At 25.8% G+C, this 60271-nt stretch overlaps 6 protein-coding genes across 7 annotated transcripts; 3 read left to right on the top strand and 3 right to left on the bottom strand.

Annotated features, from left to right (window-relative positions):
- Positions 1–4084: 4084 nt before the first annotated feature.
- Positions 4085–21999, bottom strand: LOC105366026 (uncharacterized). The gene is made up of 17 exons (XM_011504335.1): positions 21610–21999; positions 21410–21550; positions 20932–21148; positions 20733–20858; positions 19468–20254; positions 18357–18804; positions 15858–17507; positions 12265–12417; positions 11770–11938; positions 10848–11292; positions 9315–9782; positions 8704–8946; positions 6947–7217; positions 5925–6106; positions 5309–5434; positions 5062–5208; positions 4085–4418 (listed from the first exon to the last, which is right to left on the bottom strand). The coding sequence occupies exons 1-17, from the start codon at positions 21977–21979 to the stop codon at positions 4314–4316; spliced, it is 6048 nt and encodes a 2015-aa protein (XP_011502637.1). The 5' UTR covers positions 21980–21999; the 3' UTR covers positions 4085–4313.
- Positions 22000–22936: 937 nt separating this feature from the next.
- Positions 22937–23967, top strand: LOC105362270 (steroid receptor RNA activator 1). The gene is made up of 3 exons (XM_011499671.1): positions 22937–23113; positions 23193–23666; positions 23738–23967. The coding sequence occupies exons 1-3, from the start codon at positions 23095–23097 to the stop codon at positions 23869–23871; spliced, it is 627 nt and encodes a 208-aa protein (XP_011497973.1). The 5' UTR covers positions 22937–23094; the 3' UTR covers positions 23872–23967.
- Positions 23968–25058: 1091 nt separating this feature from the next.
- On the bottom strand, positions 25059–28657 carry LOC105362259 (caseinolytic peptidase B protein homolog). The gene is made up of 10 exons (XM_011499661.1): positions 28295–28657; positions 28051–28103; positions 27790–27979; positions 27444–27697; positions 27294–27384; positions 27003–27210; positions 26771–26903; positions 26486–26698; positions 25782–26079; positions 25059–25212 (listed from the first exon to the last, which is right to left on the bottom strand). The coding sequence occupies exons 1-10, from the start codon at positions 28614–28616 to the stop codon at positions 25076–25078; spliced, it is 1899 nt and encodes a 632-aa protein (XP_011497963.1). The 5' UTR covers positions 28617–28657; the 3' UTR covers positions 25059–25075.
- A 1252-nt stretch (positions 28658–29909) lies between these two features.
- Hsc70Cb (heat shock protein 70Cb) lies at positions 29910–46538 on the top strand. 2 transcript variants are annotated; one of them, XM_011499639.1, is made up of 12 exons: positions 29910–30487; positions 34974–35172; positions 37544–37900; positions 38949–39270; positions 39752–40007; positions 40582–40712; positions 40840–41105; positions 41890–41991; positions 44602–44721; positions 45167–45406; positions 45541–45831; positions 46302–46538. In XM_011499639.1, the coding sequence occupies exons 1-12, from the start codon at positions 30372–30374 to the stop codon at positions 46494–46496; spliced, it is 2595 nt and encodes an 864-aa protein (XP_011497941.1). In that variant the 5' UTR covers positions 29910–30371; the 3' UTR covers positions 46497–46538. The 2 variants fall into 2 exon arrangements, with proteins under 2 accessions (XP_011497941.1, XP_011497950.1); XM_011499648.1 differs by lacking the exon at positions 41890–41991 and having other exon boundaries at positions 29911–30487.
- Positions 46539–48521: 1983 nt separating this feature from the next.
- Positions 48522–49716, bottom strand: LOC105362237 (vacuolar ATPase assembly integral membrane protein VMA21 homolog). Its single transcript, XM_011499628.1, has 3 exons — positions 49402–49716; positions 48999–49104; positions 48522–48726 (listed from the first exon to the last, which is right to left on the bottom strand). Exons 1-3 carry the CDS (start codon positions 49414–49416, stop codon positions 48587–48589), a joined length of 261 nt encoding a protein of 86 aa, XP_011497930.1. The 5' UTR covers positions 49417–49716; the 3' UTR covers positions 48522–48586.
- Positions 49717–50259: 543 nt separating this feature from the next.
- TfIIFalpha (transcription factor IIFalpha) lies at positions 50260–53997 on the top strand. The gene is made up of 7 exons (XM_011499614.1): positions 50260–50289; positions 50480–50535; positions 50609–50980; positions 51295–51617; positions 52189–52469; positions 53101–53408; positions 53690–53997. The coding sequence occupies exons 1-7, from the start codon at positions 50263–50265 to the stop codon at positions 53913–53915; spliced, it is 1593 nt and encodes a 530-aa protein (XP_011497916.1). The 5' UTR covers positions 50260–50262; the 3' UTR covers positions 53916–53997.
- The last annotated feature ends 6274 nt before the right edge of the window (positions 53998–60271 follow it).

Below are 60271 nucleotides of genomic sequence, written 5' to 3'. Positions count from 1 at the left end.
GGGGTATTGACAATATATTTGCATTTTTAAGTATTCATTGTTGATTACCCGTGTATATTAGTATTCTTCATGGAAATGTTTCAGATTCTTTTAATTCTATCAATGTAGCGGTTAATATTGCTAAGAGCACAAGCATCGTTTTCAACGATAATGGCCTGATGCTATTAGACTCATTTAAACGGACGCGGAAATTCTAATTTCATTAGATATAACTTTGTTACAAGTACTACTGTCACAATTACAATTGAATTATACGATAATTAAAACTACAACCTTTAGAACAACATTCGGTGGTATTATAGAAACTAACACAGCTGATCCTTTTTTATTTTAAAATAGCTTTAATTTTGTATATATTTTATAATTGACAATAAATTAGTAAAATGTAAAAACATGAGTATAATGAAATACAAATATAATGTAAGGTTATTATAATAATGTAACATTATCAATTTAAAAATGAATTTAAAAGTTTGGTTTAAAAGCATGAAATAGAAATATGTAATTATTTTAATTAACTCATTTTGCCTAACTAATATAAATATAATCATTATGTTGATTAAATACAATAATTTTTAATATAATAGTTCAAAAGCAGACATTATTAATATAACCATAACAGTAAATTTGAGAAAATTTGGTCTTACTTAATAATACGCGAGGATATTAGCATTGGTTAAAAGGTAACTGAAAAAATTTAATTAAATCAAATTTTGATATCTACTTATTACGACGACTAAAATCAATACTTGGCAGAAATTTTATTTTTTAATCGATATAAAATTATATTTGTTTTTAATATCATTGTAGCCATGAATAAAAGTATGCAAATTGTAGCTTGCAAAAGAGAACATTTATTTAAGATAAATATATTCAGTGCAAAAATGATAAACAATTTAATTCTGAATGCCTATTAAAGTATATATTTTTTTAAACGATTGATTCTTTTTTTGCGTATTAGAATTTCTATTTAGATTTAGATTTTTATGTAGATTATGATAATGCATCATTATTACATTATTCAAGTGTTTGCTTTAAAACAATAATTTCATTCTATACAAATTAGTCGGTATTTTTTTTTTACTCTGTAATATTTTTCAATAAAACAAATTGTGCATGTGCTTATTCATTTTAATAACAACTGTCGTTATGGATATATTTACTAATATTACGTTATTGGCACATTTTAAGTAGTATTATTAATATTCTTAATATTATTAGTATTATTGTTATTATTAGGATTACTATGGATCTAAATATCTCATGTCAAGGCATTTATTTCAAGTTTAAATTTCACAAATTCAATGAATACAAAGTAAATATCTAATTAATGATTGCTTTAAGCTATCAAGATTATTTTTTAAGAAAAATTTACTGAAAATTGTTGTACAATAATAATTTCTTAAATGCATTTTAACGAATGAAATTTTTTCTATACATTCAACATTAAGTAATATTAAAAACCTATATTACAAAAAATTTGTAGTAGTACATGTGTAACTATATATAAAATTGAATTCACATTCGAATATTTCTTTTGACTTTTGGTAAAATTCAATATTAAAAATAATACTGTATATAATTTCATGTATAATGTAACACGAAATGGAAATCTAAATTTATCGAAATAATTAATGCAATTTTTACATAACAAAAAAATATATATTTCATAAGCATAGAAAATATTAAAAATTCCATAATCATATCATAAATATAACTATCTAAGTTGGATCTTCTTAATCTCAACTTTCTCGTACATTTACAGAAGACATTTGTTAAAAAAAATTTGTTTAATTTACAAAATATATTCAACTATTAAAAAGAGAATAATCCCATAGAAGCTACCATTGATCTTATATAATTTTATCTAAATTCATTGGCCCCAAATATGATAAAATAATTATATGAAACAAGAGAGAAATATTAAAGCATTCAATCGCAACAAAGGCTTTCTTATAATAATTGTGATTGAAATAAATATGTCTGTACATTTTCTTTTTGAAAAAGAACATCAAGATCGATTCATAAATTAAATTAAAAATACGATTCATCTTCGTTCTATGAAATTAAAAATTTCGCGTTTAAATTCTATAATATAAATTTTCTCAAAAAATCAAATCAGCCATAATTTGAATTTTCTATATCAAAGAGGGATCACTGCTGAACTAAATACAAAACGAATAGGCAAAATCGTTTAAATAATAATATATTGAACATTTAATATATAGTTGAACGATGATAAGATCATTATATAAGAAGCTAAAACCATTTTCATTATACAAATTGCATATATTTTACTAGCATTTAATAAAAACCTAATTTATATTTTATCAGAGTTAAAAAGTATTATAAAGAAATATACTTGTTTAAAAAAATCTGTAAAAAAAGGTTGGCAAGTAATACTGTTTATTTTTTTTTTAATTTAAATTAAATTCATATTTTGCATTAAAATTAAAAAATTAATGCAATTACAAGAATGAAAACATAAATTATAGCAGTTATTGTTAATAATTATAAAAATAAAGGATTTTTTTATAGATGTGCATAGATATTAATATGTATTATGGGCATATTACTTATTTTTTTTATTTTGAGTTTATTTAGATTTAAAATTTATAATAAAAATTTTCACTTTCAACAACTTTATACAAATTTGTTATTATGCTGTATTATCTGAATATTGAATTCATTACGACTCGATAATTGAAGTTCGTAAATTACATTTTTTATAATTACAAATTAAATTATATTATATTATTTAATAATATCATTACATGATTGAACAAATTATTTTTTAATGTATTTGACAAATTAGCTTTACTCGAAATATAAAACAATAAAGAAGTATTCGATCATTTATAAGACAAAGCAATAAAGCAATGGCAATGATATAATTTATGAAATTAATCTCTGAATATTGTAGAATGCAATTTAGCATCCATATCATTACATCCTAGGATTTAACTTATTGTTTTACTTTAATTTATATTATACACTTCTAAATAAAGTAGTATGAATAATAATATGGAAAGTTGCTTTTACTACTCTTCAAAAATATTTGAAGTAATTATATATCTTGTAATATTATACCGATACAGCCCCAATTCCAATATCATAAAAATTTATATATGTATTTACATACGTCATAAAAATATGGTATCAAAATTCTGTGCATATAACGAATAAATCTTTATTGCGTACAATTGGATAGGAATTGAATTTTATTATTTCACTTAAATTTCACAACTAGAATCTGAAAAGAAAATTGTCGCGACAATTTTTTATATTTATATATAACGATATTGCATTAAAGATTTGCGTACAGAAAATTTATCAATACTAGCGGCAGAAATGATTCTTTAGAATTATAATCGATAAAATAATCATTGACCTTAATGTATATACACTTGAACTATTCGAATTTTGTAAGACATATTGGACTATTTTTCTTAAGTTAAGTTTTATATAGGATTTACAATTTATTTATTTACCGGTCAATTACATATTTAAAACGAGATCGGCAAAGTGTGTTAAAATGATTTCTTTAATACCACTTATATAGTTATAAATGTGGTAAATAATATTATATTCTTGAAATTTAATAGAAAAATTATTATGTAAAGAATTCAACAAGGAAGTTCATCGAAGTTTGATAAAAATTTGGAAATAAAATATTTAACAGAATAAAATTAAATTAAATATTATAAATAAAGCAGACAAATTGTGTATAAAATAGAATAAGAAAGACTTCGATTAAATAATATTATTAGTATCATAAATAGTATAATTCCAGAGATGCTAGTAATGCATTCAAAATGATTAATACTTGTACGGCATTACGATAGAAAATCCATACAAATTTGCAAATAAGACAAAAATAAAAAAGCTATTTTCGGCATATTTACAGCATAATGTTTTAATAAAATCATTTGAAAATGATTTTAGCTCGATATTGGAGGTATAAACTGTAAGGAAAATTTGCGAAAATTATAATAAAGAATAAGTTATACAAAATCAATAAATATATTCAAATATAGGTACATTGACCTATATGGATTAGATCGTTTTTCATCGTTAGATTTTTGAACGCTAAGTGACTTGCTTCAAGAGTTCTAGACTAAGCTACATATAAATAAGTTTTGGTTTATTTAGAAACTCCTTCTATTCATTACAGAGAGCAGATACGTACATTTGTACAATTAGTTGCAGAATGACGGAAGGCTGAGGAATTCATCGTTCCGTTAAGACCCGAAAAGATCGAAGAGTCGTGTGATGCGTTAGGGTTACGGAGGTGCTGAGTGAGGCGGCTGGGGTCAGCAGTTACCCCCGAGGGCGGATGCTGTCAGCTGTTGTTGCTTGTCATTGCCAAAATACGACACGTTCACTACGTCTCCGCCCACATTTATGAGACATTGGCCCTGAAAAGTAACGATGCAAAAGCAACTCTACATATATAGCTCTTCTTTATCATTAGGAAAATAATTTATATTTAATACCACCGAATTAAGAGAAATAATATACTTGTAATAAATTAATCCTTTCAGGATTGATCAACAAATTTATACTTCATTCTTATACTCAAGTTTCTGTAATAAAACTAATTTACATAATAATAGACGACAGTCAAACAACTTTACCAATATATTTGATATTATATTGCTTCGAAATTATATACATTTGATCTAATATACAAATTTTATTATGAGGATTATTTATTTAGTTTTCTATGAAGTATTTTTATTATTTGTTATTATTTTTTATTATTAAATATCTTTAAATATATAAAATTTTAAAATAATTAATAAAATCATAATTTTTCTATTTTAATAATTAAAAGTTTTATTGAAATAATTTTATTCATATTATTTGGAAATATATATTATAAAGAATTAATAACCAAGAAAAACACATTTGTTACATCGATATTTAAGTAATTGGAAATAGTTTTTAGATAAAAAAAAGATACTATGAACTTAAATTTCTACATCTGATGATTTTTATATTATCATAATTATTCTATGCCATTCAATCAATATTGTCTTTTCATTTGAAAATTTTTACCTGATTTTTATGAGGACTGTGTAGCAAAACACACTGAGTCATGAAGAAAGCAACCATCGCATTACCTCCTAGTGCCGTGACGTGAGCTCGAATTATGGACAGAACTTCGGTCACGAAACTGTGAATGAAACCACTAAGACCTCCATTCTAAAAGATAGTAAAATAAAATAGGCGTTTCATATTTTTATTTTAGGAAACGGTAGTGTTTCATAAAATATATTCAATATAAAATAATAAGTAGCTTTACCTCTCGAATAGAATTTGATTCTCTAATGAAGAAGAAATTCAAATTTCCCAAGTACCTTTCAATTCTACCACCAGGAAGATAAGATAATGGAGTAATATCTACGCCGTATCTTTCTTTTAGTGGTACCTTAAAATAAAAGCCTAACATAACTTGAAGCCAATTAAAATTACTTTTTATGCAACTGTTAAACATAAGCTATTTTCGTATCGATTTGAAGTTAGTTTCATTGCGCGCGCGCACTCGCATTGAATACCAATATAATAATTAAATGAAACGTAATCGTGTATTTTCTATGGTATATAATGATTCACTTTTCTTGACAAGTCTTTAATACAATGTATTAAACTAAATTAATAGTACAACTTTAAGTATTTTTAGAATATTCTGTTTTCAATTATGGAAATAGCATATATAATTAACACAAATGTGTCAATATTAACATTTATTAATAATTTTCAATGACAGAGCTTGAATAACCAGGTTCTTTTTATATTTCCGAATAGTTTACATTAAATTTTATCTAATAAAAATTAAAGACTGATTTAAATAAATAGAACTTGAAAGTTATGAATTATTATGAAATGTCGACTATTTTAATGTTTAAAAGACACTTTACGTGCTTGTGCCTGTGGGTGGTGTGCTTGATTCTGAGAGGAGAACGCGACCGCGGCTTCTGTGACATAGCAAAAAGCATTGTTGACTGCGTATTCGGATTATTCGAGGTAATCGGCAGAGAATCGCCAATGCTTGAATTTTCGGCGTGATCCTCATCAAGGCTGAATATCATATCGTTGTCATCTATAATGAATTGCAAATAATTTAAAAAATGGCAGTTCTTTTAAATGTATATTTCTTTAACATATTTATTTAGAAAGTGCAATACAGACGGTATTATAACCCTCATTTTCCATTTTACAAATTTAATTAAGATAGTGCTCTAACTGTAAGTATGGATATATAGAAATTTCAATGTGCGCGGTTCAATCATTGATATTTTACTCACTTCATGAGATTATGTATTGTTAACGATTTTTGTGCTGCCAGTTAGTTCTTATTAATTTTTAATAATTTTCGTGGAAACTTATTGTTGATGGATAAATATATTAATGGTAAGAATTTCAGTAAAAAATTTGAAATTATCAATAGCAACTAATACTTTGTACATATATTTTCAATGTCTAAGTAGAAGTGAGAATGTGATAAAAGTGGCAATACAATCGAGTTGAAGATACAAAAGTAAACCAAGGCAATTCAAATGATTTAAAAAAGAAATGAAATAAGATTCGTAGTTTAAAATTTTTAAATATATTGTATATTTACGTGTGTATGCGGGCCCTCTTACACATTAAAACTGTTTTTATTTATGTGGATTAAAATTGTTAAATTATATTAATTTTTTAATTATGCCGATAAATTCGATACAAAATTAAACACAAAATATTACGTAATGTTGATAAAAAAATGTACCTGTACTTCTGAAATTATCGAGAACAATTATAATAATCTGAATTGATAAACCAAATCCTCATTCGACAGATGAGAGTCTCATTGGGAAAAAATTTTAAATTTCACATTATTTGACTTTCAAAATACGCTCCATACGGAATCTCATATTAAATAAAAAACGCTCAGACTTACCGATTCGTTTGACCTGGTCTTTGCTCACTGAATGCGAAAGTATTTTTCTGCGCACCTTGTTGAATTTGGTGGGCTCACCAAGGCCTAAGGCCATCCCAACTACTGATAATTGTATCTCATCCTGCTCAGGCATGGCGATTTTGAATTGCAGATCGCAAAGTGCGCAAGGCACCATGCGCCTCAATTTAAAGTACACCGTTTGTAGCACCCGAGCAAAGTATTTTGATGGCATCAAGCCTGACTGTCCCGTGGGAATCTTGGCGCGTGAGAGCTGCAAATTTATTTGTCCGCTACAAACTTATTTGTCCATATTTCATCTATAATGCAAGGCGGTGAGCGCTTAGAGCTTAACATTATTATAGCTCATAAATTGTTGCGAACATACTCGATTAATTTTTTTCTTTGTTTTTTTAAATTTATTTTATATTTACATAAATATCCATTTATTATTATAATTATAATTATAAATATATTTTTCATTATCATTATCATCATCATGATCACTATAATTACTACAACATAATTATTAATTATGTATTAAAAAATATGTTTAACAATTATTTGATTTCCTTGAATGTAAAGACATAATAAGAAATCTAAAAAATGAGATTCCAATTTTTAAGAAAATTATAAATTGAAAATATTTTTACAGGTAAGGACTGTAGCAAATTAATATTGCTCACAAAATATTATCTTCGTATTTGTAGTCGATAAGAATTCCATTAAGAGGGTAAAAATATCCACAAACATGTGAGATCTTTTTTCATATATATAATATACGGTATCATGAAATATCCTTGATTTTATCTGCATAAATACAAGGATAAACTTAAGAAAAATTGGTTCTGTATTTTAAAGACGAGACCATTATGATATCCGAATTGTTGATGCTTATGAATACTCGTCTGTATATTTCAGCCGTTAAAGTAGCAAACTATTTTTTTCAATTTAAAAATTTTAATATGAAATAAATATTGAAGATAATGATAAACTCTGAATAAATTTTTTGAAAGAGATTATGAAAGTAGTAGAGAATATTTTGCAAGCAGTTATCCGTCAGATAATTGATGAACTTCGATAGCAGTATTATAGAATTTTATGCAAGTAATGTAGCTAAATTTATTTTATAGTAATGCCAAATAATAAAAGCGGTCAATCGAATATTAAATATTTATTAAAAAATTAACGTAGAATTAGTATATGCCACTATAAAACGGGTAAGGAAAGAATAAATCGTATAACGAGTGTGCATATGGAAGATTTCTCTCTCTCTCTCTCTCTCTCTCTCTCTCTTCCTCTGCACATTTGTATTTCAGGGCATAATATAGAATTGTGTATGGACCATAACTGACAAATGTAAGAAAGGGAGAAAAAAAAAACTATATCGGTATAGTATAATCTAATTGGTGTAGGGCAAATGCATTTCCGAAAGATTGAAATTTTATTACGAATCTATTTAATGTAAAAATTTGTATATGTGAACTGTAGATTATTTCAATCATTACATTCCTCGTTAACAAATTATTATAAATATTTATTCGGAAACTGTTTTACTGATCTTTAACTGTTTCGTATTAACTTTTATATATACATATATTTACATTTATATTAATTTACTGAATATTATTAATATATATATATATATATATATATAAACCCTCATTTTTTCCAAGCGATAGCTTTTAAAACACTATTTATTTACAAAGTACTGATAAATATGATTAGTTATTGTCTATTCAATAAATAATGCAAAATACCTGTGTGAACATTTGAAGATTGCGCACAATTTCAAGATCTTCGAGTCCAGGTATCGTTTCCGTATTGACTACATGAAAATCGTTCGGTGGTCTTTCATCCATCAATAAATTTATACGATCCATATCTTCAACGTCATCAACTTCTAAAACACAGACATCTTTCATACCCAACCCCAAATCGAGTTCTGGTAGTTCGTCTTCTGATTCATCGGTGTCTGACATAGAACGACCGTTTTCCACTTCCTGAAAAGTTCAAAAAATGTGATATAATTCACAATCTATCATCGCTATTATTTTTATTAAATGATAAGTAGATAATTGTTACCACGGTTATATCCACGGTTTCAATCATTTTATACATATATATCTTTTTGCATATATTCTTTGGTATATAACTCAATAAAATTTCTACACACCAATACAATCTTATACCAATGATATTTAAATCTTATATCAATGATATTTAAATTGTGCTCAAATAATTATCGAAGAAAATTGATTGTAAAGTAAAAATTCTACTTCTTGTACTTTTTAAATATCATTGTATTTTTACTATCAATTCATTATAAATATCAATTAATTAATAAATCGTAAGGGGGAAAGTATCTTACAGGAAGTGGCTTAAGTTGATAAAACTCCATATTTTTTTTAACAGTGTCCACCAGGCTCTTCTGTATCTCGACAAGCTGTTCATCATTGTGCCACGTATTGCCGGTGGCGATCTGGGGTAATGAGGGAGGCGGCAGAGCCGTGAGGTAGACAGCCGTACCAGTAGCCATGCCAATTACAAGTCGTTCACCAATCGATACCTGGACCTTAAGGCCGAAGGCCGCGTTCATACCTCGCATGCGTAATTTATTAAGCAATAGGCTGTGCAATTCGTATTCAAGAAAGGGCAGACAATCGGAGATTTCCTTGGCATTGAGTTCACCGCGCAAGTCTTTCTTCGCTTTGCAGACGATCGCTTGGATGAAGCTCCCGTGGCCAGTCATTGGTAGGTTCTCCGGTAGATCTACCGTTGTGAACAGCACATCCGGAACTTTGGCGCGATGGCAGATCGTACACTTCGACACATGCACCTGCACGTTGATTCATTAATATTTGTAAGTGTAAATGATTAGAAATGTCCTTCGTGTTATATTTTATACAATCGATAATAATAAAAGTGTAGTATGTGGATCTTTGTTATGCTAGAGCGCGCCTATTAATCAAGTATTTCTAATTTGTCTTGCAAAGCAAACGTGCATTTTACTTAAGAGAATAATATTGATTAGTCAATTTGGATTTGAAAAAACTATAATAAATTATTAAGTACATAACTATAGTATTAAATTTTTAGCAACTACATTTTATTATATGTTATACATCGCTTTAATAAAATTATTCTTATTATTATAAGATATTAGTTTATACTTTTCTTAATTCATTTTATTGTTTTGAATTTTACTATAAAATTCTGCTGCAACTCTTAGCGAAAATTCAATACAAACGACCAATATCAACAATGTAAGTATTGACAAGTTACCAAGTATTTGATTTTTACTTTTTCCACAAACATATTATTATTGTTAAGTTTATTCTATAATTTATTTGATAAATTTTATTTATTTAACTATAATTTATTTATTATTTGTTTGAGAATAAAATAAAATTTTATTAATAAAAGCTAGTAGTAGGAGATTTTATTATACATAAATTAAAAAATTATTTTATAAATTCAACTTTGTTTTATAAACTACTACAAGATTATTGTTGTATACAAGAAAATTACTACAAAAACACGTAACTTAAGTTTTTAATTATTATATATCGAATCTTGAAATTTTTAAATAACCCCTTTCAAACTTAAAAGAATTTATTTAAATTAGTAAAACAATTAATAAGCAATAAAAGGAAGAAATAAATTATTTGACCGTTCCTAATTAGTTCTCAACCACCTTTCACATTAATAAAAATATGGCATTCCATGTCCGTGATCCCTAAATTATAAGTATCTAAACAAAAATTAGATATGAAACATTTCTTCTTTTAAATTAAAAATATTTGAGATAAAATAAGTCTGCACGTACTTTTTTTAAAGCATCATCCACAAAACTTTATAATTCAAATACATTAATGTTGAAAATATATGTTTGTGGAATAACCTGAAAATTCATGCTAGATTTATTGTAGGGCAAGTGGCAAATGCTACATCCGCTTAATGGGAAAGAATAGGGCTGCTCGTGCTCATTGCTCTCAGAGGAATATCTCTGCTTTGATCTTGGCATCTGATGATTTAATGCCGCGGTCGCCGTCGCTGGTGTAGCTGATGCTTGCGGCTGTTGTTGTTGTTGCTGTTGTTGTTGTTGTTGTTGTTGTTGTTGTTGTTGTTGCTGCTGTTGTTGGGATAACGCGTCATAATTATCTTTAAACGTATTCTTCGGATTCTGGGGCTTATCTGAAACGACGGTTGCGCCTTTATCAGACTCTGTTGAGGCCGTCATTAAACCTTGGACATGGGTTATAAGAACCTTATCCTGGTCCTGACCCGTGCTATGCAGATTTATCACGGCGGCTGTACCCGATCCGCTCAGCACGCACACGTCATCGCTATTTATGCATGCAACAGAAGGTTTTTCTTATAAATATTAAATGCTATAATATTATCATTATGTAATTTATTTTAAAAAATAAATAAATAAATAAAAAATGAAAAAAATATAATTGTAAAAATAAAATTCAAATGAGATTGTATTTTATATTATACTTTAATAATTTTAACGGCTTTATAGAATCTATATATATTTTATTTTTGGTATATTTTTACAGATAGCTTTTTATACGAATGATAATTATTTTTAACAAAAATCGTATTTGTTCAAAAGAAAAGAATAAAAATGTATATGTTTAATACGTATTCGTGAGATTTTAAACACATTAATTAAAAGAACTTGCTTTTACGTGTAATATAATTGCCGTGATACACGTTTAAATTTAAACTTCTAGAATTAAAATTAAAGCGTTGAAAGTACGAAAAGATGAAGGATGAACCAATAATAGAGAAGATATCAGACTTTTGTCATTTACCAAATACTTGTCTCTTCTTTATACCCTATAACAACGTTACAAGCGAGAGATCGAGCATGAGAGCGGATTTCCATTCTAATTTCTGTCCACCAAGAATCCCGACCCTCAGGCTCCTCCAAGTTGCTAATTCTTTCTAAAAGTTTTACCGATCTTGCACTAACAAGGCCACCTTGAAAATAATTAATTTTATATTGCAATAAGAATATTTTGATTAATAAAATGCTGAGGAATATGTAATTTGTGGATTATAGCGTCAAAGTTATTTATGATTAGCGTCACAAATTCACTATTTAAATTAAGAATTAATAAAATTAATAAAATATACGAAATATATTAAATAAAAAAGGAGATCTATTCAAAAGGTAATCATTCATAAAATGAAGATATAAATATTCGTATTCGCTCATTAAAATGTGTATCCCAATTGAAAGGGCTTTTTTGACAAAGGTAGCCTTATGCTTTACAATAAAAAAATTCAAAGTTTAAAAGACTTACCTATGTGCAAAACAAAGCCAGGCGGATATTGTTGCATCGTTATAAACGGATACTCGAGCATCTCCAGAGCCTCCTGATTCATCGTTCTAACGATGGCCGACGACGGTTTCAAGTAGCCGCCCATTGAGCGTTCACTACCAGTCAATGAATTCCCTGTGTTTCCAGAAAAAACATTATGTGCGCATTAGTTATTGACGTCAGTTCTGATATATTATTTTCTTCCAAGTATTTTCGATCAACACTTGTAAGAGGGAGGACGCAAGTCTTTCAAAACAGTGCATTCTTTACACACAAAGGATTTTTGCCCGTGTGCTGATTCGCAAATACCAATGCCAAATATAAATTTTTCTTCATTTAAGGCGTATATTTCGTTGTTTTAAACGGTAACTAATTTTTTTTAATTCAAAACATCGTATAAATAAGTGACTTTTTTATACTATACGTAGCGAAAAGAGTTCCGGTGCGTGAAATATAAATCAAATTAAAAGCTAATTAGTAAATTATTGTTATCGAGTAAATCGAGAGAGTCTATTTTAAAATTGCGTGACTAAACTTTTTTCTATGCACTTTGAATAAATAAACAAACTATCTAAATATTTTTTAAGGATCTTGATAATATTGTAGCAGACTGGTTTTAACGACAAAAAGTATCACATGCAATTTTTACAGATGAAAGTTATTTTCATTAAGAATTTATATTTAAAAAAAAAGAAAAGAAATGAAATGAAAAACAGGAAATGAAAATGAAATTAAGGTCTACAATATATACATTCAATTTAAGAATTAGGTATAATTTCCATTAAAAATACTATTTGTTTTCTAAGCAGATGGAGGCTTCTTGTGCATTGTCACGTATTATGTATGCGAGCCACAACCTAATCATAATAATCATATATATAATCCAAATATATGCATTATCAAACATTTATATATATATATATATATATATATATAATTAACGCAATAAAAGTGTAACAAGACTATCATTGAATATATTAAATGCGGACGCGAGTAAATTTCAATAAGAGACGCATCCAATGCATAAGAACCAAACAGAATTTCATCATGGATGAAAAACTACAAGATGTAAGCCTTTAATTAATAATGCATTAGCAGGTTATGAGAAATGCATTATTAATGATAGATTCTAGTAGCATATAAGGATCGTAGAAATATTTTAATAACTCGGAGGGTATACGACCAAACTTTAGCGTGGAGAATTTTAACAAATTTGCGATTGTTTATAATTTATCGAAAAGATAAAATATTATGATAATTGTGAATTTTAAAATAACCTTCAGATTTGATTATTATAAACGATTCAGATTATCATAAACCTTCAGATTTCAATTATTATAAAAGATTGAAAATTTTTTACATAAATAAATTTGAAATTTGATGTCATCTATTGCAAAGAATCATGAGTGCATTGTCATTAAATTCAATTTTCAAGTGTCAATGCTAATAAACTGTTGTAACCAAATACGTATTTGTATAAATATGCATAAATTTTTATAACATGTTTTCTAAATAGTTATTTTTAATTGTAAGTAAAGATTCACTACACATTATTACTTTGTAAATTATCTTATAATTAATATAACTATGTTAATCTCTGAAAGCAAACTTAAATAATTCAATATTTAGTTTTTGGGTTTGTTAAAATTATTTATTTTATAAATTTAATACATAAATATTGATTTTTATTGAAAATACATAAAAAATTAATGTTATGTCATTCAATAAAATATTCATGCGTACATAAAGAACACAGATGTTGTATATTAAGTTATAAGTGTGAAAATGTGGTGTAGATAAGGTATTATGAAAGCTTACTAGAAACTTGTTTACTTTTACAACAAATAGAAAAATATTTTTACATATTACTCATGTAGCCGGTAAAGGATACGAGTAGAGTAAAAGTCAAAGCTTTATTATAAATGTTCAATCATATTCAATTATTTTATTTATATTCCAATTGAAATTCTAAAAATGATTGTATTTTTATAATAATAATATGTTTCTGTATTGTTACTATTATAATAGTAAAGTTAAAATAAATTAAAACGTTTTATTGCAATAATTTGAACAATGTGTAATCACTTTAATCTTTTAAATATAAGCTTTAAAACTTCTAACTTTTACACTTCTGTTATTTGAATAAATATATTTTAAAACACCTACTTTGGTTATTCTTTTTTCAAAAAATGACCATGAATTTTTGCAAGCAAATATAATAAATACTTATTATAATGTCATTAAATTATTTAAGTATTTAAGTAAAATTTATAATCGATGATGAATAATATAATATTTAAAACTATTTTTATTTACACAATTTCTTTTATTTGCCCTATTTAAGAAGTTAAAATGTTCTTTAATAATTAACTAAGTTATAAAAATATGTATTAATTCACAAAATATGTATAAAAAATGAAAAAAAAATTTTAATTAAATACGTAGCTTTTCTTTACTGTAGTTTCAAAATACGTATATGCAAATTAATGGACATAACTCATAAATGCAATTAAATATTTTTTATACTGAATCAATGATATAATGATAATGAAATCGGTAATAATATTGTATAAATTTTTTATTCTTTTTTCATACTTGCGAATTCATATATATATATATATATATATATATATAAATTTGAATAACCAAAACACCTATTAGTTGCAAGTAGTATTTCAAATACTACCTACAATACTTAAGCAATTGATATAAAGAATAAAATAATATCATTTTTTATTTTATTTTATGAAACCTGGAATTCTGTCGCTGAGCGTCAATTTTGAAACGTAGCCGCGATCTGAACGAAGTTTGAAAGATCTGCCCTTCTTCATGATAATATTATCTATAAGATTTAATTCTTTGTAATAAAAAAATTTTATTATCATAATTTTATCATATTAAAGGAAATCTTTGAACATTTATTTATCTTCTCTAATGTTCGTAAATTTTATTATTTAAAATTGAAATTTCATATGAAATATGTATATTTAAAAAAATTAACAAAATCTTCAAAATATTTGCTAGAATTCTTATTCTTGTCATGATATATAATTAAGTGTAATTTGTTAATAGACATTCAAATAAAATTAGATCAATAAAATGATCAGAATGAATGGTTAGAAACTTTGAAAACGTAAAAAGCTGACAATAAAAACATTGAATATAATTGACTATCGTTTAGTTGGTACTCACGTTCGCGAAAGAATTTACAAAATCCTGCTGGTATGCAATAACAACGCGAATGCAACAGAAAGCAAAAATAGTCAAATGTTGTATATATTATCATTAATTGTAAAATAATCTACTGCTTTTATAATGCACGAATAATTTTAGATTACTTCAAATATCTTCTATTTTATCAATTTTACCTATATATAAAGAATTAATAATAGAGGAATGAATGCATTAAATAAATGTATGTTAATGTATTCATATAATGATTAACCTAAAAAAGTTTACTCGTGAAGACTAGATAACATTACGTACGAAATTATTGGCGCATAAAAGACAGTCGATGAGATTCCATAAGAAAAATTTTAATTCGCGTAGTTTAGGTATGCAAGATACATACTGACCTTTCGGTGTTATGCTTAAATCCGAGTCGCTGGATCTGCGGTGCATTGGTATACCAGGATTTTTTGATGCCGGTGAGTGGGCTGTTTTCGACTGTTGCTGATTACCACATGGACTGATCGACTGCTGTTGTGTTTCCTGATTTGAGTTCTGCTGATGCTGTTGCCTACGTATGGACGGTGAATGGGATACACACAGATTGTCAGTTGCATTGGCCGTGTTAGTTGGTTTAGTATCAAAGACATTAGTAAAAGTAGTAACAGTAGTAGGAACAGTATTGGATAGTGATCTAGTGGAAACAATAGCGATGTTTTCATAAGTTGCGCTCTCGAGGGTTGTCAAGGCCCGCATCTCTAGATTGTTCTCATCGACTGCCTCGTTATAAGAAGGTTTTGCTTGAAACAAAATCTTAGCAGCCTCCGCGATTTTTTCGGGAAAATATTCCATTTCGGAGTTTGAAGGTGGATGAATATCCGCTAAGCATTCAGACGAGAAGTGATGATTTTTTAACGAGTGTTTAACTAAATTATGAATAGAAGCTGATGATGTATAACGAGAATGAAGGCCACGACGACGATGGCTTATGCTAGATATATCAGGGGATCTTGATCGAGGGAGCATTTTTCGTTGAATAGAATCGGAAGACGGAAATTTTCCGATATTAATTGCATGTTTGCGATGCCGTGTTGACTCTGCGTGTGAATGATGATGCATAAACATCTTTGCATCGATAATTTTAATCAAATCTAGCATACAAGATTGTCTATATTTTTTAGTTAATATCTCAGCTACCCGAGTATCTTCTGCAAAAGATGCCTCATTAGCAGGATAAGGACTTTTAGATATTATGTCCTTGAGATTTATACTGGGAACTTGCAAATGATTCGCATCAGTAGTATCAGCAGAATTAGTAACTAATGTAGGAAGATTAATAATAGTGGGTGAAAGTGGAGGTGGAATCGATAATAGTTCTTTATTACTACGGTCCAACAGATTATTTTCCTTGTTCTCTTTCAAGCCTTTATAAATTACAGTTTTTACACGCTCAAGTCGCCGAGACGGCTTTTGTGGTAAATCTGTCGAATTTGACTGATGTTGATCGTCATTAAAATTAATAAGTAACTTCTTTTCTTGACTTTTGCACGATCGTAGATTTATATTACTATAATAATCATCATCGGATGATTCTGTCAGAATATCTTCATTCGGTTGCGTAGCTGATAATTGTTTGTGGAATCGATGTCTTAAAAGCTTATTGTTATTCTTTTGCGAGTGCTCTGGTATAATAAAATCTGTAAGTCGATCATCTTCCATTGATAAAGGTTTTTCCTGTTCTTCTGAATAATTATTTGGTAAATCAAATTGAACAGAAGACATGTGTAATGATTCGGAATTTTTGAGTTCTTCTTCATCTGTTTGTTGTAGCATTTTCAAGTCGCTTGAGAGTTTTTTTATTTTCTTTGATTTATTGTCATTTGAAATTGATTTCAAAGGTAGATCGGAATCAATATCTGAAGAAAACTCAGATGATAGAACATCGTCTACGGGTAAAACATTATTTGCCTTACTAGTGGCCATGGATGAAGTTGTTGAAGTTTCTTCTACACTGCGGACAGGAAAATTTGATTCTTCATCTTCTTTCATGATTAGTTCTGAAAAACATATCGAAGATTCCCATACGAAAATGACATATTATTAAAAACTTCGAATCAAGTAAGTATCAAAAAATTATTAATGCAGGCCTAGTGATACGACTAACTAGTAAAATGACAGTATTTAAAATAATAAAATGATAGTCAATTTGATTCCATTTTTAAAGATTATAAAAATTAAAATAATTAATAAATATTAATTTGCTTTCTCATTAACTCCTATATTAATTAATCGTGTCTTACGGTGTATTGTTTGATCAATTATAATATGCTACTTTTGAACATATAGAAAAATATGACATTTTCTTCTGAAAACTAATATTTTTCATAGTTTTCTACATTTTATCTAAATTATATAAACATTATTGTCTAGAAGACTTCAAAGTACGATTCGGACAAAGTAAATGAAGTGTTAACATACCAAATCTTTCATAACAATAATATTACTTTCAAATAAAAAAATTTTCAAAATCTTGTAAAAATCTTGAAATCAATTGAAAAATTATTTTACCCATTATATGTTCCTATAGGTAAAATAATTATAATTCAATAACCAAAATTATGCAAATGCTAATAATGGACACTCATAACAATTTGTAAGCTTTCAAAATATGTTCCATTAATAATGCAACAATCGTGTATTAAGTAAATTCTTTTTAAATATACTTATTTGGCAATTATTTAATTTTCTTGACTTCCCAAAATCAGAATTATAATTAAAAAAATACGATACAGCACATTTATGAAATAGAAAAATAAATATATACTTTAGAATCGAATAAAGAATTGAATAAATCGAATAAGAAATCGAAAAATTCGAATTTATCAAAAGCTTTGTCATTTTCGTACGGGAACTGAAGTTCGGCTTCGGTGATGAGCAGAGCTGGATTTGGGACTCGCCGAACATTGGGTAGTTTTCAATATCGGATGAGCTGGGATCTAGCAAGGGTAGCGTGTCGTCGAGTATATTGTAATTAGTACTTGATTCCGAAAGCTCCTCGTCGTCCTCCTCGTCGTCGATACCGTCACCTTCTGAGCTTGATGTATCAGACTCTGAAGATGTAATAAATGGTATTGCGTCATTGTCCTCCGACAACTTGAGCTTCGAATAGGCTACGAGCAAAATGTTCTTGTCCTCTTTTTCCACGGACTCGTGTCCCAGCTTATCCGACTCCGCAAATGCACTCGAATCTTCCATGTTCTTGTCGCTTTTCGAGGCAGATGCGGAGTCTTGCTGATTAGTAGACTCTTCGTCTATGAAATTGACTGGAGACGGTACAGGTGTCTCGCGATCCTCCTTTAGTTGGATTAATTGAAGCGATTATTAAGAATATAACGAATTTAATCTCACTCATTAAATGAAATACTTAAATTATGGAGTATTTAACAATGCTTTGAAAATTACACATAATTATGCAATAATTTTCGTAATATTTCTTCATTTTCTCTATATTTAATGTGTGATTTAGTGCTCTCTCATTTTATCAATACTCGTCCATCATAAAATTGATAAGCATAATGCCAGTTCATTATTTATGAACGAAAATAATGGTATAAATAACATTATTAAATTTAATTTATATGTAAATGAAAATTTTAACAAATATCTCAAATGCAGTGATAATATAGTTTTAAGCTATAACGGATTGCGTAACCTACACCAATACTCAACCTGTTGTGTCTGTTGATATTTTAATATTTGTATATACACAAATATACATTAAATTAGTTTTAAACTTCGATAAAACGGTTTTACCTATGGATAGATAAATCATACAAGTAAAGTAACGATGTCGTTCAAATCATTATATTGGTTACATTGACTTACAGAAAGTAAAAACTCTTAATAAGCCCAATAAATATTAATATAATAAATCAAAATCGATCGTTCACGAAATGCTGATTTTCCCGGGGATATCCCCGATGAATGGTCTCATAATAACGAATGCTATTATTATACCTTAACACTATCGAGCAGTGGGCCACCAACATGCACGGACCTGATGAGCATGGCGGCGATGCCCTCACCAGTGGCCTTCCGGTGTCTGAATTTCTTCTTCTTAATGGACTTATGGAAGTCTACGATAGAGGAGGACTTGGCGGAGTCAGAACCGCACACGGACCACGTGCTCGAGTACGTGCTATCGAGGTCGCTCTCCTCGTCAAGTGAGTCTGCCATCTTGGGCCTTAAAAGGCCGCGTCTTGTCAGGACACTCTGGGGCAGATAACGAAGAGTCTTGAGGCTGCGTGAAAATCTGCTAGCCGTAGGCTCTCCACGCATATCCTCGAGGGCGAGCATTGCCCTTATCGAGGCTTCGTCGATAACGTCAGTCGCGAGGGAGAGACTAGAGCCAGAATCGATCTGTGGGCCACGCTTGGAGCCGACGCTGGTCCACGATTGGGCTGATGACTGATGCTCTGGGGTTTGCTTCAATTCCGTGACTTTTAACGGAGTGATCGATTGCAGAGGCACGTTGTCGCCGTATAGGGGAAACTTACTGCTTAGCATAGTTGGCGAAGATATGGGACTATTATTTGTAACACTGCCGTTATCGTTGCTGTTACTATTGCCGATTGTATGGTGATGATGATAATGATGATGATAGTTTTGACAAGGGAGCAAACGAGGACTATCTTCAGATTCTGAGCAGTCTGGTGACTGTAGTTTATTAGATTTAAATATTTCTGAGCCAAATCTTTTTTTGGTTTTATTTTTAGATTTGTTTTTATTGTCAGTGGCATGCAAATGAGTTTAGGAGAGAAAAATGAAAAAAATATATTGTATTATATATGTAGTTTAGTATTTGTATCAATAGATATTTATATGTGTCTAAGATTATAAAGACTCTTTAAAAACTTACTATGTACATACCAAAAAACTTATTTGAGTATGTTATGTGCTATCATTATCTTAATTATTAAAGCACCACAAATATTTTTTACAATTAATACAATCAAATGCACATAAAAAGTTTCATTTAAAACTTTCATGAGTTATTTTTTATTAAGCCTTGTATAATTTTGATCTTGCTTTTGGATGGTGTAGATACAAAAGATGATTTTTATATATAAATAAAATATATATAATTTATAATCCATTTTATTTTAATTAGCAATGAAAGATAAATTGTTTGATATGTATATTTATCACATAATTTAAAATGACTTCTTGATATATGTATATTATAATAATTAATGAAAATTTATAAAAATTATGAAACTCACTCGTCTGCAGTTGGAGTCTCAGCCAAAAAATTGTGAAAATCGTGAAGTTTCACAAGAGTGACCACTGTGCCAATACCTCTGGCAACAATTCCGGATTCTCCTTCCAAATCAAAATTTTGTAAATATCTGTTGACAAGTTATATACATTTGATAATCACCTATCATTTATCATTTTTTAAATCAGTTTCAATTAACTTACCCTATAACCGCATTTCCTCCAAGATCTAAAGCTTTTAAACCTATTTTCCTTTGCACTTCATTACTTAATTTTAAAAAGAGCGTTTGACGTGCTTCATTGGATGCTCTTGGAGTTCTGATTTTATCAATCCACTTATATTCTGGATCATCGCTAACTACTAATTCTTCCACAAATCCATGTATTACTTGAGCATGGTAGCCATGTGGCACAATGGGAGCTTTGAATAATAAGATACATTGTTTAATTATTGTTTTACAAACGGAGAAATAGAGAAACATTATAGTTTTATATTAATTCATGGATCAGTTTTTTTGATGGTATAATCAACTTTATAAAATACTTTAACAATAAAAAGAATAAACGAAAACTAATATTATGAAATCAAATATAAATCTAATTAATGATAAAAATTAATGAGACATATATCTTTAGTAAATTGATGAACAATAAAATTACCACAGTAGAGAAAAATACTTACAATAAAAAAATGTAACACCACACGATGATTGCCTAAATTTATTAAAATCCAAAAACAATTCAACTTTCACAATAATATTAACTTCTCCTCTTATTCCATGCATTGTATCATATACTGGAAGCCAGCCTGTCATTATTGATCCTAAAATAAAATTTAACATTAATAATACAATTAAATTATATATAGTTATTACATTTTACCTCCTTGAGAGCCAGTACTAGAATTTATCGATGCTTCCAATGTCCAAATATTCTTAACTGGTGGTGGTACACCAGGCAATAATAATGGATTTAAATTTACATAAACTTTACCTATCGCGTCATTAGCTGAATAAGTGTCATAATCCATTAATCTAATTTGTAGCGGTTCATCTTGCAATTCTGCATCCTCAACTTCAAATTTGTACCATTCAGAGTTCCATTGAGGATTCAATGATTTTCTACACACTTCAGTCTTATATGTTGTTGTACCAAATTTAATTTCCACATATGCATCTGTTGTATCTCCAGATCGATCCATTACTGGTAAATTTCGACCAGCTAGGATCTTTACTTTAATTTTTCCAGGCATGATGAACCATTTATTGATTTTTATTTATTTTTAAAAAGACATGATGAGCTCTTTCACTAAACAAACTGAAAAGTGTTATAAATTTTATTATTTTCAATATTTATATAACAGTATTTTATGAATTCATAGTATTCATTTATCTGAGTTTCTATGTACAAATAATTTTACAACAGAGATTTTAAGCCCACAAATATTTTATAATACCATTAATTTTATGAATTATAATAATTTTATTGATTGAAATATAAGAAATTTAATTAAATTACGTTTTCTTATTATAGTTTTCTATTTAAAAAACCCAGGTTATGATTATTATACAATATGACATTATGTGCATAAACATTGTAAACAACTATTTTAATGAAGTTTTCACAAAATTAATAAAATACTTATTAAATGTAAAATAATACTTATGACATTTTGTAGAATTTAAAAATAAAACGTAAGGAAATCACAGCCAAGGACAAAATAATGCATCAAAGATAAAAATATACTTTTTCTTGTTACTGTAGCACTTGATGATCAGTGCATGAATGTATTAATATTAACGTATATATTACATTATAGTTTATTTTAGCGCATGGGCAAACTACTTACGTTTTTTAAATTCGGACTCCAGCTTTGGATACACAAATCTTAGAATTTAATATAATTAAACAGAGAAAAAATATATGCATGAAATTCAAAAATTTGTTTTTTCCATATATTAATATAAACTTTGTTGAAAATCAGTCTTGTAAATCACATACTGTAGTCATCGAAAATATTTTATTTCATATTTTTATAGTTATTATTAACAGATAAATAATTCCATTAAATTTCTTTTCTAAGCTATTAGTCAAATATTTGAATTCGTATCCAATACAATATTAGCTTTTGAAATTTAATCAGTATTACCAATATTTATTTATTTATTTTTCTAAGATATTTTACCTGTATATGAGAACACACTTTAATGTTTATAAAGTTTATAAGCTTCAACGTAGTCATTAGTCAATCTATAACTAAATTTACTTAAAATAAAGTATGGTATGTCATAAAATATATAATAACAAACGTTTGGTTTTGTTATAAATATAGCTTGTTTGCAATTAAAGGCTTCTTGAAAATAAAATATGCAAAATAACCCCGAAGGTAAAATATTTAATTCACCAATATTCAATTTAATGGCTTAATGAAATTTAAAATATTTACTTTTTTTATTACGCAATAGTACCTTCTACACAAAAGAAATTATTAGCATCTCATGATCCAGGATGGAATGATCCTCCAAATTGGGCACTTTCATCATTAAATAAGTCTGATAGTGGAACACCAACAAAAAGATTATTAAATAAAAGGGTAGCATTTCCATTAAATTCAAAAGAAGAGCCATTAAGTTCTCTTTTAACTCAGAATTTTCCACTTGTAGGAAAAATACCTCCACTAGGTCAAACTGAACAATTAACAGCACAGCATAAATCTACAATCGCATCATCGGCAAAAGTTGATGATGCACGTTTAGAAGTTCAAATAAGTAAAGATACAATTTTAAAAGATACTATTGATAATTTACAGTGTTTAATGAAACAACTAGATTCGAATAAAACGGAAGAAATACAAAAGAGACTTGACAGAATGCAAATAATGTGGAACGAAGATAAATTAAGTAAATCTGTACAGATAAAACTTTTTGAAATTTCAGAAGGTATATTTCAGTTTCGTCTAAACATATATTTATTATTATCATTAGTTTTGATTGGAATGATATATTTACAGCATTGAAAGAATTAGACTTAGAAAAAGTAGATCAATTACATATTTCACTTATGACGAACAATGCTTCAGTCTGTGGTTCATGGATTCCTGGAATTAGACAACTAATTACAGAAATAAAGAATAAAAAGATCTGATATGATTTTTTATACAAATCATTTTTAAATTTAAGTAATATTGATGAACAATGTAACATGTAATTAATACGATAAAATATATTTTATAAAATATTGAAAGTGATATAATTTATATTTATGATAATTTGATTAATTTGATTTTATATTATATAATAATTTCTAATTTCCATGTTCCCTCTACCAATTATAAAATATGACAAAATTAAGATTATTGTAAAATGAAAATCTTTAAATGGAAACAAAAAAAGGTTTTAAATGACAATGTTACTATATAAATATATATTGCAATTACTACATTAAGCTTCCAAAATTAGTGTAAATTATTTCGTTATTTTTGTTAGAAAGTAATAATAACGAATATCAATAAATAATAATTTCTTGAAATAAATAGTATATGTGTCTTTTATCAAATTTATTTATACAAATAATTGTTTATCATGTCTTTGATTCTATACCAATAACAGTTAATTAATTAAGTAATTAATTAATTATCAGTTAGTTAATTCGTATCAGTTATTTATTTCATCAATAATCACAAAAGCTGCAATTTTATTATTAATTTTATTGTTCGCTGCAAGAAACTCAATACTTAACTTATGTAATATTGTAATGATTATTTGATGGCTATTAAGATATCTTTTAGTTTAAAAAAGATAATGTAAAATATATACACACTATACAAATTATAATTTTATTAGCATTACACATGTCTGGTTAGTACATTGACATATTAATAATGAATATAATGAAATCTATGAATAAATAATTACTTACTTTGGTTTTTTATTATAAAATTTGTTGTAACATTTTTGTTTCATTGTGAAATATTTATTTACGTAGAATGAGTAAAAAAAGAGCAGAATTTCAGTAGAATGTTTAGTCAATGAATTACAATAAACTTTTCAAAAAGAAAATTTTTCTCTTACCGAATATATGTTATAAAACATGACATTAAGCACAACATGGCACTATTTTTATTTTACTACCTAATGTTTAATATAGAAATATAAATTAACAGAATTTTGTAAACACAAAAAGCATAATGAATTTTAAAAGAGAATAATTTTTGATTTATAGAAAATAATTTATCAGTATAGATAAAATTAATGTTATTGAAATTTAATATATATATATACATTTATTTTCATATTGAAGTTTAATATTTAATAATTTACAAATATGCTATATCCCAATTTGAATTTCTTTATTGTACTTTTTTTATAAATTTTTCGGTATCTACAATATCAACAAAGTTCTTTACACCAGCTGGTTTAACAGACAATCCTATACTAGATCCATTTTCATGCCATAAAGCTTTCAATTGTACACAGCAGCCTTTATCTAAAAATAAAATAATTTAAGTTTTTGGATTAGCTTTGAATATTCAAACTTCAAAATTAATGCACTTATGAGTTTTCAATATTGTTATTTTACCTTTTTATAAATAATTCAAATTTTCATGATAAATACTTATATGATAGAATATTAAGAATGTAAGTTTGAATAGTAAGTGAAATAAAATATCTCAAGATGAGATCTATTTGTTTTAATCATTAGTGAAGTAGTGATAAATTTGTTTAAAAGCGAGTGTAAAACAGTTTAATTTAAAAAATATTTTAATCTTTATCATTATTATTATTAATATTATTCTACTTCAATATCAGTTTTTAAATAAATGGATCACAACAAAATTTTAATTGAACAAATACACTAATAAAATCGTTGTGAAAAATTTGAATAAACTTTGTTCACTTTTGTTATTAATTCAATAATTTATAAATTTCAAATAAATATTTAAAACATTACTCAGCCAATTGGACAAAATTTAAAATTATTAGTAACTATAAAAATATAATTTATGCTCCTTATTTGCTAAAATACTTTTTGTAACATAATTATCCAACTTATACCGATTTGTCCGCGTTCGTGAGCTGCAGCAAGTTGATTGACAACTCGACGTTCGACCTCGTACTTAATAGATCGAGCCCCGTAGTGCGAGTCATACCCATCTGCAAGAATAGCGAGTACCTCGCGATCCCATTTGAGCTCGATCTTATGACGATCGTGAGCCCGTGTCGCCCAGGCTTCAAGCTCCCGTGAAACCAATCTTAATAACTCAGCTCTTGAAAATGGTAGAAAATAGACGATCTCGTTTATGCGGCCCAGAAATTCGTCGCGACGAAAATGTGATTTCAAAATTGGACGTACCTGCAAATTTAGCGAATTCACCAATTGCTTAATTATTATTGTACATTTTGAGCGCTAATATATGCTTCAGTATTTTTTTAATAACCGCGAAGGTGTTTATAGATTTTAATTATCCAACTTATTTTCACCAATTCTGTTAATATATATATACAAACATTCACACATGCATATGTATATATACACAAACATATATGAGCTCGTGGGCATGTAACTTCAGACTTTAATATTAAGAGAATCGACCAGCATTTCATTCATTTTTAACACTAAATAAATGAATTTCCATTTGCAATTTAAAAATTACTATTAGTTATGACCAGTAGATAATATTATCAACATTCAGTTACATTCTTTATTTAAAACGTATTTTTGCAATCATTTAACTATGTGAATTAAAAGAAATACTAACAACTTGATCCTTAAAATTTCGTGAAATTTCTATGTTTTCCGGTTCTTGATCCTCGTTAGATTTTTCCTTTAGTCTTTTTATTAATAACTGCTCAGATTCTTCGCGTAGATCTGCACCATGTTTGGCAATTTCTTCACTAGCAAGATTTGATGTCATGATAAAAATTGCATTTTTACATTCTATTGTTTTACCTTTGCCATCAGTCAATCTTCCCTAAATTAGAAATGCTTATTTATAATTATGAATAACTAAAATTCTTATTTAATTATAGTAATAACAATTAACCTCGTCAAATAATTGCAGTAAAACTGTAAGAACATCAGGATGTGCTTTATCTACTTCGTCAAAGAGTACAACAGCGGATGGTGATTTCTTCAATAATTTTGTTAATTGACCACCATCATCATGGCCAATGTATCTGAAATATTATAAGCAATTTTAGCGTCAATTATGCATTTTATAAATTTTTACTTAATAAATTTTTAATTGAAAAATTAGATAATTTATTTTGCATTACCCAGGAGGGGCACCGATAAGTTTTGCTACTTCGTGTTTTTCCTGATATTCGGACATGTCAAGTCTAATGAAAGAATCTGCTTTATTTCGATGTATATACGATGCTAACTGCTTTGCCAATTCAGTTTTACCAATCCCAGAAGATCCCAGAAATAAAAATACCAAAGGATGTTCCCCATCAATCCAACCATTCTCTTTTCTTCGAATAGCTAAATAAATTTATATACCAATTTTTTTTTATATAATATTCTATGAATTTTAAAAATATGTTAAACTTAATTTTAAATATTACTTGAAGCTACAATGGAAACTGCCCCTTCCTGACCAACAATATATTGCTTCAATCTTTGTTCTAAAGGAAATCTTCTTCTTTCTTCCGCTTCCTACAACGGCGAATTAATTATTACAATCATATTCTTTAAGAATCTTAATAAATACTAACTTTTTCCTTTGTGATTTCATCATATTTTATAGCATGCATTATAAGCATATCTTCAATATCTTTATCCATGTATGCATAATCTACAGCTCTGTGACCAGCTTCATTTTCAATTGTTGGATTTGCACCAGCATCTAATAAAGCTTTTACACTTGCCTTATTACGTGATAAAACAGCATAATGAAGGGCTGTGAAACCTTTAAAAGTTGCTCGAGCTATTAATCGATCTGAGAATTCCTCCTCTCTCTTAATTAACACTATGAAAAATTGAATGCATTTTAATATTTAAATTCACACTAATAATAACTAAAAAATATACTTTGTCTTTAATAATGAATAAGAAATTTACCATCTGTTGGGTGTATTTTCATTTCAGCCGCAGTTTTATAAATGTTAACAAAATTATCACCTGCATTAATATCAGCACCATTTTCAATTAAAAATTTTACGGCTTCAAATTTTCCATTAATTGCAGCTGTTTGTAATGCTGTCCATCCAAGTGGATGCCTAACATTTACATTCACACCACTATCAATGGCCTATAAAGATATATTTCATTATTAAGAAGTATTACAAAAGAAACTTTATTAAGAAATAATATTATCAATACCGTCTTCAAATCCATAGTATTACCATAATGCGCAGCTAAAAGAAATCTTCTATCTATAAAGAAATTATATAAAAAATAATTTATTTGTTCAAATTTGAGAATTTTATTAGTTAAATACTGTTATTTCAAAATATTTAATTAGTATTTAGCCATTAAACAAAGATAAAAAATTAATTAATAAATTTTAAAGCATTGGAATATCATTAGCATTTTTAACTATTTACAAGTAAATAAACAAATTTACCTAATTTATTATTTGTACTTTGACATAATGTAACTGTTAAAGCACTAAAAACTAAGCCCAACTTATTGAAAATGTTATTGTTATAAAAATTTTTGTTGGTTCTACATTTTTCACTACAAATTACTGAAGATTCATCGACTAATTCATATATAAAAGATTTCTCATATTTTTGCCTTTGAGTGATTATTGAATAACCTTTTTTTTGCTGTACAGAATAAATACTTTTGGGGTTGTTCTTGAACAATAAATAATTAATAAGCAATTGAAGACACTTATTATTCTTCATCAAATAGTTGTAACGTAGATTGAAGAAGAAAGACATTTTTCTTATTATTATTTTAATACCTAATTTGTTTCTATTTATTATAAATCACGATAGGTTATGAATACTGAAATTTTTTAAAAACTTATGATGTTTAATCTTTCCGTATGATGGTTTGTACATTTTTAATTATTCAATTCACTCCCTATTGTTTTTATCAGTTTGAAAAATAATAATATTTATTGCATTGAATAATTTTTTGCTTCTTTCAAATTTAAATATGGGAAAATTTCAGAAGGTAAAATAATTATTACACGTGGAAACATGATGCAATCGAAATTTTTATGAAGTTAGAACTGCCTTCCTAGTTCTTTGTTTTTACAATAAAATACGCACACATATATATTCAAGCGCATTAATTGCAATATGTATGAAAACATCTATATCGAAATATTTTTTAATTAATAGAAGAAAAATGTAAATTTGAATATAAATTAAAATGTTATTATTTAATACCTTTAATTATTATTATTAATATATATATATATATATATATATATATATATATATATATATATATATTTATTTTTTTTTTTTTAATAGAATATATAATATGTTAGGGGAATTCTATATTGAATTAAACGGAAATAGTGTATTCTCAATTATAAATTTTAATAAAAAGAAATATCTTTAATACATGATTTGTGAGCATTATTTAAACACAATCTATAAGTGATAATGATTTACTTATTTCCAAACAATTTGACTTGCTTGATGAACTAGCTTATCGATAAACGTACGATTAAACATAAAAAGGAATTAATACTATTATCAACATTTTGGGATCTTAAATTAATAAGGCCGTTTATTCATATATAAATAATAGAACGTAGTAATACTTTCAGAATTACAAAAATATGTAAAGTCGCTTTTCCACGCGTTGAAAAGTTTTAATTTCATGTATAACGAAACTTCTGGAATACTATATATGCGTTAATTTCGCGCGTAGCCTTTTTAAAAAATGCAATTATCATCGTTTCTTTAGACGCGCATAGTAAGAACCAATCAACGAGACGATCAATGATCACTAAATCCTTAAAGATAAAAGACCCCTCGACTATCCATGCTGTTATTTGAATTTTAGTTGCAGAATCAATATTTGACTCGGACAATTTCCGTAGAAATGCATCGCTTCGAAAGCGTAGGCCTCGTCGAAGATTCTAGTAATAAAAGTATTCGTCCGCGGTAAAGCTACGGATAAGGCCTACGAGCGCCAAAATGATTCCAGAAGCTTCCAGAGCCAGCGCGTACGGAGTTCCGGCCAGCCAATGGGAAAGCGGAACGACTACTATGACTTTACTCCTAATCTTCTCCTTCAAGCTTTCAATTTAGCAGAAAGCGCTCGTAGTACAGGTATCGTCGTGGTATTCGTCTTCAAATATTACGACGGAGTCTATTTTACGATCGTACATAAGTAAGGCAACGGGGTTGAACGGGACGTAAACGAGCGAACGGTAATAAAGGCGATATCGATTTCAACGTGAAAAAGTGCTGGAGCTCATTGAACGAGCACCGACATTTCTTAACCTATAAGAAGGCGGCTCGCTTCACACCGAGAGAGCGAACAGTTACCGGTAAGTTTCGCTGGTGGGCTGTAAAAAGAGGAAAAGTAATAGAAGAGTCACTCGCTTGTCGAGCTTCTACGACGCTCCGTCTAGTGATATTGACCGTGTAAGGAATTACCGAGGCACGTGTGCGCGTGTCTACGAGTTGCTGGGAGAAACGAGAGGCTTTTGAAACGAAGTAAAAACTGTTATGGCCGCTATGTCTGTAATCGGGATAGATTTCGGCAACGACAACTGCTACATTGCTGTTGCTAGAGCTGGCGGCATCGAGACCATCGCTAATGATTACAGCCTTCGAGGCACGCCGTAAGTTTTGCGACTTTCATTAGCTTCATGAATTTCTTATATCGCTTCTTATAACCCATCATCGGTCGATTGGGTTAGCAAACGATTTCAAAACGTTTGTCGAATAACTTTTATAAGCAATTCATTCATCGTTTAGCAGTAGTAGTAGTAGTTTTTACACAATCTCTATTATTTACAGATATAATCCCTTAATATTTCTATATTTTTATGCTGTAACAATATTAAGTAATGTAAATGTACATGCGTTTGTTATTTTGAACGCTTTATTTTTGTTATAAATGGAATTATTGTATACCTTCAGTCTTCTATTGTAATTTAATTTTCTATTCTAACATTGTAATTTGCAACATTATCTACTTCAATTAAACTTTTAACAACAAAATAAACAAGTGAGATACAATAGTGTAATAATGACTTGAACATTTTTAAAGTAATTTCTATAAAATATTCTTACCTATAAAATTTTGTTATGATTGATTATTCCTATCTGAGTTTATTATTTAAGTTAATAAGTATTATATATTTGTACTAAATGAAGTTTACTTATCGTTGATAAATATATTACATTAATATACTTTGTAAAGCTATTTAAGTAGATAAATAATAACAAGTATTTTTTAAATAAGAAATACATTTTTTGTGCAAAATCTATTGTAATTATTTATTGTGCTTATATTTAATAAGTAATAAAATACTTTTGTTTTCTTATAATTAAATCTTAATTAAAATTTATCAAACTAATCTGACGATGAATCAGCATTATTTAGTTTACTAAATTTATGTATTAATAGAAAATCTAGCCTTTGACTATGCAAATAAAAGTATATAAATTCTTTTATATTTCATTTAAATTAATACAAATATATGGGATGTTGTTTCATTTTTTAATTTTGTTATGAGAAGAATTAACTTATTTTTTTTGTTTTTGTTTTATTTTATATTTATTGCTTCAAAGTTTATAGATAAATTATAAAAAAATCTACTTTTTAAAATGTACATTAATTCATTTCAGTGTTTTCAATTTATGTAACTTATTAAATACGTGTGAAGCATCAATTATCAATACATTTGTAATGTTATATATATGTATAATTTTATATTTTATGGTTGTGCTATTGTTACAAGTTTTCTTCATTTAAGTAAGCTTTTATTTTTTATCTTTACCTTTATTGTTTAATTAAAAAAAATTTCACTTTCAATCTTCATGCCAAAGATATAATGATCCATTTATGTGAGGTTAGAAATTAATCCTATATAATTTATTAAATTTGGGCAGCATTATTATAATATGTAATTGATTAATAGATTCTTACTTGTGTCATTTATTTAAATTCATGTATTAATTTAAAGTTTTAACTTTTTATTACATTATGATGTGTATCAAATTAATGTATATAATTATTATTAATTTATTCTTTTTTATACAAAATGAAATTATATATAAAAATTTTTTAAATAAAATTCGAAGATTTTAATGTTTTCTACTTCGATTTTCAAAAAATTTTTTTTTTTTTACAATGCACGATAAGAACTTTTATTGCAGAAAAATTATTTTTAAAATATTTTCAAATATTCCATATATATATATATATATGGAATAAATATATATATTTATTATTTATTATATATATATAGTATATATATAGTATATATATAATATATATATACTATATATATTATATAGTATTTTATATATAAATTAGTTTGTATAAAATAAGTATTGTATATTATATATATATATATATATATATATAATATATATATAGTATATATATATTAACAAATCTATTAAATAAATATATTTGTTCATATAGTTTGTAATAACACTTGGTAACTAAAATTACGTAAAACTATTTTATGAAGTATTATCAAATTCTTATCAATATTGAGAAAAAAGAACTTGATCTGCAATTTACATTTTTATATTAAAAAAAAATAGATTAATTTAGATTTTCATATATTTTATACTGCTTATTGAACGAATGTTTCTTTATATTTTTAATTAATTTTAATTTATTTTAAAATACTTCCAATTTTAGTAGTATTATATTTGACTTATTATCTTAATTTAAAAACAAATGCAATGTCTATCGTCCGTGGTCATTTATCATATTAACTAGTCTTTAAGTTAATATATTTTCTTAATATGTAAACAAGAATTATTATATAAGTTTTATATGCATATCTTCCTGGACTTTTGGGTTCTAAAGAATTCTAACATACGTATCTCATAATTAAATTATTATGTTATTTTGTTGGTTGTACAATCGATAAATCAAACGTTTGTTACGCGAATAGAATAAAAGCTAATCGATAATGAGTAAGGTTTCTAGTGAACTCCATAAAGTATAAAATCTTGAGAAAGCAAATGATTCTATGGTTCAATTAAGCTGATGCATTTTAATTAATTCTGATATAGAAAAATGTTTTTATTTTCTTTAATTAATTGAATTAAAAAAAATGAAAATCAAAACATTAAATCGGTTAGCAATAATATTATTAATAATAATTTGTATTCCATAAATACTTTCTTATATCGTTAACTTTAAAGTAATTTCATTAATAGAATATAATAAAGTGTATGTATGTAATAACTATAGCCTCAACTCTTGTAACCTAGATTCAATTTTAATATATTGGATCCATTTTCACGTACGCTAATTTATCAGCTTTCAATAATATTAGAATTATGTTAATTGTTTAAACTTATATAATATCTGCTGTACTATTCTTGTCATTAAAGGAATATTAAGAAAAAAAAGCTATAATAAGAAATCAAATCTGCAAATCAAATATTGAAATGTCAACGCTTGTATAGAAAAACGTAATTATTAATCACATTTGTAATGCGTCGCAGGCAGAGAGAAGCAAAAAGGAAAAAGCAAAGCAGATTGCATGATTTAATATCATCAACATTATGTCGCACCTCCAGATTATCGTAAAGTCTATAATTGACACGATAACCGCGTGCGAACGAACGCCAACTTTTTTTTGTCCCTCCTTTGGCCGTACAATGCACATGTACAACAACTCACGTGCTCCCGTGGGTTAACGAAAAAGGAAAGCGCACGCACCTCTATTTAAAACAAATGACTAATATAATTCTTGTGTATACGATGACGGGTTACCGCGATTCCTTATTTCGCTGTAATATTATGCATTGATTTTTTGCGTAATTTGGATCTTAGAATAAGATTCATTTACGACGGAGTGGGGGTGACTTATAATATCCCTGTATTAACTGCCCAACTGAACGTTAATTTCATATTTTATTACGTTTTAACTATATTTCTATTTCTATTCAAGGATAGGAAGATGCTGTTTCACGTAGGCGTGCGAAGATATTAGTAGGATTCGAATATAGATTTATATTATTTAGATAATTGTTTTTATAATGTAGGATTTATTCAGGAATATGTTAACCCTTTTATTTGTGTATATTTGTTTTTTTTTTGCACTAATTAAGATAAAAAAAATTGTTGGATCGACTTTGTGGTTATAGTAATTAAACATGTACCGCCAAACACTTCTATATTCCTTGTGTTTATTAACATAAATTAATACAGTAAGTTAATTATAGATGAAAATTGAAACGAATATAAGTGGATACGTATTCAGTTGATAAAATATTTTTACGGACAATAAATATGCCATCCAATCAGTCAGCGATGCAAACAAAAAAGTTAAAATTTTTATTCACGCCCGAAAACGGTACGACGTTAGTATCAATTAGTGTGTACCAATTGACACGTGACAATTGCCCAATTGCTTCGCTCTTATACACGTGCAGTATCTGCAAAATAACATGTGACATTTGTCTGATGATTGGTTTGGGGTAACCGCTCATCCAAAAGAAGATAGTGTTTTGTACGTAACAAAGTAAATTGTATATAAGATTGCATTTAGAAAGTAGCAATAAATATATATAAATCTATCTGTTTTTTTTTCATCTTTGCGATTGACCCCCTTCGCTTTAAATGGAATCATAAAACTTTGCAGATTTTATTAATAAGTATAATATCGATTAATACCCCATGGTTTGCAAGCTTGCTTAAAAGAAAATAGTTCTCGATTGTTAGCATGTCATAAATATGAGACCCTCCTCATATAATGATTTCCATTGAGAGAACCAAAGCCGAGTAGCTAATTGTATGTTTACCGTTTTATGTCTCATTTTGATGCGATATTCCATCGTATGCGATGATGTCAGCTGCACCGTCGCAATTCTCATTGAGATCCGATAAACGAGCTCTTTTCAAGAAAAGAAGAAAATCTTGGGAGGCTTTACTCCGTATTAAAATTTGTTTTCATCTCGACGTAAGATTTCAACATGGCGCGCAGTCTATCGATTCTTTACCTTTAACGCACTCCAAGGAATTACGCTTCTTTGTCGATTTTATTACATTAATTTGACCACGGAAAAATGACGACAAATAGAAATACTAATAAAACAACGACGTAATCAAGCATTTTCCAAATGTTGCAGATCATGCGTGGCGTTCAGTCAGAAAAATCGTATCCTTGGCGTGGCCGCCAAAAATCAAATGCTGACCAATATGAAGAATACGATATACGGCTTCAAACGACTCCTCGGAAGACAGTACAACGACCCCTTCGTTAAGAACGAGCTGCAGTCGCTGCCATGGAATTATAGCAAACAACCCGATGGCAGTATTGGCATACATGTAAGTCTTCGCCCACGGAGAGGTGGGCGCCTCGTCCATCTCTTACCCCTACTCATCCTTCGCTTCCACCACTTCTTCCTCATTCACCTCTTCCTCCTCTTCCATCAACACTTTCCCGTCCTACTCATTTTTCATTCAATCTGTCTACCTTAAACATGAAATAATGTATAGTTGAAAACTTTTTTGGTTAACTTGTTAAACAATTTTTTATGGGAATTTTGCTTGGCGATATTTTCAAATGTAGATGCATTTTTTGTACCAGGAAGATAATTTATTATGTCCGTTAAAAATTTATTCCCATTTTCTTATTGGAGAATGTAATTATCAGTAATAATCTACATTATGTTTTTGAGCTTCGTAAATTTAACGTGTAGCGAGTAATGGTGTCAAGGCATGGTTAATGTCTTATATCTTATGGCTGAGAAATTATTACGTGATCCTTATTTATCATTAAGAATTATCACTGTTAAAGACATTATTCTACCTACAGCATTAGACTACAAAACTTGTAGAATATTATTACATTATTAAGAATTTTAGCAAAATACCCTGTTCTATCATTGTACAGATCATGTCGTCAAAACAAAATTGATTTTCGTAAAAAGTTTTAAACTTTGAATCACATCTTAATAATTTGAGTCACAACTTTGTTTGCAAAAACTTTTTTTTCTATATCATAATTATTAAGGGAAATACTATTAATATTTGAGTTTCTCTTAAATATCTGAATATAAGCTCATTTTGAATAAAATTGATATATTTTTATTTCGAAAAATTAAAAAAAATGTGCGTACAAATTGATGTTTTATAGGCAAATTTTTTTAAGAAAAAACTTATTTTTATTTTTTAATATTTATATATTTTTTATTTGAAATTGATTTTGTAAATAATTATCAATAGTTTGTTTAATATTTTAATGTTTATATATTATAATTTATTAAAATTGTGTTAAAAACAATTATATAAAATATGAAAAATAATTTTAATGATAGAAAAAATATTTGAATCATATTGCTCTTAATTTAATTTAAATACTATATATTCTAACAAAATATTATATCCAATTAAAAAAAAAGAGAAATAAATATGTACTAATACGTTATCTATTAAATAAATATGAAATTTTTATAAAAAAATTATATAATTTGGTATTTATTTTGTAAAGTATATCAATGTTTAACTATAATATAGAGTAACTTCTTGTATCTTAAAAAACTTGATTGGCTTTTTTAATACAAAAATATACGATATATTATCAAGAATGAAATATCATCTATCTTTTTGTTAGTTTTATTTGTTATGGCTAAGTTAGCGTATTTCGTTTGAATTGAATCACTAATAAATGAGTTATTTTCTCGCGTTGTTGATCATTGCACTTCGAAATTTTACTGTTTTGATCATTGAACTTTTAGACGTGAGTAATATGAAAATTAATATGAATGTTTCAACCATCGTAATTCCTATTAATATTTTATTTCTTTATCAAAGTTTCATAAAATATTCATATGAATTCGAGAATATTATATTATTATTTATTTTACAGGCTATACATAATCTTATAATGTTTGAATATATAATGTAACTATAAATATTATATTTCAAGCAATATTAGAAAGTTATTAGAAGTAAATTTATAATTTTCAAGAATTTTTCAATTTAGATATTTAGTAATGTTTTATAATTTTACGATTATTTTCATTTACCATTTTTACATTATTATAAATAAGAGACTGAGTATGCATGGCAAGTATGCATTTTTAAAATTGAAGAAGTTTGTTAAAATTAATTTTGTATTTTATAAACAAATATTTGTAGAAAATTATTATTATTATTATCATTATTATTAATATATATAATTTATACATAAAAGCATATTACAATTATTTTAAAAATAGTTTTACATAAATTACAATAATTACAATATTTTTATATATTTTAGAGACTAAATTTGGATATATTGGATATATAATTAAATACATTTGATAGCTTGGGACTGTATATTGTACGAATTTACCTTGACCATACAAATAATCCGTAGTTTAAAAGTGCATATTTTATTAGCAGCTAAAATATCAACTCAAATATAAATATGAAAACATGTCTACGGTTATTAGTTTCGCTCGACGCATTATTTCATTCGTATTTTTATAGAAAGGACAGTAATATATAAAAATTAATTTGTATTTAAAAAGCTTCTGTTAAATGTTCACGTATTCATAATGCCTTGCGATTCCTTTATTTTATATTTCAAATGCTCTATTTTATTGCTCTCGAATAATTATCTGATTGGGTGTTAGCACTCAAATTTTTTCTATTCAAGAAGTTATGAAAGCGTCCACTTAATTTTAATATGAAAACTCTTGATGCACAGGTACGATATTTGGAAGAGGAGCATGTGTTCACATCAGAGCAGATAACGGCGATGCTCTTCACAAAGCTCAAGGATATAGCAGTGACAGCTCTGCAAACAGCAGTGAACGACTGCGTGATCTCGGTACCATCGTATTACAGTCAGGCAGAGCGTCAGGCCCTTCTTGATGCAGCTCGTATCGCCGGTCTCAACGTCCTTCGACTTTTTAATGAGACCACAGCTACGGCCCTTACTTATGGCATCTACAAACAGGACTTACCCCCGACCGACACTGCTCCCAGAAACGTTGTATTCGTCGATTGTGGTTACGCGAGTCTTCAAGTATCTATCTGCGCCTTTCATAAGGGTAAACTTAAGGTGAGTTGATCGAAAATAATTAATATTCTTATATGCTTCTTATTATTTATTATTCTTATTATCTATCTTATTATTCTTATTATATATTCTTATTCTAATAGCATTCAGGTGGGCAGTGCGAATCTATTTTATCGGATAATGTAGTTGTAGAAAGTTGAATGGCAGTGTTGACCAGTCACACGATGTGTCATGCTTTACTGATGGAACGTTTACTTTAGAAATTGTGTAATTGAAAATAAAAAATAAGCTATTCAATTAAAACAATAACGTACAAGTTGTTCTTTTGTTAATTTTATCTTAAATGGTGCGAAAATGGAAAAGAATATTATTTCAAATTATTAAAATGCCTACAAATAGGGACCATCAAAGACAATTTTTTGTGTAAAACCTTTGATGTTGTGAAATTATATTAGAATATTCATTAAAGTCATATCTATAGATGCAATGTAGAACAACTTATTATTTTTTAAATGTTATACAAGTTTTTTAGTTGTTATTATTCATAATATATTATTCATCTATAGTTGATAATTATGCTGATAAATTTTCATGAATGTTTAGAACTTTTGTAATAGCATCATATTGTGATTTAGGCTTTTATGAAATGAAATTTTACTTTTATTTTTATTTAAACGTTTTTGTTGAAATACAATCTTACGTTTAGTTAAACAACCTACTTTATAAGTCTGCTTATTAATTTTATGATTCATTTGATTTTTCTTTCAACTGTTTTTGTTGTTTCTACACAATCGTAAAATTTGGCAACGATTAATATCTCATATACGTTACCAGTACATATTGGTTTTTTTTAAGTCTAAATTAGATTAAGTTGTTCATAAATACTGTTAGTGTGGACGTACTTTCTAAGTTCACGGATTTATCGTTACGTTGAAGTTATTTAAAATATTTAATTTTATTATATGAACTTACAAATTCAATAGAATTCACACAAGTTGTATTTTCAGAAAATAAACGAAATTCAACTATATTTATGTCTAGCATTTATTCTAATATCAGCGTAAATGAAATATTTCATTGTTTCTCTTAGATGATAGCAAGTGCAGCGGATAGTCAAATGGGCGGCAGGGACATCGATGTTATCCTTGCAGATTACTTTTGCAAGGATTTCAAAGTCCGATACAAAATTGATGCACGTCAAAATACCCGTGCTTATCTTCGGCTGCTGAGCGAAGTTGAGAAACTAAAGAAACAGATGTCGGCTAATTCGACCAAGCTGCCCATCAACATTGAGTGTTTTATGGAGGAGAAGGACGTACACGGCGAAATGCAGCGTTCTGAAATGGAGGTCATGTGTGCTCATCTTTTCAAGCGTGTTGAATTAACTCTGAGGCAGTGTTTGACACAATCTAGTAGGTTTTATTATTGTTACTTTAGTTTTCCTAATGACCGAAAATTCAATCTTTCATCAAAAAATCTATTTCAATTGAATATTTGAAGTTGAAAGCAGTTTTTTGGCTTTTGAATATTGTTTTCAAATATTGGTATTCTTTTATTAAATTAATTAAATTTCTGTTTTAAAATATCAAATAGTTTAATATGTACAAAGTACAGAAATTAACAAAATGAATTTAGTAATATTTTTTATCAGACACTTTTTAAATAAAATGAATTTTTATAAATTACTAACTTTGTAACACTATAACTTTGTAAGAAGGGACTTTCTTAAATATTACGCAATGGGAAAATACCTCAAAACATTCAATTAATTAAAAATTTTCAAGTTCAAAAATTTCAATCGAAAACATTTTAATTTTATATAATTAATTATAAAATTTATTAAATTCAATTGTAAGCATGGTAAACGTGTATCTAATACATAAACAATTACAGAGTTGAAATTGGATGAGATCCATTCAGTGGAACTTGCTGGTGGTTCTAGCAGAGTACCAGCTATAAAAAAACTTGTTGAGGATGTATTTGGTAAACCTTGCTCGACTACCCTCAACCAAGATGAATCAGTAGCACGTGGCTGCGCCCTCCAATGTGCCATGCTCAGTCCAGCTGTTAGAGTTCGAGAATTTTCAGTCACTGATATTCAATCCGTCCCTATTAAATTGACTTGGGATGCCAGTCAAGGAGAGGCTGGGTGAGTTCTTCAATATTTTTCATGATGAAGGAATCTTAATATCCAAGAATTCGAATTTCTTCAAATAAAATTTCTACCAGTCAGTTAATGCATTTGTATAATAAGGTTATTAAAATCTAGTATTTTCACATTGTATACAAAGTATTTTTCTGACATTCTAATTAATTAGATTTATAAATTTGATATAATAGCTTTTTTTATATTCCATTGTTTATTGAGATTTTATTCTTTAAAGTATTTTGCTTATATTATTTTTTTATTATTACTGTGTAATTAAGGTTATTATAAATTTAAAAATAATTTTCTTTTATATAAATATAATATTTATTTAATTATTTATTTAAATTTATGAAGGATGGGTTAATCATAATTTGTAATTATTTTTTTTTTAAAGAAAAGTACTGCCTTTATAAATCAATATAAATTAATTACTTTACCATAATATGTCATAATATAAACCATACTACGTTTTCTTACCGATTTATTAAACTAATTGATATTTCATTATCATTAATTAAATTCATTATTATTCTTATTATCAATTAGATTATATTTATTTTCTATAATATTTTAGGGAGTTGGAGGTATTCGAACAGAATCATCATATTCCATTTTCCAAGATGCTGACATTCTATCGTTCCAATCCATTTACTTTAACCGCTAGCTACAGTGTGCCATTGGCAACATATCCTACAAATGAAATTGGTATGATGATAGTTATTAATTTTTATAAAAATTTACTGTAGCATTAGTAAAGCTTGTAATATTTACTTTCTCTATTCTATTTTTGATAAATTATATATAAGATATAAATATAATAATAAATTTGTAGGTATATTTACAATCAAAGATGTGAAACCGAATAAGGAAGGAGAATCATCAAAAATAAAAGTAAAAGTTAGAATAAATTTGAATGGTATTCTAACAGTAGCATCTGCCTCTCTTGTAGAGAAACATGAACAAACACCACAAGAAAAAGAGGAAGAAGAAAAACAAAAAGCACTGAAACAAGAAGCTATGAATGTTGACCAACAACAACAGGATAAGAAAGATAAAACAGATCAAGATGCAGAAGCTAAAGAACCTCCTGCACCAGAGGTAAATTTTTTTATAATATTTATATTTATTTTATGTGAATATAATTTGGTGATAGATAAAATCCCTGATTTTCCTCATAATATATTTACAATTTGCAATTTCATATATGTTATACTTAAAAAAATGTTGGCATATCATAAAAAGAATATATTAAAACTTGGACATACATTTTTAGTATTCTATAATTAAAAGATTAGTTAATAATTATCCAGTTGTTTTATATTATAGGTTTGATTTATCGAGCAGCATTAATTAAAATTTACAGAAAATGAAATTTAATATAGTAGATTTGTAAACGAATACCAACATATCACAAACATATATAATAAACTTTAAAATCGAACAATTATTTATTTTTTTTTTTTTTATACTTTTGCGATTATTTAAATAAGATTAAAAACAAAATTTCCACTAATAATTTTCTATGTATATTAACTAAACAGTTGTTCAATTCTTCACGTTTATTTGATTTGGCATTGGAATTTTTAAATTATTGTCCAATAGGAATATAAATTGGATTTAAAAAATAATTTTTTTTTAACTAATTGATATTCAATCAAATGCATAATTTAATACATATTGAATAATATGAAGAATTTGCTAATTAAAAAAAAAAAAGTATATTTATATATATATATATATTGTTAATATTCATGAAATAGAAGAATTTAGTAATTTTACATAATTATATGTAGAAAAGCACTTTAATATCCATGAAATAGTGTGCACATAGACTGGCTGGGGAATTACGTAAAGAAGAACATGTGTGTTTGTTATAATCTAGGTGAAAATGGATAAGTTGCGGCGGAGCTCAGATGACGAGGATGACGCGAAGGGCTCGTTCTACTCCTCCAAGATAAAGACTGCTCTGTCCTGGTTCAACTCGGTACGCGACACACTTATTGCCACTCACTTGGACCCATAAGCGTACACATTCTGATTCCAATTACTGTTTTATTATACAATTTTAAAGCAGAAAGTACATGATTGCACTGATTCATTTTAATTTCATTCTTTTTATTTGTCTTCATTCTTTGTTTATTTATTTTCGAAATCAAAGAAACGTATAAAATTATAACAGGATATAGAGAACAAATTACATAAATTTATTAATTAATACTTTAGGAATAGGAAAGTATTTTAAAAATTCATATAATGATATACAATCAATATGTTGTATTAAATTTAATTTTAGTAATTTATGTTATTAATTAGATTATTCAAATTAATAAGGATATTTAAATTCAAACGATTTAGTTTTCAAGATTATTAAAAGTTTTAAGAGTTTCACCAAGCATAAACAATTACATTATGATTTTTTAAGGAATTAATAACACTTTTTTACTAACAATAAAACTGATTTTTTTTTAATTTTAAATTAAGTTTATTTGAAAGTCTTAGCTATATATTAAATCAATACAGATTTATACAATTTTTATTATTATTCTTCTATATGTAAGTAGATCTATATAATTTTAGATATTTATATAATTAATTTTATTAATTATAAATAATTCTATTATCACGTTTTTTAAATTTTAAATTTTAAATTTTGTTTATTTTTGTTTTTATAAATTTTGATTTGTTAACGAGGAAAATATTATATATATGTTTTTATGTAGATAGGTGTGGTATGTATTTCATATAAGCTTCTAAATTTTAGAAATTTAATATATATGTATGTATGCATCTAACAAGTTTCTAGAATTGGATAAATCAATATTTATATATATAGTTTTTCCAAAATTTAGAATATACATTTTATTTATTTATATATGAACAAGGGTAATTTTATTAATTTTTGAATTAACAATATTTTTCATATATTAATATTTTTAATAATCAATCATTTTTATGAATTTCTAAATTAAATTATACAATTGGAACACTTCTATATTTATGTAAAAATAGAATTTTTAAGATACTTACAGTTTTATAAATCTACACTTTTTGTAATGAAACAAATTGTTTAAGATTAATTCAAAAAGCTACTGTAAGGTTATAATTTTAAATCTATTAATTATGATATTCATGAGTTTAGAACAGATTTAATACACTGAATGAAAAAATATTTTAGAAAATGCATCAAACTATTAATGTAGAAATCAATGCTTGATTAAGTATTAAGTATTAAGAATTCTATTATATTAAATTTATATATATATATATATATATATATATATATATATATTTGTCTAAAATTTGAGCTTTAAAAAATTACCTTTGTAATAATATCATTGAAAATTATTATTGAAATCTTTTTAACCAAAGAAATTTTAAACAGTTCTTTGAAAGTATAGTCTTTAAATACAAATGTAATGCTATTTAGAACTCTTCTTACACTTTATTCACTACTTGGAACTCTTTTTACACTTTATTTACTAATTAGAACTCTTCTTATACTTTATTTACTACTTCATATTAAATAATATCACCAAAAGTTAATCGCTAAAAGTAATTCGTTTTCATAAAGAAAATTTTGTTTCCATTTATTATTAATAAATTGTTTTTTATAATTATAAAATTTTTATCATGAGCCAAATATAATAAATATTTATATCTAGTTTCACATATAATTTGATTTAATAAGTTATAAGCGATAAATCATAGTATAAAATTTTAAAATATCGCTATTAGTATTGAACTTGTCTCAAATTTTTTTTTTGTAAATTTCAAATTTATTTTTATCAAATATATGAAATACTTTACTTTAAAAGTAATAATCACAATTTAAAATAAATTATTGAATTATTATTTTCTTTTTCATCTATTTTTTTCCTCTTTTTCTTCTTTTTCTTATTATAAAAGTGTTTCACCATTTAATCATTAACTTTATATAGCACATTTTGGAGATTGTTAAATTAGGTTAATCTCTAAAATATTGATATGCATATGGGTCCAAGATAAAGTTGTGTCACGTTGTGTTGTTTTATACCACCTGTTTTATTATATTTTGTTGTCCATATTATAACCTCTGTCATGTGCGAAAATGACAAGACTATTTAAACATAGCAGTTATTTTAAATTTTGTAATTGGCTCTATACTAAAGTACGCAAATGTATGTAATCATCAGTTTATTGGAATAATTTAATAAATTACTGGAATCATTCTTTTTCATGAATTAGTGCATAAAATAAATTACTTCAGCACATTACACATATATAGATAGCATTATATTTTTATTTAATAATTCAATAAATTCATTATTGAATATCACTGATAAATTTCACTTTTACTAATATACTTAAAGTATTGCTTCATCGATATATTGATAACAATTAACAATGTCATTAATGAAGGTCATTTTTGTGTAAGTTGCTTTATTGATCAGTTATAACGTGCTTTTTTTTAATTATACATGTTCAATGAACCAAATTACAAGTTTTAATAATTTTAATTTTGATCCTTTCAGCATATATGAAATGAAAAATAGTTACTTTTAAATTAATTTGACATAAATATGTAGTTTCATACAATGTCTCTGTTTTGTTGTAGGCTGATGACAAAGCAGAAGATGTTAAAAACAAAGTCAAGGTTCGCCATATCAGTCTTCCTATTGACGTTTGCGGATATGGATTATCACAATTAGATCTTGATAATGCAACAGAGAAAGAGGTAAATTTAAAAAGTTAGATAACTAAAATGTTGTCCACTTCTGATTTCTGTAAATACTTATCAAAATTATAAAGTCGTTAATAATTAATTATCTTATAAGAAGTATAAATGTAAAAATTAAAATTAATTTTACTTGTTGATTTTAAAGTATACATAATTCAAAATCTAATAATTAAATATAGTATTTATTAATAATTCGAAAATATATAATAATAAAATAGCATGCATCCTATTTATTTGTACCTTATAAAAATTTAAAATACTTTTGTAATGTTTAATTTTATATAATTTTATTAATATATAATTCAATTGTATAAATAATACAAATATTACGATAGGGAAAAAAATCAGTGATAATGGATTTTATAACAAGATACATACAATTTAAAAAGAATATGCTTATAAAATATTTTCGAACATTCAATTACAATTTTCATTTTTACAGTGCAAAATGGTGGCTGAGGATCGACAAGAGAAGGAGCGCGTTGACGCACGTAACGCTCTTGAGGAATATGTGTATGATTTACGAGCAAAGATCTCGGACGAAGATCAATTGGCTACGTTTATATTGGAGGCAGATCGGGAATCACTTTGCAACACTCTTGACGACACTGTGATTTGGTTGTACGAGGACGGTGATGATTGCATTCGTCAAATATACTCTGAAAAACTATTGCGGCTCAAGGTAAGCCGCTTTATTTAATAGTTTGAAATACTTTATAGCCGTATATACGATAGCCTTGATAAATTGCTCTTGTAATTGTTAAATAATCATTTTTCGACACATCGATTCTAAGTATTATTCGCTGTTTCTAATAGTCCCAAGGCGAGCCCATCAAGCAATTGAAAATCGAATTCGAGGGCCGCGTACCGGCAATGGACGAGCTCGCCAGTGCCCTCCAGCTTGCCACAAAGAGTGTGGAACAGATCCTTTTATCTCAAGGGAATGACGACAAGTTTAACCACATCACCGATGATGAGATTAAGAAGGTACAACGGACAATACAGAGTAAGTGGTCTTGGCTCGAGGAGAAGCGCGTATTATTCTCTCAGACGCCACGCACCCAACAACCGCCTGTCTACATTAATCAAATACAAGCCGAAAAACAGGTGAGAAATATATATTTATATATTATGTAAATATTTTTTATAAGATTTTTAAACTCATAATGTGTAAACTATAAAATATTATTGTTTAGGGTAAATTATTATATTTGTTAAATTATTCTTTCAAACTTTTAGTCTTTCATTTCATATACGAAGATGTAGTTTTAAGTAAAAATCATTTGCATTATGCAAATGATATTTGCAATTATATTACTATTTCTTAAACTCATATAAAGTAAAGTTAATAATTATTTTTAAATATTATGTTTTTATTTACAATATAATAGACTATATATAGTACAATACATTCAACACGAATCGTATATTGTATAAATTGTAATTATGTTTTCATGTTTATCTAAAATATTGTTTATTGCTACTGATTACATATCACTTTTGAAATAAGCATGGGTAGATTAATATTATTATTCCTCAATTGTAGTAATTACTCAGTTTTTTTTACTTCATTTCAGTCACTTAATAGTACAATCACTCCCATTCTCAATAAGCCTAAGCCTAAAGTTGAGCCACCTAAGGAAGAAAAGAAGGAAAAAACTGTTGAACAAAAAAACAACCAAAACAGTGAAGCACACAATCAAAACAACAGCCAGACGACCAATGAAGATAAAATGGACGTGGACGCTGCGACAGTAGGCGGCGAGAAATAAATGCTCCCTATTCTAACACCTAATCTCCTTATTTTCTAATAACATAATTAAGTATAATAATAAAAATAAAAAAGAATTATTCGAAGAAAGAAACGAACCTATCGAAGACTTCTTGAGCTCTTATGACGTCATTCTTAGAAAAGCCCTCTGACTTTTATTAAGCATTATTTTTGTTATTATTGTTTTTTCATATTTTGTCTTGTTAATCTATATTAATTTCTGTTTATATTTTCTTGGTTCTGGAAATATTTCTTATCATTTATTTGGGCCATATTAGATTTAATAGTTTTGTAAAAGTGAATTGTAATGCGTCTAAGTATTTTTCTACTGATGATATAAAACAAAATTCATAAAATATAAATAGCTAGTTATACGTATTACTTTCGCTTTTATTGAATTTCGGAATTTTCGAAAGTAAGAAGCTTTTTATATAATTTAAAATTATGTCCATACAGTAATATTTTGTATTGCAAGTTTTTATAAAATTATTAAAATCAACAAAAATATAGCATAAGTCAAAGTGATTTCCATAATGTATCAATTGCTTAGTTATGAGATTTTTAATAACAATGCCATTGGAAAAATTATCAGAGGGACAAAAGTTTAACCAAGTATGCAGACACTTCGGTATACAGAAACGAGACAATTTCTCCAAATGACCATTGATCACTGTAATTGTTTATTTTACAATTTAAAACGTTCAATATTTAATATTGGATTAATATTTCGTACTCATTAGATGATAGTTGCATAAATGCATATTGTAGTGTAGCTATTAGTTCGAATAGAAAAAGTGTGAAAGAATTTAATTATTTTACATACACTAGGAGTGTCTGTGTAGCTGACATTAATTGGTGATTAATGTGCCGGTGCCTTTGTAAGGAGGATACGTTTCTTTCTTCGTACTTAACTTGTGAATGGGACGAGAAACCTTTCGAAGCTTCCGATGCACTAAATACTATAGAAAGAGAGAGAGTACGAACAGCCCACAAAATAAAATTATACATAGTTATTTGTAATCGTGTATAATAATGTATAATTATTTATATATATAATTAATTAGATGACTATGTACAAAAGCTTAGAATGTCAGTGATTGCACATAAATTTTTGAATTTAATTTTTTACACTAAAAAGTAATTATAATTTTTCTTGGATAACTCTCATTTGAATAGTTCTAAAAAAGTATGCTGTGTATGTCACGAAGTTCTTTCCAAATGAAGTACATGTCAGCTAAATGTAGATTAAACAATTCCAATTAAATAATAAAAACAAAAAAAAGGATTGACTCAGGGTAATATCGCTGGCGATTTTATGTATTTAACAACATATACTATGAGTTTTTTCATTCCATTGGTTTGTTAGTCGATCATTGTCAAAGCTCATGTGTAAATCATGTGTTTCGTTTATCAATACTTAAATTAATGACTAAAAAAAAAAGGGAACTGACCAAAATGATTTTCTTATTGTATGTACCTCTGCTCTACTATTGTGCGTACCTCTCCATTTCCCTTACTTATCAATTTATATACATTTAGTCACATATGCAATCAAAATACATTTACTAGAAATATAAATATGGTAAATTATAAAAAAAAATTTTTTTTAAAAAATTAAAAAAAGGGTAAGAACTTCGAAGGTTTTTCGTTATTATAGTTAGCTTGAATTATTATTGCATAGGAATTTTTAGATGTTAAAACACGAATTCTAAGTAGAAACAAAAAGACTTAGTGTAATATGTACAGTTAATTTCGTTGTTCCTGTCAATATAACTTACAATCTTTAGACAATGTCATTTTTGTTCGACTCTACTCTCTTTTTCTTTCATTATTTTATTTTTCATTCAAGTTACTTTTTGTCACTAACTAGATTTTTATCGAGTTAAATCTTTTTTATTTTGAAAAAATAATAGTGAAAAATAATATCTTGAAAAAAATTAAATCTATTGTAACTACACAATAAAAAAAGCTTGTCTAATATAAACAAAAATTGGTCCATTTATTTCATATAAACAATTCTTTTCCCAAATATAAATCATATATTAATATTATTGATTCAAGAGTTGAATAAATGCATATAAAAACTGACAATTAATCAGACTTCATCTGCAGTTTTGATGGTGTGTCAAAGTATGCTCTATATATAAATGCTCCAAGAGCAATATGCAATATCGCAATTGCTACTCCAGCCGAGTAAACATTACTTGTTACTGTTTCTAAACCAAGCAATTCTGCAACATTAAATTAACATTAAATTATTTTAATTATTTATATAATTTTCTCTTATATAATTATTTAAAAGAAAACTGGTGTCTAATTGTAATTAAATATACTTTATTCTGATTTCATTCCTTTATTTTTATTATACGTATTTTTAAAGTTTTTTCAAAAATGGGAAATGGAATTTATTTGTATAATATATTTAACAATGTATATTTAGAATATGGAACTCTAATTAGCTTTTAAATTGAAAAACAAAATTAAAGAATATAATAATACCTACTATCAAAAATAAAAATTTTACTAGTGAAAAATGATATCACAGGAAATGTTATAATTATAATACAATGCAAGAGAACTGTTTTAAATACTTGTAGTTCAGTTTGTTCCTGAAAAAAAACAAGTTTATTATATTAACTAGTTTGTTACATAACCTTAATTATATTATATTTTCAAAGAACATGTTATAAGCATAATTATTAATTAGTCTAAACGTATTCATAATCTTAAATAGATAATCATAAATTAATTTTAATTAAAAAGTGAATTTAAAATAAGATTTTAAATAAATTTTCTAATACAAAAGTAAAATTCGAATTTAAACGTTCTATTCTATAATAAACTTTACTTAATTATGAAATATATTTTTAATAATTTTATAAATTAAACGTTTATTATTTCCTTACCTTTTGATTAGTCATAATTATTTCTTTAAAAATTAATTATCGATTAAATAATTTGTTTTAGTATAAGTAGCAATGATAGCTATCACATAACCAAAAATGGTTAATTTTTATACCTTTATTTTCTATTGTTCACTATAATAGAATAGGAGTATTCCTTAAAAAGAATATAATAATGCAATAAGTTTTATATTAAGTTATTTTACTTCTTTACATTAATACTAATGCATGTAATTTTGAAATTAATAAAGTTATTCTTGATTATAAGAGTATAGTATAAATTCTAAAGCGCCAAGATTTCAGATCTCATGTGATCTACGAAATATTCCTTTAAATTAGCATGTGTGCAATCCCTCTAACTGTGTTTTCATTACATACTATTGGTCGGTAATGCAGGCAGAAACATATTTCGTTGAGTGCATATTGATATTACTATTAGTAAAACTCTATGTGTATGATCAACAAGAAAACAAGTTGTTTTGACAGCAAATTGAATTAGTATAATTTATTAGTTTAGAGAATAATGCTTTAAGTTTTACATATAGTTGACCCTAAATGAATTTAAACCTGAATTTCTAACGATTTTGTCTTTATATATGGTTTTCATTTTTATCTGTGAATATTATAAAAAAAATTAATGAACAAATGAAAGTGGTTTATATAAGTTTATTACATACGTTTTGTTTGATTGAACCAACTGGATTTTCTTAATTTTCTTATTAATTATCCGCACACACACATATATATATATATATATATATATATATATATATATATATATATATAATCATATCAGAATTTACATTATTTATCGTTTATTAATATTTATAAATACATGTAACTTTATATTAAAGTCTTATAAAAATGAATTCTTCATCATTAGTTGGGAAGGTAAATATTTTATAACCTGTAGAATCAGTATTTTTATCTAAAAAAAATTTTTCAACTAACCTTCAAATAAATATACATATTTTTTTTATGTGAGAAAGTAAAAATTATAAATAACAATGATTTAGAAATGAAATATTATTCCATTTTATTTTCAAACTATCATACATATAAACGTTTTTTTATATAATAGCACCAACCATCTATTGCACAGCCACAAATACAGGAATTCAGTATTAGAGTACCAAAGTAATAATATTTTCCATAATTACTTTTATTTCAAAATTTGATAAACCAAACTAAGTGTGATTGAAATTTCTAGGAATAATAAAAAAAAGCATAATGTTATGCGTTTTAATGCAGTATTAAAAGTAGATTTTAAAGAATGGAAACAAGTAAAAATGGAAAGAGAAAATAATATGAAAGATTTTAAAGGTTTGGAAGAAGATATGCCAAAATTTGGTGCAGGGTCTGAATTTGGAAGAGATGCCAGAGAAGAAGCAAGAAGAAAAAAATTTGGGATTACCAGTAGAAAATACAAACCAGAAGATCAACCTTGGATATTAAAAGCTAATGGAAAGACAGGGAAAAAGTTTAAGGGTATTAGAGAAGGAGGTGTTAGTGAGAATGCAGCTTACTATGTCTTTACACATGCTCCGGATGGTGCGATAGAAGCATTTCCTTTACATGAGTGGTAATTTGTATAATTCATCTATTTAAAATGTTTAAAATATTTAAAATTGATATTACTTTGTACTTATACTATTCTTATATGTATATCTATACTTTATCCATCATATATCTATAATTATATTATAATAGATTAAATGATGGCTTATTAATTTTAAACTGTTTTTAAATTTTACAATTATTTTATTATGTTAACTATTGAATTTATGAAACTGATCAAATAATTTGTTTTTATTTAAACATTTTTTAAACATTAAAAATTTTTCTCATATATTTTATAGTATGAAAGTTTATAATTTCTTATTTTTCATAATTCAGGTATAATTTTCAACCTATTCAGAGATATAAAGCTCTAAGTGCTGAAGAAGCAGAACAGGAATTTAGTCGAAGGAATAAGGTAATGAACTACTTTTCGCTAATGTTGAGAAAGCGTTTACGTAATGATGAAGATGGAGGTGAAGATGGAGATTTATTGGATGGTGAAAAGGGAAAGAAACCAACAAAAAAAGAGAAGGACTTACAAATTTCAGAAATGGATGAGTGGATGGACAGTGATGACGATGATGACTCTGATAGTGATGTAAAGGAAGAAAAGAAGAAATCTGATGAAGAGGTTGATGCAAAGAAAAAGAAAAAGAAAGGTGTATATAAAAATACAAAAAATTTTAAAAGAATACTATATTTTATACAACTAAAGAATATTACTTGTTCCTTTTTTATTTTACAATAGCTTTAATTTATTTAATTATTACATAAGGTTTCAGAAAAAATAAGTTAGATTTAAGCTAATTATAAAAATTAGTTGTCTTGGAAAGAAAATTGAAAATAACCAATAAATTATCAATAAATTAATGCAATTTACAAATGTAATTTTTTCATGATTTTTATGATTTATAGAATAATATTTAATTTTTTTACAATTTATGATAGTTAAAAGGACAAATTTATTTGTTTCACTTAAGAAAGTGTATAATTACAAAGTTCACTTATATCAATAAAAAAAATATATTAATAAAAAATCAGTTCAAATTTTGATAAAATAAATTTGATTTTACAACAAATAAATTTACTTATCTGACAAAAGAAAATTAAATTCTGTTTTAATAGTTATCAATTAACAATTTTATTATTTCAAATATAAATCTTTGGATTTTTTATAATACGAAAGATAAGAATATTATTTATTAATTTGATTTAAACGAATGTTTGTAGGTGTTATAAAAAAAAAAAAAAAGAAGAATGCATCCGATGACGAAGCTTTTGAAGAAAGCGACGACGGCGATGAAGAAGGAAGAGAATGTGATTACATATCTGACTCATCTGCTTCAGATTCTGAATTAGAATCACAGAAAGAAATTAAATCAGTTGCGGAGGAAGACGCTTTAAGAAAGTTGTTAGCGTCCGACGAAGAAGACGAAGATGAAGAACAAGCAGATAAAAAGGACGACGATGAAAAAAATGATGAGGAAGACGGTAAAGAAAAGGATGAAAAAGTTAGTATAAATAAATCTTACAGCGGTATTGTAAAAAATAATCAAAAAACCAATCAATTAGCCGTGAATTTTTGTTCAAGAATCATTATATTACATAGAATACGTTAATTTTTCCCTTTGTATTGGTACACTGATAATGACATTATTTTTTTTTCGCATTTCGTTTATCTTTTCGACATATTTGTATACTACTATGTTCTTCTTATCTTGCTGAATGACTTGAAGCTTTCCGGAAATTATTTTTCCACCTGCCATCATAGAACTTATTGAATATTTACGCCAATCGCTATTTGGTAATTGCATTTCCAGCAATTTGATGAATGGGGTAGAATTTTGTTTAGCCGTCGGTGGTTTCTTTTTTTTGTGGTAATGTCATAGAATTATATATATATATATATATATATATATATATATATATATATATATATATATGTATGTATATATAACTATACATAGTGTCCTATGGAATAATCCCATAACGAGGCACTAACGAATGTTGGATTAAATATGCTTTATAAAATTAAATTTTAATTTCACCGGAAAGAAAATTTACACAAATTATTTAAATTATTAAAATAATATTAAAAAATAATAATAAATATTCATTTATCTGATTCAATGACTTGCATAGGATAAAGATAAATCCGGAAAAAGTAACGATAAAAAAAAAGACAAAAAGAAAGGTAAAAAGAAAAAGGACGACGGCTCTGATTCCTTTAGTGATATCGAGTCAGAAGCCGAACAAAATAAAGATTATAATAAGAAGCCAACTAGCTCACAAAGTTCAAGATCCGCAACGCCTACACCAACTATTACAGGCACAATGGATTCATTGAAAAGAAATATTGGTAGCTCGTCTGATTTGATACAGGCAAAGAAAATGAAACTCGAGAACAGTTATAGTCTGTCATCTTCGTCTTCTTATATTTCTGGATCCAGGTATACTATAGACTTTTATCAAATTTGATTATATGCAAATTAAAAATACTATTGGTAAATTTGTACAAACCTTTATATAATTTTAAGACTTATATTTTCATTATTCTTTTAGTATGTTCTTTGTTAATTTTTTAGTCATGCTATTTATATGTCTGAATAAAAAAAAGTAAAATAAAAAAAAAACTTATTCTTTTGTTATGACAAATGACTAAAATTTAAAAAAATAATATAATAATTATATTGGAATATTTTAAGTATCACGATTTTTATGTTTTATACAGTGAATCTGGAATAACAGAAGATGCGGTGAGACGCTATCTTATGCGAAAGCCTATGACTACTACAGAACTTTTGCAGAAATTTAAGTCAAAGAAAACTGGACTTTCTTCTGAGCAAATTGTTACTATTATGACTAAAATTTTAAAAAATATCAACCCTGTAAGTCAAAAGATTAAGGGTAAAATGTATTTTTCAATTAAAGCTCAACATCATCAGCAACTCCATTAAGATGCCTTATCAAATATTGATTAGTTAAAACATTTTTTGTTTTGTATATTTTATGATATATTAAATTATATTAACAGCAATATATATTAATATTTACTATTGCCTTATTTACCATATCAGTTTATGGTATTAAGTTTTTATTATATTATTAAGATCATCAATTTTAATAAAATGTTATCTTTAAGAATATTTTAGTTTAAACAGACACAGTCAATTAATATTTTAGAAATTTTATCAAAAATTAAGCTAATTATATTTTCTATATTTTCTATATTTAAAATTTATTCATACATTTGATCTATATTATAACTCCTATTAGAGATCATCCTTATAACATATGCATTAACTAATTAATTTAAGTAGTGTCAAGCAAATGTTAAATACATTAATTAAAACGATAATTTTCAGTCCCAATTTATGTGACATATTTAATTTGACTTAGTAACAATTTTAGCAAGTTGCTTATTGTTACAATAAACAAATTTTTTATATTGTATTTTTATTATAGTATGTTAAACTTATCATACTTATATAAATTGGCATCTATCATTTTATATGTATGAACAGTTTCTGTGATAATTACTTCACTACAATACAATCAAGAAATTAACCTTACGTAAAAAATATAGTTAGCTGAAATTTAAAATTTAAATATACTATTCCATTGGATTACTGTAAATGGCTTGATTCAATATCTGTTAGAAACTTGGGAATATAATTTTCATGATTATACATTAATAACTTTCAGTTCAATGTATTTAAATAAATACAAATAAACTATGTAATTGAAGTTCATATTAGTAACTTTTAATAAATTTTGTAATTGTTCATACAGTTTTAATTGATAAAATAATTTACGAATGTATTAAATCAACTTTGTACATAAGATTATAATAAAAGTATGTACACACATATAAAATATTATTAGATTAAAAAAATTTGTAGATATTTTTTTAAATATATTTAGTCATAACATCTTTTTAATAATTTTAAATTCATATGTATAAAATAGTTAACAGAAGCTACTATTAATATTTATAACAAATTTAATAAAAAAATTATATTTATCATAAAATTTGTGACAATTAAATTAATTTTCGTTACATACTTTATAACTTATTTTCAATTAACTTTTTATTTATATTGTTAGACTTAAGTATTGTTAGACTTAAGCTTAGAAAAAGAGTTCAAATTATTTTTTTCTTTACAATTGCTTTTGTTTATTTGAAATTACATGAATCTGAAATTTAGAATACAAATTCTAAGTACATAAATTTAAATGAAATTTATATAATTACACAATTCAGTTTTTTTTTTAGGAATTATTAATTGATTATTAATAAATTAGGATAATATACTAAGTTTACTTGTTTGTCAGATATTTTCCATAAAAAATAATAAATTAGAATTTAAAACTAATTCAAAATTTAGTAAACAGTAACACTAAATAAAATTTAACAAGTTATAATAAATCATTTATAAATAATATCTGCTTTATAATTTGTATAAAAATACTTAGATTAATAATCTATTGTTAATATAAAATTATTTAGAAAAAATTTTGAAATGATATATTGAAAAATTCATTATGAAATCTATTGTTTTTATCCATTTTTAAGTTCTTTTAAATTATCGAAAAAAGATATCGTTGTATCATAGATGGTCCATTTAGGAATTTATATGTTAGAATTCACAGTTCTATTTTTTTAGTTTTTATTATTTAAAACTATTAGATAATACTACTTTAATAAAACGCTGTACTTGAACGAATATCTTTTAAAGTTATTTACATATTCTTTAATATTTTATATATGAAATGTATATTTTAAATAAATAAGTAAATGAGATTTTCAAAAATATTATCATTTATTAAGAGCAGTTCGCAAATAAACGAATGAAATATTTTTAAAAATTATTTTAATATACATAATCATATACTATAGAAGATTTTATTACAACTACTATAAAATAATTTTTTACAATGTTTTTTTATTAACTTATGAGACATTTTTTATATTTCTAGTATTTCTTTAGAAATAATTTTTTATTGCGATTATTGTTATGAAAGCCTCTTTTCTATCGTTTTATAATTCTTACCCTTTTATATAATAAATTTTAAATATAAATTTTATAATCATTGCATAAAATTGTTTTTAAATTATTGAGATAAATGTTATATACATTTAAAATTATAGATATGTTTAAAATTTATACTTGATCACATCATTTACTAATAATATATTTCTATTGTAAAAAAAATATTTTGATATATTGATAATTTGATTATATACGCAGTAATTTTAATGGCAATAAATATAAGGTATTAATGTATAATAACAATAATATATCATATTTTTTATTATGAATGAGTAAGGTCTCAAGTTTAACATTTATAAGATTTTATTTATAATGATATACCACTATATTTATAATATTAGTCTTTTCTTAAATGAATTAGAAAAATAAAATTTTCAGCATTCGAAAATGTTTTATAAAATATTAAAATAAAATATTCCGAATATTAAAAATTTGTTAAATTAAACATTATCATGGTTCAAGTACTTAAAAGTATAATTATATTTTATAATACAAATTGAAAAGATATTTTAAGTATTGTACCGATTAATAAAAGAAAATTATTTTTTTAAAAATATCAATTTTTTACATAGAAATTGAATTTATATTTAATTAAATTTATTTTAACAACACAAAAGCATTAAATTTAATTTATTATTAGTCAATTATAGAAAAAAATATAATATCAAATATAGAAAACATTATGATGACTTAGATAACTAAAAGATTATTAGATAATATTTAATTATATAAAAAGAATATGTTAATGAAGAATGTTCAATCTTTTTTTTTGAATTTTATTATTTATTTTATAAGATATTCATATAAACTTGATGTTTTTTTCTAATTATAATCATTTATATGCTTTTATAATTCTAATTTTTGCATTGGTAAAATTGTTTCAATATTCAATCAGTACATTTATAATAACATTGTTGTGGAATAATGATATCTATTTCTTATTTGTAACATGAATGAAGTTTTAGATTATTTTTGTAGAAAAACTTATATATGTATATATTCGAGCAAATATTGATAATTTATGAAATTTAGGATTAAATTCATAAGTGAAGCTGAAGAGAGAACAGTTATAGATCAGAATTATTGCATATATTTGGAATAAATTTAAGGCAATGGCAATATTAGAGATACTAAGAGGAAATTAGAAATCGTTATTTATTTATGAGAAAATCGCAATTATTGAAATCGAGGTTTTCTCTAAACTTATCTTTCAACATATTTAAAAATAGTTTCATATTATAATTATGTTAATAAGTGCATCAATGTTTTAGAATAAGGTTGAAGTTTCAGTCATATTAAATATTTTTTTAATTACACTAATAATTTATCTATAATCTTGCTACAAATTAATCATTTCATATCTATTTCTCATTACATTATTTAGTATAATATAAGTACTTTGATATTAATGATTGATATTAATATAAAATTAAAATATATTTACTGAAAATATTAATTTCTCAATAGGGAATTTCTAATTATAATTTTGTATTGATAATAAATATAGTAATGATGAATAATTATGAATATGACAAAAAAAAATAATAAAATCAATAAATAATCATTAACAAAAATATATCATTGCTTCAATGCATTTAAAATGACACAATGAATTAACGATGGTAGTGTTAAAAAATATTCGTTGTTAAATATTAGATTACTTTGACTTACTAATTTTATAATTATAGCAAGATAATATATTTTAATTCTCATTGCTAACATTTCAAAGTACTCAAAAATAAAAGTAAGACGTTTGATTGCCAATGAAGGCCAATGAAGGCGCTGCACTTGCACCACTACCTCAAGTTCATTATCTCATAGAAATTAATAGATTTCAAAAGTAACAGGATTATGCCATTAAAGAATACATTTTTTTATTGAAATATGATCATAGATTAATTAGAATGAAGCATGTGTTTATTATTTATAAAGTAATCATTACATTAATTATCATAAATTTTGAATAATATTGAAATTCAAAGATATCTGAAAAATAAATATGAATATCATAATTATATAGATAATTGATAAAACTTTTATAGATTATTATTAAATGACAATAAAAAAATTAAAATAATACGATTATAGAATTTTCATTGACCTCATTTAAGGCTTTAAACACAGTTCGACAGAAAATTCTTTGACACTAAATGAGCGGGTAAATCATTTAGGCGGTAGTTGCTTAATCTGTTTCGAAGTAGTGATTAATGCTTATATTACTAGTAAAATAGTGAATATTAAATGAAGCTTCAAATTATGAAAAATATTAAACTGTCGGAAATCTTTAACAAATTATTGTAATCTGTAAAGTGTATTAAGTAACTACATAAATTAATATATTGCCATTATAAATAATATTGAAAAATCAATGTAATAAAATAATTTTTTTCCTGTGTAAATCTATTATTTAATTAATTTCAAAAGATTAAAGCATTGATCATTTTGGCAATTATTTCATTAACTTAAGGGTATCTTTCTCCAATTAAGTAAGTGAATTAATTTATAAAATAGATACATTGGTTTCATACTAAGTACTGATAAAATGATGAATAATCAGAATTTTCTCTATCATTCTTTAATACTATTATCAATCTATTTAAAAATGAAAACTCATGTTTCTATAAAGAAACTAAAAATTTTGCTAAGTTTTACATTCATTTTAATGTATTTCTTGATTTGAATTTTTTAAAAACAATTAATCTAAACGAATAAATAACAAATGTATAGATCCATATTTATGATAGGAATATATATAAAAATATAAAAGATAAATAGCAAAGAATAGAGGAATACATGAAAGATATATAAAAGTTTTTATCAGTCGGCTTATGCCATACTCAATATTATAAATTTTATACATGGAATTATACATTTATATATTAAAAAGTTTATACTAAATTTGATATTATTCTTTAATAGAAAAGTAATTAGTATGTAGTTCACTTTACTAATAATAAAATTATATAGATTCGGATGCATAATGTTATTTTAATTGGAAATGTAGAACAATTATTTATTTATTTTATTTATATTTATTTAATTTTGTATTTAGTACATATAATTTTACAATAGCCCATTTTATTGGTTTTAGATTATATATAAGCTAATATGAAGCAACAATAATGACACAGACATTGATTATACATAAAATATTATAATTAGATAGATAAATATTTAATAACACTGTATTAAATATTGAATTATACCATCTTTATAGTTATTACATTAAATATTTGGCTTATGAACTGCGGTCATAGTATGAAGAAAATTGTATGAATTAGTGCATCAGTTTCATTTTTATACTGTAAAGGCTCTGAGTTTTTAGGTTTTTCTGTAATACGTTTTTAATAAGATGATAAATATATCATTATTTTATTCGTAAATTTACAAGATTAATAAAGATTTCATTGATTTTCAATATCTTAAAGACACATTTTGAGTATTAAGAAATATGAGCTGTAGTTAAATTTTTTATAGCTTTTAGAATGGTTATATAATTGTAAATTATATAATTCAAATCTTTACATAATTTGAAAATAAAATCTTAGTTTAATTGATTTATTTTATCATGCACAGTAATAATTAAGTTAATTTAAATTTAAAACATACAAAAGGTTAAAAAATGATCTAAATGTATTCTTAATTTTCTTATACATTAAATCACCATTTTTAGTTAAATAATTAATTACAATTTATATTCAAGACTAAACATTGTATTTCTTTACATTATACGAACATTTTCTTAACGTTATTTATCTAATAGTATAAAGAAATTCCATTGTTACCGTTTTCAACATAAATACTTCCGACTAGTATATTATTAAAAGAATATTTTGTAAATTCTTTCCTTACATAACGGTTAGAATTAAATACATTTTATTGAAATTTATTTGATTTTTTGTCATAAGTGAAAATATTATAAAACTTTTTAGTTTAATTTTTACAATTATAACATTTGTAAGAATAAAAGTTTGTTATATTTTAATATCTCATTTATTAAATTTAATCAATACAAGTTACAATATAAAGAAGTCGAGCATTTTATGTAATTTTAGCAATCAATAAATATTGTTTTTGATAGTATTGATGTTGAATATTGTTATTAAATAACAGTATAGTAATATTTAGTTTTTAAACAAAATTTAATTTTTTTTTATTTTTCATGCGAAACCTTAACATTCATTATTCTTATATTTTTATTTATGTTAGTAGGTGATGTTTGTTGATAAAACAATTGATTAATTTTCGTAGAAATATAT

Source organism: Ceratosolen solmsi, unplaced genomic scaffold (assembly GCF_000503995.2).
Source record: "Ceratosolen solmsi marchali unplaced genomic scaffold, CerSol_1.0 scaffold10, whole genome shotgun sequence".
In the NCBI taxonomy this organism is placed as follows: domain Eukaryota; kingdom Metazoa; phylum Arthropoda; class Insecta; order Hymenoptera; family Agaonidae; genus Ceratosolen; species Ceratosolen solmsi.
Note: the sequence above shows the minus strand (reverse complement) of the source record. Positions and strands in the feature narration are given on the sequence as shown.

Coding starts and splice junctions, on each gene's coding strand:
- Hsc70Cb (XM_011499639.1), top strand. CDS start 30,372: ATGGCCGCTATGTCTGTAATCGGGATAGATTTCGGCAACGACAACTGC. Junction 35,173..37,543: donor ATGGCAGTATTGGCATACAT/GTAAGTCTTCGC, acceptor CTTGATGCACAG/GTACGATATTTGGAAGAGGA. Junction 41,992..44,601: donor CTCTGTCCTGGTTCAACTCG/GTACGCGACACA, acceptor GTTTTGTTGTAG/GCTGATGACAAAGCAGAAGA.
- LOC105362259 (XM_011499661.1), bottom strand. CDS start 28,616: ATGTCTTTCTTCTTCAATCTACGTTACAACTATTTGATGAAGAATAAT. Junction 27,698..27,789: donor GAAAATACACCCAACAGATG/GTAAATTTCTTA, acceptor AATTTTTCATAG/TGTTAATTAAGAGAGAGGAG. Junction 27,211..27,293: donor AGTTTCCATTGTAGCTTCAA/GTAATATTTAAA, acceptor AAATTTATTTAG/CTATTCGAAGAAAAGAGAAT.
- TfIIFalpha (XM_011499614.1), top strand. CDS start 50,263: ATGAATTCTTCATCATTAGTTGGGAAG. Junction 50,536..50,608: donor TTCAGTATTAGAGTACCAAA/GTAATAATATTT, acceptor TGAAATTTCTAG/GAATAATAAAAAAAAGCATA. Junction 51,618..52,188: donor AAAGAAAAAGAAAAAGAAAG/GTGTATATAAAA, acceptor GAATGTTTGTAG/GTGTTATAAAAAAAAAAAAA.
- LOC105366026 (XM_011504335.1), bottom strand. CDS start 21,979: ATGCCTGGAAAAATTAAAGTAAAGATCCTAGCTGGTCGAAATTTACCA. Junction 21,551..21,609: donor TAGTACTGGCTCTCAAGGAG/GTAAAATGTAAT, acceptor ATTTTATTTTAG/GATCAATAATGACAGGCTGG. Junction 17,508..18,356: donor GAAGCCGAACTTCAGTTCCC/GTACGAAAATGA, acceptor TATGTTTTTCAG/AACTAATCATGAAAGAAGAT.
- LOC105362237 (XM_011499628.1), bottom strand. Junction 48,727..48,998: donor TAAAATTTTTATTTTTGATA/GTAGGTATTATT, acceptor TTAATGTTGCAG/AATTGCTTGGTTTAGAAACA.
- LOC105362270 (XM_011499671.1), top strand. Junction 23,667..23,737: donor ACTTTTTGAAATTTCAGAAG/GTATATTTCAGT, acceptor ATATATTTACAG/CATTGAAAGAATTAGACTTA.